Source organism: Bombina bombina, chromosome 1 (genome assembly GCF_027579735.1).
Source record: "Bombina bombina isolate aBomBom1 chromosome 1, aBomBom1.pri, whole genome shotgun sequence".
In the NCBI taxonomy this organism is placed as follows: Eukaryota; Metazoa; Chordata; class Amphibia; order Anura; family Bombinatoridae; genus Bombina; species Bombina bombina.
Window position 1 is genome coordinate 638388654 of NC_069499.1, and position 72089 is coordinate 638460742.

Genomic DNA, 72089 nt, shown 5'->3' on the forward strand with positions numbered 1-72089 from the left:
GATACCCTGGCTGCTTGTTTGGCTACTGTGTCAGCTAGTGCATTACCTCTAGCAACAGGATTGTTAAGGTTAGTGTGCGCACGGCAGTGTATGACAGCTATTTCTTTTGGGAGTAGGATGGCTTGTAAGAGCTCCATGATGAGAGTGTTGTGACTAATACCCTTACCGTTGGTGGACTGGAAACCTCTTTGTTTCCAAATCATGCCAAAATCATGTACCACCCCAAAGGCATATCTGAAGTCGGTATAGATATTTACGGAGGCATCAGCAAAACGTTCACAGGCCTGAGTGAGAGCTATTAATTCAGCTGCTTGGGTGGAATTATGCATGACAGGACCGGACTCAAGGATAATGTCGGGGAGTCGGACCACTGCATATCCTGAAAGGTACGTGTGGTTGTCTGGGCAGCTACATGACCCGTCTACAAAAACGTCAGGGACCCCTAGAAAAGGGGTGTCCCGGAGGTCAGGACGGGAGGTTGTGCTAGAGTGGATGAGTGCAATACAGTCATGAAGGGGGAGGTCAGATTGTGGTATGTCAGAGGATAACAGGGCCTTAAGGATAGATGCAGGGCCTGAGTTAGTTGCACAGTACTTAATGGTGAGTTCAGAAGTGCTGGTAAGCAGTATCTTGTAACCACTAAGTCTTTGGGCAGTCATGTGTTGTGTCTGGAGGTTGTTAAGGAGGTGCAGAACCTGATGAGAGGTATGGAGGATGAGGGGGTGTCCCAGCATGATAGGTTCGCACATCTCAACGGCCATGGCACAAGCTGCGAGGGATCGCAGGCATGAAGGCATACCCTGCACAGGGACTGGGAGTTTTTTAGATAGGAAGGCTATAGGACAGAAAGAATTACTACCATGCTCTTGGGCACAGACAGCCGCCATGGTTTTACAATTTTCCCTTGCGTACAAATGAAAAGGCTTTGTGTAGTCAGGGAGGCCGAGGGCAGGGGATGTGGTGATGGACCTGGCAAGTTCATTGTATGCATGGGTCAGAGTCTCCGTCCAGTGAATTGTGGGTGCAGAGTCACTGTGGCAAACGGTGCAGAGGATTGAGTTGTAGTGGGAGCAGTCTGGTATCCACTGTTGACAATAGTTTATCATCCCAAGAAAGGTCAGCATTTCTTTGGGAGTGGCAGGCTTGGGCAGGCTTGAGAGGGCTTTTACTCTTTTGTTACTGAGTTCTCATTTGCCTTTGGACAGGACAAAGCCTAAGTACTCAACTTGTGGCTGGCAGATTTGCAGTTTCTGCTTAGACACCTTAAGCCCTTCTCGGGCGAGGAACAACAAAAGGTCCACTAGGTCCTGTTCCCTTGCCTCGTATGAAGTGCTACACAATAACAGGTCATCAACATATTGCAAAAGGACAGAACCACAGGGGCTGGTCCAGCTCTTGAGCATGGTATTGAGGACTAGGCTGAATGCGGCCGGGCTATCGGTGAAGCCTTGGGGCAATTTTGACCATGTCATCTGGACTCCTTTATACACGAAGGTGAACAACTGTTGTGTGTCCGCGTCAACGGGTATAGAGAAGAAAGCATTAGCCAAATCAATAGTGGAGAAAAATTCAGCATTGTGGGGAATGGCCATGAGCAGTGCGGTCACATCTGGGACTAGGGGAAGGAGAGGGATGATTAGTTTATTCACTGCCCTTAGGTCTTGAATAAAACGGTAACCACCGGCCGGCTTAGGCAGGGGGTTAATGGGAGTGTTGTATGGAGAGACGGTATACTTGAGGATACCCTTCTCTAGAAATGTTTTAATCATGGGGTCTATGCCCTCCAGTTTGTCGTCACTAATAGGGTATTGTTTGATGAAAACTGGGAAACAGTTTTCACGCAAAGATGCCCTGTATGGGGTGCAGTCGATGGTCCCCGTATCATAAGGTCCGGTGGACCACAGGGTAGGGGGAACGCAGTCAAAGAGAGTGTTGAAATTTGTGGTTAAGGGTAGCTTATAGTCGAAAATGTGGTTTAGTTTATAAATCAACTGGGCCGTCTCCGACGACAGGGAATCCCGGGGCGATTTGCCAGATTCACTGAGGTCAAAGTCTACAGTCATGCCTCCGTTTCGGGATATAGTCATCATTATTCCCAGCTTACCCATTAAATTTCGACCCAGGAGATTCAACAGGCAACCCTGGATGATGTGGAACGAGTGGGACAGTGTGTTGGGAGAGTCAGGGATTTGGACAGTGAGGAGTGGGGTGCAGAAGGTGGGAGTGGGCACACCAGAGATTCCCATAGAGGGTCCAGACTCCCGCAAGGGTCCATCATATGAATCACCCGTGATAGGGGAGTAAGATGCTCCCGTATCCACGAGGAATCGTAATTCGGTGCCTTCTATGTTAAGGGTAACACAGGGTTCACGATAGTAATGTGATGTAACCTTGGGTAAGAGCAGGGTGCCTCCCTCCGGGCCTCCCTATGGCCATTGTATTCTGTGTTGTGGAGGTCGGTTGTCATGTCTGGGGGGTGAATGTGGTCGGCTATTGTCTCTGGCGTGGGAGTTATCCCAGCCCCTACGGGGCGGGTGGGGGCATTCATTTTTCCAATGTCCCGTTTCCCCGCAATTAAAACAAATGTTACGTCTGTCCTGACTACTTCTGGCCCCTCTTTGTCTGTTACGTTGTGGTGGAAGTGTATTGTCATTAAACTGGACATATGCACCCTTAGCGCCCTTATCAAAACATCCCGCAGCATGACGGGATTCAATAGCTGATAATAATTCCTTTGGGGTCATAGTGGGCCAGTCAGGTATTAGTTGTTTTACCAGAAGGCTGTCAGAGGCAGTCATACATCCCAACATAGTCTGATTCTTTAATACAGCCATGTCCTGGCCGGAGGATAAGCCTCCTTCCTCTGCCCAACATTTAAAGAATCATTTAACAAAGTCTAAAATTGCCTCGCCAGGCTTCTGTTTACATGCTAAAACTGCACTCATGGATTGTCGGGTCTTACTACAACGTAGTATTTCACGTTCTAGTTCAAGCCACATGGTCGCCCTAGTATCAGGGTTTGCTAGACCATATGAGGTAACTGAAGTACTGGTGTCATTTTGGTCAATCGTAGGAACATTAGACCAGAGCCATTCATCATTTTCATGATAATTATACAATTTATCAACTATCATTCTAATGTCAGTCTGGGTATACATGGCTCCCTGTAAATATCGTTTAAGGTGAAGGATACAGGCAGCAGGCTGTCTTAAAGGGTCTGGACAGTCTTTAGTAATATCACTTAATTCGCCTGCCATAAGGGGTTTAATAATCATTTGGTCCCCAGCAATTAAATATGGCATAGTACTTGAAGTACTGATACCGGGACTAAATCGGGGGTCTCCCCAGTTTGCGTTAGTGAATCTCTGTATAGGTTGTCGCTGTCGGGATGGTCTATCGCGAACAGATACGTCCGGAGACTCGGGTGTGTTGACCCCATGGACTAATACCTGGGGTTCAGGCTCTCGGTCATTTTTAGGAGGTTCCTGGACGTTTACATCATCAGGTGCCTCGGCCCCTTGTGGGTTTTGATTAAGGGGACGTGGTCTAGTTGTAGTATAAGCCACAATTATATCATCGTCTTTGTGTTTAGTAATACTGGGATATAATCCCGTATATGATAGTGGCGGGGCTAATGGGTGTATGGTGGTGGGTATAGTCTCTGCAGTGTGTTGTAAGGGGTTACTAGGGGGTGGGTGGTAAATTTGGGGTCCAGATTTACCTAATTTATGTTTTTTATCACTGGAGATTTTATATCCGTCACAATATTTTAACCAATATTGGGCTGATGTACTCATGTACCGCATATCCCAATTGGGATCCCCTGTATACCATGGAAATGCTTTCTCATCCCCTAAACATAAACCCTTTATCATGTCTTTATGGAGTTTACAATTATCCCCGTCCCTTGGAAATGCATTATGTGGGTCTAATGACTCTGTCCAACCAGCAATGTTATCCACAAAAGGGTCTACCATTACCCACCCTATATCTTCCTGCCTGGCCACATATTCCTTACATGTCTCTCCCGGGATTTGTTGTTTACTCTGACTAGTCCCCATGATCCCTGGGCAGGCTATTTTATTTGTTGCAAACACAGTCAATAGGATTTAGCTAGGCAAGTTCCAACTAATCTGTCACTAACAACAGCTGTTTCATTCACAGTTACGTGTAGTCTTCAAAACTGCTATTTAGGGCGAGTATCGGCACTTAAAGTTAGTTGTTGTCTCCACTAGCTCATGCGATAGTAGACACAGGACTTAAATGCCACTGGCTATCATGCACATTGTGAATGGGGCGTCTTGCATATAAGTCCTTATGTCCTTATAATAGATTTGCAGCAATAAAACATACAATACATATAGCACAGGAAATGGTATGCGATAGTGAACATAGGACACAGGTTTTACCTAGTGTGTCTTTATATCCTTATAATAGGGTAACAGCAATAAAGAGTACAATATATACAGCACAAATAACACAGCAGTTACAATAGTAAGCGATAGTGAACATTAGACACAGCCGTGACTGGCTATCACCGCCGTGTAATACGGTACGTGGGGCGTCTTGCAGCTGCGTCTATATGGACTTATAATAGAACAGCAATAATAACACAAGAAAAAACATACAACACAAATAGCAAGCAACATATAACACAAATAGCAAGCAGTAAGATACTGGTTTTAGCCAAGACTTCAGGGGGCCAAATTATACCTTTACTTTACTCCGGAGGTCTCCCACAGACACTTTACCCACCCCAGGGTCTACCACAAGACTAATCCCTTAAATAAGTAGATGGGCTTTAATAGGCCCCCAACAGGGTAAAAATTAAGTCACAATTTATAGACAAAATTACTTACCCCAATTGGGAGCGCTGAGCCACATCCCACGTTCTGACACCAGACTGTTGGCGAGGGATTCTCCCAGGGGAAATGCTTTTGGATGCTGAGTCTTGGAAAAACAAGAATATAAGCATATAAGTACATAACATTATAGGTGATGTGGACTGAAAGAATAGGTAATATTACCTGACAAGACTGATCTAGTAGAATGAGCTGTAATTCTCTGAGGCGGGGCTTTACCCGACTCCAAATAAGCTTGATGAATCAAAAGCTTTAACCACGATGCCAAAGAAACGGCAGAAGCCTTCTGACATTTCCTGGAACAAGAAAAGATAACAAATAGACTAGAAGTCTTCCTGAAATCTTTAGTGGCTTCAACATAATATTTCAGAGCTCTCACCAAAGAATGTAAAGATCTCTCCAAAGAATTCTTAGGATTAGGACACAAAGAATGGACAACAATTTCTCTACTAATGTTGTTAGAATTCACAACCTTAGGTAAGAATTTAGATGAAGTCCGCAAAACTGCCTTATCCTGATGAAAAATCAGAAAAGGAGATTCACAAGAGAGAGCGGATAATTCAGAAACTCTTCTAGCAGAAGAGATGGCCAAAAGGAACAACACTTTCCAAGAAAGTAGTTTAATGACCAAAGAATACATAGGCTCAAATGGAGGAGCCTGTAAAGCCTTCAAAACTAAATTAAGACTCCAAGGAGGAGAGATTGATTTAATGACAGGCTTGATATGAACCAAAGCCTGTACAAAACAATGAATATCAGGAAGTTTAGAAATTTTCCTGTGGAATAAAACAGAAAGAGCAGAGATTTGTCCTTTCAATGAACTTGCAGACAAACCTTTATTCAAACCATCCTGAAGAAACTGTAACATTCTAGGAATTCTAAAAGAATGCCAAGAGAATTTATGAGAAGAACACCATGAAATGTAAGACTTTCAACTCGGTAATAAATCTTTCTAGAGACAGATTTACGAGCCTGCAACATAGCATTAATCACTGAGTCAGAGAAACCTCTATGACTAAGCCCTAAGCGTTCAATTTCCATACCTTCAAATTTAATGATTTGAGATCCTGATGGAAAAACGGACATTGAGAAAGGAGGTCTGGCCTTAACGGAAGTGGCCAAGGTTGGCAACTGGACATCCGAACAAGATCCACATACCAAAACCTGTGAGGCCATGCTGGAGCCACCAGCAGCACAAACAATTGCTCCATGATGATTTTGGAGATCACTCTTGGAAGAAGAACTAAAGGCGGGAAAATATAAGCCTGTTGATAACACCAAGGAAGTGTCCACGCATCGACTGCTTCCGCCTGAGGATCCCTGCACCTGGACAGGTACCTGGGAAGTTTTTTGTTTAGATGAGAAGTCATAAGATCTATTTCTGGAAGCCCTCACATCTGAACAATTTGATAAAACACATCTGGGTGGAGAGACCATGCTCCCAGATGTAAAGTCTGACGACTGAGATAATCCACTTCCCAATTGTCTATACCTGGGATATGAACCGCAGAAATTAGACAGGAGCTGGATTCCGCCCAAACATCTTTCATAACTTGAGGACTGTGAGTCCCACCCTGATGATTGACATATGCCACAGTTGTGATATTGTCTGTCTGAAAACAAATGAACGGTTCTCTCTTCAACAGAGGCCAAAACTGAAGAGCCCTGAGAATTGCACAGAGTTTCAAAATATTCATTGGTAATCTCGCCTCTTGAGATTTCCAAACCCCTTGTGCTGTCAGAGATCCCCAAACAGCTCCCCAGCCTGAAAGACTTGCATCTGTTATAATCACAGTCCAGGTTGGATGAACAAAAGAGGCCCCTAGAATTATACGATGGTGATCTAACCACCAAGTCAGAGAAAGTCGAACATTGGGATTTAAGGATATTAATTATGATATCCTTGTATAATCCCTGCACCATTGATTCAGCATACAAAGCTGGAGAGGTCTCATATGAAAACAAGCAAAGGGGATCACGTCCGATGCTGCAGTCATGAGACCTAAAACTTCCATGCACATAGCTACTGAAGAGAATGACTTAGGCTGAAGGTTCCGACAGGCTGCAACCAATTTCAAACGTCTCTTGTCTGTTAGAGACAAAGTCATGGACACTGGATCTATCTGGAAACCTAAAAAGGTTACCTTTGTCTGAGGAATCAAATAACTTTTTGGTAAATTGATCCTCCAACCATGTCTTTGAAGAAACAACACAGGTTGATTCATGTAAGATTCTGCAGAATGTAAAGACTGAGTGAGTACCAAGATATCATCCAAATAAGGAAACACTGCAATACCCCGCTCTCTGATTACAGAGAGTAGGGCATGAGAACCTTTGAAAAGATTCTTGGAGCTGTCGCTAGGCCAAAAGGAAGAGCAACAAATTGGTAATGCTTGTCTAGAAAAGAGAATCTCAGGAACTGATAATGATCTGGATGAATCGGATCATGAAGATATGCATCCTGTAAGTCTATTGTGGACATATAATGGCCATGCTGAACAAAAGGCAGAATAGTCCTTATAGTCGCCATCTTGAAAGTTGGTACATATCAATTCAAAATCTTTAGATCCAAAACTGGTCTGAATGAATTTTCTTTCTTTGGGACAATGAATAGATTTGAATAAAACCCCATAACCTGTTCCTGCAACGGAACTGGCATGATTACCCCTGATAACTCCAGGTCTGAAACACACTTCAGGAAAGTCTGAGCCTTTACTGGGTTCACTGGAATGCGTGAGAGAAAAAATCTTCTCACAGGTGGTCTTACTCTGAATCCTATTCTGTACCCCTGAGAGAAAATACTCTGAATCCAATGATTTTGGACCGAACTGATCCAAACATCTTTGAAAAATGTTAATCTGGCCCCTACCAGCTAAGATGGAATGAGGGCCACACCTTCATGCGGACTTGTGGGCTGGCATTGATCTCTTAAATGGCTTGGATTCATTCCAATTTGAGGAAGGCTTCCAATTGGAAACAGATTCCTTTGGGGAAGGATTAGATTTCTGTTCCTTATTATGTTGAAAGGAACGAAAACGGTTAGAAGCTTTAGATGTACCTGAAATTATTGAATCCAACTGAGAACCAAATAATTTATTACCTTGGAAAGAAAGAGAAAGCAATCTGGACTTAGAAGTCATATCAGCATTCCAAGATTTGAGCCACAAAGCTCTTCTAGCTAAAATAGCTAAAGACATATATCTAACATCAATTTTGATGATATCAAAAATGGCATCACAAATGAAATTATTAGCATGTTGAATCAACTTAACAATGCTAGACAAATCATGATCCGAAACTTGTTGCGCTAAAGTTTCCAACCAAAAAGTTGAAGCAGCTGCAACATTGGCCAAAGAAATTGCAGGCCTAAGAAGATGACCTGAATATAAATAAGCTTTCCTTAGATAAGATTCAAGTTTCCTATCTAAAGAATCTTTAAAAGAAGTACTATTTTCCATAGGAATAGTAGTACGTTTAGCAAGAGTAGAGATAGCCCCATCAACTTTGGGGATCTTTTCCCAAAACTCCAATCTAACTGCTGGCAAAGGATACAATTTTTTAAACCTTGAAGAAGGAATAAAAGAAGTACCATGCCTATTCCATTCTTTAGAAATCATATCAGAAATAGCATCAGGAACTGGAAAAACCTCTGGAATAACCACAGGAGGTTTATAAACAGAATTTAAACGTTTACTAGTTTTAATATCAAGAGGACTGGTTTCCTCCATATCTAATGTAATTAACACTTCTTTTAATAAAGAACGAAATATACTCCATTTTAAATAAATAAGAGGATTTGTCAGTGTCAATATCTAAGGCAGGATCTTCTGAATCAGAGAGATCCTCATCAGAGAAGGATAAATCAGTATGTTGCCAGTCATTTGAAATTTCATCAACTCTATGAGAAGTTTTAAAAGACCTTTTACGTTTATTAGAAGGCGGAATGGCAGACAAAGCCTTCTGAATAGAATCAGAAATAAATTATTTTAAATTTACAGGTATATCTTGTGTATTAGATGTTGAGGGAACAGCAACAGGTAATGAACTACTACTGATGGATACATTTTCTGCATGTAAAAGTTTATCATGACAACTAGTACAAACCACAGCTGGAGGTATAATCTCCACAAGTTTACAAAAAATGCACTTAGCTTTGGTAGAACTGTTATCATGCAGCTGGGATCCAACAGTGAATTCTGAGACAGGATCAGATTGAGACATCTTGCAAATGTAAGAGAAAAAAAACAACATACAAAGCAAAATGATCAATTTCCTTATATGACAGTTTCAGGAATGGGTTAGGCATAACCCTCTGACATAGAAAAAGACAAGAGGCAAATAGAAAAGGGGTCTTATATAATGACGCCAAGTATGACGCACAACAAACAGAAAAATATTTTTTGGTGCCAAAAACGTCCGGAAATGACACACTCGCGTCACAGATGACGCAACCTTTGTGAAGGACACGGCATCAAAGGAAAATGACGAATTTGCGTCAACGAACGTAACTTCACGCCAAAAAATCTTGCGCCAAGAATGACGCAATAAACTTTGGCATTTTGCTCCCTCGCAAGCCTAATTTTGCCCTCAAATTTAAGTACAGTCAATTTGAAAAAGAGACTATACCCAAGGTAAGAAATAAATTTTCATAAAAAAAGCATTTCCCAGATATGATACTGACAGTCTGCAAAAAGGAAATATATTGAAAACCTGAACCATTGTAAATATAAGTGCAATACATATATTTAGAACTTTATATAAATACATAAAGTGCCAACCATAGTTAAGAGTGTCTTAAGTAATGAAAACATACTTACCAAAAGACACCCATCCACATATAGCAGATAGCCAAACCAGTACTGAAACGGTTATCAGTAGAGGTAATGGAGTATGAGAGTATATCGTCGATCTGAAAAGGGAGGTAGGAGATGAATCTCTGTGACCGATAACAGAGAACCTATGAAATAGATCCCCGTGAGAAAAACCATTGCATTCAATAGGTGATACTCCCTTCACATCCCTCTGACATTCGCTGTACTCTGAGAGGAATCGGGCTTCAAAAATGCTGAGAAGCGCATATCAACGTAGAAATCTTAGCACAAACTTACTTCACCACCTCCATAGGAGGCAAAGTTTGTAAAACTGAATTGTGGGTGTGGTGAGGGGTGTATTTATAGGCATTTTTTAGGTTTGGGAAACTTTGCGCCTCCTGGTAGGATTGCATATCCCATACGTCACTAGCTCATTGACTCTTGCCAATTACATGAAAGAAAAATGCTTATATGTAAAAGAAAAGCAAATATCATATCCCTCTGTAACAAATGAAAGCAGAGAGCAAAAGATGGAGAGACTTAAAATAAAAAAAAATTTGCCCCCAAAAATTACGCTAACAAAGATGACGCAAATGCAAAGAAAAAGACTTTTGGCACCAAGGTTAACAGGAAATGACATAATTCGGGTCATAACAGGGGCAACTTCGCGACAAAAAAAATTTGTGTCAACAAAAAAGCAAAAGAAATTACGTGACTCGCGTCAGAACAAATGTAACCTTCGCGACAAAAAAAATTGCGCCAAGAATGACGCAATAAATAGAAGCATTTTGCACCATTGCGAGCCTAATTTGCCCGCGAAAATTTGAAAAAACAAGACCGAATTTACAACTAGCTGGAACTTCAGGTAGGAAAAAAATGTACTAAATTTCTCCCAAACATAAGTTTCCATGCTGAAACTGTTAGACTGCAAAGGGAAATAAACATAGACCTGACTCATAGCAAATATATGCAATATATATTTAAAACTTCAAAATATAAAGTGCCAAACATAGTTGAGAGTGCCTTAAAAAAAGATATATACTTACCTGAAGACACCATTCACATATAGCAGGCAGCCAAACCAGTGCTGAAACATATCAGCAGAGGTAATGGTAGAGGAGTATAATGTCGATCTGTAAAGGGAGGTGGCTGATGAATCCTCACGACCGAATTTACAATGAGCCTTAGAATAGATTTTCCATAGGTGAAAACATGGCATCATTTGGCAAATACTCACTTCACATCCCTCAGACAAACACTGTACTTTGAGAGGAATTGGCTTTAAAATGCTTAGAAGCGCCTTTCACAGAAGAAATCAAGCACGACTTGCTTCACCAAAAGTATGAGTGAGGTGGGAGGTGTATTTATAGGCATTTTGAGGTTTGGGAAACTTTGCCCCCTCCAGGTAGGAATGTATATCCCATACGTCACAAGCTCAAGTTGAATCCACTTGACCAAGGGACAAAACCTAAAACAATTTTCACTCTAGAGAAACATACACATCTAAGAGTTGTGAAATATATAAGAAGTTTATCGCATCACATTTGAAAAATAGATAACAGCTGCATGGCATGATGGGAATTTTATTGTTCTGGTGTCATCTGGTGTCCATACATTTTAAACTCAGCAGCCTGGTATAACAAATCATTGGAAACACATTAGAGGAAACCATGTTTACAGTACAGTGTCCCTATAATTTAAGGTGTAGCTTTGAACTTACTGAGGGCTTATGGATATCAAGTATGCTCACACTTTGCAATCACATGATTATCAGTGTTTTTCCTTACATGTTTATACTTTATGTCATTTTTAGTATATTGGAAAAAACAAATAATCTAATAAACCTCTAAATCTGCTGTTTTCCTAAACATACCTAGCACCAGACCAGCGATAGGCCAATATGGTCTTGAAAGCTTCTCCTTTAAATCTATTATTTCTATTCTTTTGAACTGTAGTGCTAACAACATGCCCCTTCACTTGTCTGAAAACATTTTACTTTAGTAGCATAATTATTGAGCATTTGTTTTCATTACATACACCTCAGCAAAAGGACTTCATCAAACAAAGCCTTGAAAATATGTCTCAATTATTTTAGTTGCTGTAACTTGTTATCATCAGTTATAATACTAAAATCTAAAAGGAATGTGCTCTCACTTCAGCTAGCTAGCATTCTGTTGCTGCAAATGGGGAGATAATGGAATTGGGAAGATATACAGTATTAGCTGTACTACAGTTTGGGGATTCTGGGGAAAAGAATAAAATGTGCGAAAGCTGTCCTGGCTGTCCTACCTTTTTCCCTCCAGGTTGCGACTCTGTCAAGTGCAGTGCGTGCCAAACTGCCAATGCCTGCTGCGCCTGTGTGTTCCACCCAGTGCCTTTAATGCAGATGTCATGTGTCTGCGTGCCGCAGTGCCTACAATATGGGCCAGTACCGCACACGCTCACATTATTGTCCCGCCCCTTCTCCCAGCCCCTAACCAATCAAAATACATCCTGCCTCCAGTCATGGTCCTGGGGGCAGTCTTTTTACTGACAATTGATTTCCCGCCACACATCAGAAATGGCGGGAAACCAGCTGAACAGAAAAAAATCAAACTTTGAGTGACAGACACTGTCAGTGAGAGAGGGAGTCTCGGGCCGTGGGTGGGCGGGGCTTGTGCGAGTTAGTGACTTAATCGGATTCGGCACTACCGGGCCCGGTCAAAAAAAAAAAAATTGTACATTACACTTGCTATGTCAGTGGGCCCGGCGGGCCCCTCATTCCGGCCAGGTCCCTGACTGTAGTCACTCCTGTCACCCCCTGATGGTGGCCCTGCCACAAGTTTGTACAACAATCACTGAAAATGTTTCCTTTTTTATTCTTAATCCCTTTCAGGGCTCCCCAAGTCATGTTGACTGTTTCTTTCCTTCACCTATCCCCTGGTACCAGACTCACTGCTCCATCCTTTTTATCCAGGGTCATGGTGGAACTATTCCTACCTTTAGCTAAATTTAGGAAATCCAGGCCTATGATACTTGTGAAAAACAGGCCAAAATTAGTGTTCAAGGACTAAATATCCTGAGAAACAATGCTTGAAGAGTGTTTTCTGATTTAATTAAATAAAGCTGCCAAGGTCCCTTAATACAAAGCACCACAGGTTAAGTTTATTATTTAGAATACTATTTTCTAACATTGCAATCCTGATTTACACCCTGATTTTTTTACATGTAGGTAAACAAAAGTTGTGATTTATACATTGACACTTAAATATTACAACTTTCCTTAAGAGGTCAAAGAGCACTTACAAAATACAGTGTGTTTGCCGTAAAAAAGATTATGATCATTCCACTTAACCCCTTAATGACCGGACCATTTTTCAATTTTCTTACCCTTAATGACAATGGCTATTTTTACATTTCTGCGGTGTTTGTGTTTAGCTGTAATTTTCCTCTTACTCATTTACTGTACCCACACATATTATATACCGTTTTTCTCGCCATTAAATGGACTTTCTAAAGATACCATTATTTTCATCATATCTTATAATTTACTATAAAAAAAATATAAAATATGAGGAAAAAATTGAAAAAAACACACTTTTTCTAACTTTGACCCCCAAAATCTGTTACACATCTACAATCACCAAAAAACACCCATGCTAAATAGTTTCTAAATTTTGTCCTGAGTTTAGAAATACCCAATGTTTACATGTTCTTTACTTTTTTTGCAAGTTATAGGGCCATAAATACAAGTAGCACTTTGCTATTTCCAAACAACTTTTTTTCAAAATTAGCGCTAGTTACATTGGAACCCTGATATCTGTCAGGAATACCTGAATATCCCTTGACATGTATATATTTTTTTTTAGAAGACAACCCAAAGTATTGATCTAGGCCCATTTTGGTATATTTCATGCCACCATTTCACCGCCAAATGTCATCAAATAAAAAAATAAGTTCACTTTTTCACAAATTTTGTCACAAACTTTAGGTTTCCCACTGAAATTATTTACAAACAGCTTGTGCAATTAAGGCACAAATGGTTGTAAATGCTTCTTTGGGATCCCCTTTGTTCAGAAATAGCAGACTTATATGGCTTTGGCATTGCTTTTTGGTAATTAGAAGGCCACTAAATGCTGCTGCGCACCACACGTAAATTATGCCCAGCAGTGAAGGGGTTAATTAGGTAGGTTGTAGGGAGCTTGCAGGGTTAATTTTAGCTTTAGGGTAGAGATCAGCCTCCCACCTGACACATCCCACCCCCTGATCCCTCCCAAACAGTTCTCTTCCCTCCCCCACCCCACAATTGTCCCCGCCATCTTAAGTACTGGCAGAAAGTCTGCCAGTACTAAATAAAAGGAGTTTTTCTTTTTTTTAATAAAAAAAATTAAAATGTTTTAGCTGTGATGGACTCCTGCCTTAGCCCCAACCTCCATGATCCCCCCCCCCCAGCTCTCTAACCCTCTCCCCTACCTAATTGCCGCCATCTTGGGTACTGGCAGCTGTCTGCCAGTACCCAATTTGCCCCCAAAACAAGTGTTTTTTTTTGCAATTTATTGCCAGTTTACATTTTTCTGTAGTGTAGCAGCCCCCCACAATACCCCAACCCCCTCCCCCTCCCAGATCCTTATATATTTATTTATATTTTACTTTTATCCCCCCTTCCTTTCTCATTGGTGGCAGTGGGCATGTAATCGGGCGCGCACGCGCGCCCCCGCGCGCCCCCCCGCACGCTCCCGGCACCCGGCGTGCACATAGCACTTACAGGAACCGGATGCCGGGTAGCGATGGGCCGCCCACCCGCCTCCCTGATGTGCTCCCACCCACCAACGAACCGGCACCATCGCTACCGGTGCAGAGAGGGCCACAGAGTGGCTCTCTCTGCATCGGAGTCTTCTAAATGGTATTGCAGGATGCCTCCATATGGAGGCATCACTGCAATACCCTGAGAGCTGCTGGAAGCGATTGCGATCGCTTCCAGCACTCTCTTAGACAAGTGACGTACCAGGTACGTCCATTGTCACTAACTGCAAGTTTTTGCAGGACGTACCTGGTACGTCACTTGTCATTAAGGGGTTAAAGGGACATGAAACCCAATTTTTTTTCTTTCATGATTTAGGTAGAACATACAATTTTAAACAACTTCCCAGTTTACTTCTATTATACAATTTGCTTCATTCTCTTGGTATCATTTTTTTGAAGGAGCAGCAATGCACTACTGGTTTCTAACTGAGCACATGGGTGAGCCAATGACAATTGGTATATATATGCAGCCATCAATCAGCAGCTAGAACCTAGGTTTTTTGCTGCTCCTGAGCTTTCCTAGGTAAACCTTTCAGCAAAGGATAACAAGAGAAGGAAGAAAAATAACTAATAGAAGTAAATTGGAAAGTTTTTTAAAAATGTATGCTCTGTCTGAATCTGAATTTTGCGTTTTATGTCCCTTTAAGTCTATGCCCCCAGCATTCCTTTATAACACTCAGAGGGGGAATATTTACAATTCACATCCATTTGTATAGCGCCACCAAATTCTGTAGCGCTGGGTACAATGATAGGAGTATACAATGACAAGGATTTGTGATAAAATACAAAACATAACAAAACTAAATAAATCTAGTACAGGAGGAAGAGGGCCCTGCTCCGGAGAGCTTACAGTCTGCAGGTTTAGGGTGCAGAGACATTAGGTTGGGGTAGCTTGTCACATCGGTTGTAGTTGCAGCAGTGAGTGTCAGGGTGCCAGGAATCAGATTGAGACTAGAAGTGCAAAAATAATCACACCTTTATTAATAGCAAAAAATAATAGAAAAGTCCACAAGTCAAATAACAAGCCAGGAGTCAAAACCAGAGCTGGTAGTCAGATGAGCCGAGTCAGGATCCAAAGCGAATAGTCAGACGAGCCAGAATCAGGAACAAGGAAAACAGCAGAGTCAGGAACAAGCCAGGAATCAGGAACCAGGAAGGACGTCAGGCAGCCAGGTAATACACAGGAACTCTCACAAACAAGTCTGAGACAACGCAAAGGCAAAGCATACTGAACAGAGGCCCTTTAAATAATAAGTGATGACATCACAATTCTGAGACTGCATCCTGTCTCACACGGATGATGCACACCAGCCTGGCCATAAAAGGAAGTGCAGGAAATGAACAGCATCCCCCACAATGCAAGAGAGGTGAGTAAAATGGCTGCCAGCAGCACATGGCAAACAAAGCAGGGAAAAACCCTGACAGTGAGTCAGGCAGTTCATTTATTAGGTTTGGTTAGGATGAGAGATGGAGGAGAGATGTTAAGCCTCTCTGAATAGGTGGGTTTTCAATGAGCTTCTGAAGCTATACAAGGTTGGAGACAGTCTTATGGAGCAGGGTAGAGAGTTCCAGAGGACAGGAGCAGCACATGAGAAGTCTTGGATGAGGGAGTGGGATATAGAGATAACAGGAGTGGAGACACGTAGGTCAGAGGTTGATTGAAGAGGACGGGATGGGGAATATTTTACGATGAGAGAGGAAATATAGTTGGGAGTTAGACTGTTGAGTGCTTTGTAAGTTAGAGTTAATACTTTAAATAGGATTCTGGAGTGTATGGGGAGCACATGTAGAGACTGGCAGAGTGGAGCAGCTGATGTAGATCTTAATTACTATTATAGGTACATTAAACTTTACCTTCTAAATTTCCATCACAACAATGGTTTATTTATGAAACTGGTAGGACTCCATTTTATTGTATTGAATTTTCATTGTATTTTTGTTTTAATGCTCTTTCCTCTTACAGTTTTGAACTTCATTTCAATCATACCTGTTAATGTCATAATCTATGTTTATTTATGCCTTTAATTGAAGCTGTGACACCAGAATATTGTATTCTTATTTTCAATAAAGAAAGATTATGACAAAAAAAGAAAAGATTATGATCATTCCATGTAATTATATACAAAAATGCAATGATTATTCTAAGGAATTATGTGCTTTGATGACACATTTTACATAATTGTCTCTTATATAATTACACAATGCACCTTTCATGAAATATGCAAGTCCTTAGCTACTAAGCATGGTAATGTCCACATTACAGAAAACTTAAAAATATGTCCCAGAGGGAACATTTCAGTAAACCAATAAAAACAAGCTTGTACAGATGTAAACTTGCATGACGACTGATTATTAAGAATAATACCTGTATCTGCCCTTATGCTGTTAATATGCACGAAGAATTGATTTTTTACCTCAAATAAAGGTAACATACACACCTTTTTTAAAGTAAGTTATTTTACTAGAAATATAAACCCAACCTATTAGTCTATCATAAAGAAAATTGCATATGTCAGACAGTATATGTGCTTTTATTCAATATACATCCTGAGATTCAGTCTTGTCTGTGTGATTAAGTCTATTTATATTTACCTTTATATTATTCTAAGGGGATGGAACTGTTTGATTATATAGGAATTTATCATTTTTTGCCCACAAGATAAACAAATTGAAACACAGAACAATGCAAACTTCATATCTCTAGAATTGAAAAAAATATTATATAAACTTGAAGTTTTATAGTTCTTCAGAAACACATTTGTCTTCTATGTCAGTTTTAGGGTCGCCAGCTGTTCTCCACAGAAATACTGGAAGTCTCTAGGTGAATGGGCACGTTGGTACGTGGGGTCACACAATATCCACACCCAAAGCCCCCTTTCTTTATCCAAACCATGTATATTTTTCACTACTAAGTATTAATTTTACCCCTTGGCTGCCAGTAGCATATAAATCAATCATTTTTGTTTACCTCTTTGATTGCCGGTAACCTATGTAAACAGTAGTGATTTGACCCCCTTGACTATCTCATAGGAGGAACTTTTAAAAAATGTGTCCAGTATTGTTGTGAAGATTTTACTGGACAGTCTGCAAAAATACTGGACAGTCCTGTTGACAATTGGACACCTAGCAACCATAAACAGTTCCTCTTTTAAAACAAGATTCCTAGATCAGTTATCTAAAAGCTAAGGTAAAAAAAGGGATAAATAAGCATGGCAATCAGCATGTTCTGCCACTTTACAATATATGTCATTATTGTAAGCAGAACTAAAGAGGAAAAAAAAAGATTTGAAGGATATTATAGGATACAAAGAAGAACAAATAACTATGGCTGTAAAATAACAGCATATGGGGTGTAATAGAAATTATAATTCTTTTACATTACTTTTGCTATAGCCTCCAGTAACTTATACAAGTCATCACAATACAATGAACTACACTGGCGGTACAAAACCATGAGCGGAAATGAGAACAATAGGAGTGCAACACTGTAAATACATCAAAAAGGCAAGATAAGCTCTATTCACTCACATGATCTCTATAGAGAATGAACTCCTCAATAAAACCAGACGGAGGACCAGACTTTCATTTTCACTTGAAGAGAAGCAAAGAAAAAAAGAAGAAGCACAACAACAACAAAAAATGGGCTCATAGTCTACATTCATCACATGACTGCAAAGAAAAGATCTTGTCATTTACTGTATTTTCATGGTCAAACAATTATTGTTATAATTTAATGTAATGCTTTTTGCACCCACAAGTGTAGTTGTTAATAATTATTTCAGGACAAACATAAATATTGTGTATGAGGCATCTTACTGTAAATTTGAGGAATATAAAAAAAACACTTATCAGAGCATGAAATTTTATTCAAAAAATAGTTTTCCAGAACTATACACATATTACATATCAGTATTCCAACAATCATTTTCAATGTGTTGAGCATTTTGGATAAAGTGTCATTTTATGTGTAAACATTATAATACCTGTGCTTTAAGTGCTCTTGATATAAGTGCCTGTGTCACATTTGTTTTCCAGTGCTAGCTTTTGTATTTGCAACATACCTTAACGGGACACTGAACCCAAATTTATTTTTTCGTGGTTCAGATACAGCATGCAATTTTAAGCAACTTTCTAATTTACTCCTATTATCAATTTGTCTTTGTTCTCTTGCTATCTTTATTTGAAAAAGAAGGCACATAAGCTTTTTTTCTTGGTTCAGTACTCTGGACAGCACTTTTTTTTATTGGTGGGTGATTTTATCCACCAATCAGCAAGGACAACCCAGGTTGTTCACCAAAAATGGGCCGGCATCTAAACGTACATTCTTGCATTTCAAATAAAGATACCAAGAGAATAAAGACAATTTGATAATAGGAGTAAAATAGAAAGTTGCTTAAAATTTCATGCTCTATCTGAATCACGAAAGAAAAAATTTGGCTTTAGTGTCCCTTTAAGTGACATCTTAATCTTTAATATCAGCTGATACTTTGAATAAACACTTTGGGCAATATCGGGTTTATTGTGGCTGTTTGTGTGCGTCGGAAGGAGCACTCGCATTACCAGTTGAAAGTAAATGCGAATGCGTGAGCGTAATTGTGATTTACGCTAGAATGATTACCACAACCTCAGAGCTCTGGTTAACTGTTACGTGAAACATAAAAGTGTCACAAAACACATAAAAAATACATTATAAAGTACAAATACACTCATAATAACACTATCTAATAAACAATATTAAAAAAATATATAAATATTGCTCAAAACAAGTTATAGCAAGTTATAACAAGTTATAAAGGGCTTTAACATAGGGATAGATACATACATATATTTATGTCTATATGTGTGTACATATGTATTTATATGGGTATATATGTATTTACAGGCATATATACACATATAAACAGATAAATACACATGTATAGATATATAGACACGTATATAAAAGTGCATTGGAGCCCTTTGCAGTCAAGTAGATGAAAATATGTTAAAGCATATTTATTCAATATTCATTTTTAATAAAGTGTTATATTGTGTGTTTACTGTAAATATTTCACATTCCAATGTTCTATGTAATATTAAATAGATATTGCTATATATATCTGTATATATCTATAGCTATATATATATATATATATATATATATATATATATATATATATATATATATATATATATATAGAATGTAATATATTAAGATTTTTATGTTGGGTTAGCGCATTTGAGAAAAATGCTATCATGTTTGCGCAGTTTAGTTTTATTATTATTATTTATTTTTAGAGCGCCAACAGATTCTGCAGCGCTATAAACATAGGCGATATACAAGGTAACATTTATAGGGATAAAATAGGTAGAGGGCCCTGCCGTTAGTTGCACTTTTGTAGTCAGCTCTTATGAAGGTAACTTGCAAACAGTAGGGCTCTAAGGCTTACATGCTAAGGGGGTTCAAGGGGAAAGCAATGGAGGAGAGGAACTGGGATTAGGAAAGGTTAGTGTAGGTTGTATGCATCCCTGAACAGTAAAGTCTTTAGGGAGCACTTGAAGCTTTCAAAATTAGGGGAGTGTCTTGTGGAGCAAGGCAGAGGGTTCCACAAGACGGAAGCCAGTCTGGAGAAGTCCTGTAAATGGGAATGTGAGGAGGTAACAAGAGGGGAGGAGAATAGGAGGTTGTGAGCAGAGCGAAGGGGACGGGAGAGTATCTGGAGACAAGGTCTTAGATGTAGGGGGAGCAGTGCAGTTGAGGGCTTTGTATGTCAGAGTGAGAATTTTGTGTTTTATTCTGGAGGCAAGAGGAAGCCAGTGAAGGGATTGGCAAGGAGGTGCAGCAGATGAAGAGTGAAGAGTAATGAAGATGAGCCTGGCAGAGGCATTCATTATGGATTGTAAAAGAGCTAGGTGACAGCTAGGGAGACCAGAGAGGACGGAGTTGCTGTAATCGAGGAAGGAAAGGATGAGAGAGTGGATTAAAATCTTAGTTGTGTCTTATGTAAATAAATGACTAAGTTTAGATATGTTTTTAAGGGGAAAGCGGCAGGATTTAGCCAAGGACTGAATGTGAGGAGTGAAAGAAAGATCTGAGTCAAATGTGACCCTGAAACATCGGGCATGCGGGGTAGGGGTAATGATGGAGTTGTCGACATCCAGGATGAGATGTGAGAAAGACAGTTGGTGACACGGGCTAGCAAGGAAGGAGATAGGTCTGGTGCAGAGAGGTAGATTTGGGTGTCATTAGCATACAAATGATATTGAAACTGGTGGGACTTTATTAAGGAACCTAATGATGACGTGTATATTGAGAAGAGAAGGGGACCAAGGACAGAGCCTTGTGGTACCCCAACAGAAAGTGGTAACGAGGCAGAGGAAGCCCCAGAGAAGGCTACACTAAAGGTACGGTTAGACAGGTAGGAAGAGAACCACGAGAGGGCTGTGTCACAAATGCTGAAGGATTGGAGGGTTTGGAGCAAAAGAGGGTGGTGAACAGTATCAAAGGCTGCAGACTGATCAAGGAATATAAGCAGAGAGAAGTGGCTTTTGGATTTTGCTGTAAGTAGGTCATTGTTAACCTTAACGATTGCTGTCTCTGTGGAGTGATGGGACAAAATCCAGATTGCAGTGGGTCAAGGAGGGAGTTTAATGTAAGGAAATGGGATAGGCGTGCATATACTAGCTTTTCAAGAAGCTTTGAGGCAAGAAGGAGTAGGGAAATAGGGCGGTAGTAGGGTGGGGATGTTGGATCGCGAGAAGATTTTTTGAGGATAGGTGTGACCAGCGCATGTTTTAGAGGTGAGGGAATTATACCGGTGCTGAGGGAGAGGTTGAAATTGTGTGTGAGTATAGAGGTAAGGGTAGTAGAGATGGAGGGGAGTAGATGTATGTGGATGGGGTCGAGGGGACAGGTAGTGAGGTGAGAGCACATAATAATAAGTGCAGAAACTTCTTCCTCAGTAACAGGGGTGAAATAGCTACATTTATGGCTATGTGGGTTTTGGATGATTGCAAACTTTTGAGGGGGTGGGAGACTGGTAGTATGTTGAGAGCTCATTTCATTTCTGATGGAGTCGATTTTGTTATTGAAGTGGCTGGTAAAATCTTGAGCTGAGAGAGAAGTTGTATTAGGAGGTGGGGGCGGGCGGAGAAGAGTGAAGAACAGACTCTTGGTTTTAAAGAAAGAGTAGACATAAGAGTAGAGAAGTAGTGTTGCTTATAAAGATTAAGGGCTGAATAGTAGGAGTTCAAGATTAACTTGTAGTGAAGAAAGTCAGCTGAACTCTGAGATTTTATCCAGTGCCACTCAGCAGTATGGGAACATCTGCGTAGGTACCATGTTAGAGGAGTGTGCCAGGGCTGAGGATGAGTGTGTCATTTCCGAGCTATAGTAGTAGGGGCCAGATTGTCAAGGACCGATGTAAGGGTGGAATTATAGTCGCGGATAGATTGGTCAGGGCAGGAAAAAGAGGGGATGAAAGAGAAGAGAGGTTTGAGAGAACTAGCGAGCTGTTGCTGATCTAATGACATAATGCTTCTGTGAAGTTTGGTGTGAGGGGTAGAAGGAGGGAGAGTTGTAGGGAGGGATGTGATGTTGCAAGTGAGGAGATGATGGTCAGAAAGAGGAGGAGTGCACTTTTCATGTTCCACTGAAGTCTATGGAGGAATACGTTAATGCGGTCATGATATTCTAACCAGCTTTTTGCGCAAATCATGGTTAGCATGCAATGAAAAATGTATTACTTTTAACTTGTAAGACACCTGCAAAAAGCTTACTTCTAGTGCAGTTAACCCACAAATAGGAGAGATAAATAGAGCTCCACTTGTAATCTAGCCCTTTGTTGGATAGTGTTACTTTAAATGTATTACTGATGATTGCTTATTGTTTTCTTTATATTAGTTCTAAAATCCTATTTACTTTTAGGATACAGGTTCACATTAACTTTTTTACTTTAAAGTCACAATATGTTTCAAATCTCCCCACCTAAATACATAAGGTTGGTGTAAGATGTGCATATTACTTTAAACCCCTTGTAAGAAAACATTCCAAGACATTTAATTATCCAATCAGAATAAGGTGCTTGTTAAAGGTTGTTTGCCTGTGCTGAATGATCTGCTTGGTCATTGAGTCAACTCATTCATTCTGGCAATTAAAACTGGACCCTCGAATCCAGTAGCATATCTGGGCATATTTTAATGGGGTTAGTCTAACTGCTACATTATAATCCTTTGGCTCTCCAGATATCTCCACCCACTGATGACCAGAGAACACACCAATGACTTTCCTTTCCCAGCGACCTTTGTCCCACAACCGTCCATAAACCCCTGAGCCACTTGCACCTGGCTGTGCATCACAGTGCTGATAAAGAAGATGCTCTGTCTGCTGTTCTACAAGACATGATCGATAAACTAGTTCCCCACGTCTATCACTGTCAAAACCAGAGAAGTGCATCCGCTTCCCAGCCAGGTCTTTAAGAGGTGGGGTGACTGCTAAACGCATGTGAGGCCTGGGCTGAGCCCTGCGCAACTCCAAAACAGCATAATCATAATCCATGCTGGCTTCAATAGGTGCTCCTATCCACCCACGTGGAACTCTTGTTGATTGAACACGCACCCAACGCAGGGAAGATTTGGCTACTGGTCGCAGAAAGCCTACACGCAACATTTTTGCACCCTTAACATAGTCCTGGCCATCATGGATGCAGTGAGCAGCAGTCAGTACATGCCGTTCAGTTACCAGCACTCCTGTACATCCTGTTGATATACGTACAGCTGTAGCAAAGGGGAAATCCTTTAGATAACGTTGATTATGTATGGAGAAGCGCATGTCTGGACCATATATTTGCCTTCGAGTGCGTACTGAATGAGTTCTTCTTTCTAAATGCTCCTTGTCATTTTGTCTTACTCGCAATGCAACAGTTGTCAATGTACGACTCCCGTTATAATATGCAGTTTCAAAGTCTAGCTTATGTGTCGTGGCTTGGGCTTCAGTCTGTGACTCTTGAAAGGCACATCTCTCTGTACATACTGTACTCAGCTCTGGTGCATCAAGAGCAGTGAAATGAGAAGGGGTCAAAGGCAATATCCTGCGTGGGATCAGCTCAAATGTGGGGAGATCAGAGGTAGAAATGGATAGAAGAAGAAGAGAGAATACAGTTATGAAAGATGAGATTCCAGGGACCATCATATTAACGTCACTGCAGAGAAAAGGGAAACACAGAAACAGTGTTACAATCATTATATTATATTCATTTAACAAGGGCATTGTGAAACTCTAGAGGATATATTTTTTCTGTGTGTATCAGTTTCTGCACTTTTACTGTGCCATTGTATGTGCACATTGCTAAGCTTTGTAATTATAAGTACAGAGCTAATTTGACGTACCTCTACAGTTTGTGTTATACAACAGTGCGTACAATATTGTAATCTTTTTTGTCTTAATCCCAACTCCTATCTAATCCAAGATGTTTTAAACAGACCAGAAACCCAAGATTTTTCTTTTGCGATTATAAATAGTTTCCTCTTTACTTCTATTATCAAATTTACTTAGTTCTCATAATATTCTTTGTTGAAGAGATATCTAGATAGGTACCATGCACATTTCTGGAGCAGTATATGACAGGAAACGCTGCTTCTTGCAAATTTATTGCATTGTAATAAAACTGCTGTCATATATTGCTCCAGTAACGTGTACACTCCTACACCTTCCAACCTGCTTTTTCAGCAAAGAATACTAATAGAATAAAGTAAATTTGATAAGACCAAACCAATAATATGCCTGGAGAAACATAATCAGATACTCATATATATATTAAAAAACTGCCTCATTATAAAACTGATTTTTCAAGTCTTTCGTATTCTGCATTGCAAGAACAAGTTTGTTACATTTTGGTATTTTAGGAATTTTGTCTATCGTTACATAATAGGAACATTTTGAGCACATTGTGTATTCATTGTTTAGCTATTATAGTTTAAAAATGTGTTTCCACCCCCCCCCCCAGAATTTCTCATTGATGAATTATGCTAATTATTATCCAGTTCAACAGCAAACAGCTAAAAGGAAAGATATGAATCTGGCATGATGACACAAACTTCAATAATAAAAAGAACGGTTTTTGTTTTCACTGCACAATAAAGATTTTTGCAAAAGATGTATTTCCAAAAACAAATGTGTGCCGTACAAAATGTTATTCATGCATCTTTCACAAATGTATAGTGAGCAGTACATAGGTTGATCGCCCTAGCCAACTAGAACAACACTTTAGGATATACGTTTGGTATTAATATTATTTAGATGCCTGTCTTATGTATAAATTGAGGGACAGTCCTATTTACCATTGAGTCCATAGAATGCACAGGCTCCATTTTTCTTAAAGGGACATGAAACACACATTTTTTCTTTCATGATTTAGAAACAACATGCAATTTTAAACAACTTTCCAATTTATCTCTATTATCTAATTTGCTTCATTCTCTTGATATCCTTTGTTGAAAAGCATATCTAGATAGGCTCAGTAGCTGCTTATTGGTGGCTGCACATAGATGCCTCGTGTGATTGGCTCACTCATGTGCATTGCTATTTCTTCAACAAAGGATTTCTAAAGAATGAAGGAAATTAGATAATAGAAGTAAAATGGAATGCTGTTTAAAATTGTATTCTCTATCTGAATCATGAAAAAAAATATGTTGGGTTTAATGTCCCTTTAAGGGCATTACTGGGATACTAAAATGGTACGCGGTCTAGGAAATAAAACTTTTACTAGAACCATTTTTGCTAATGGAAGTATATTGCAAAAAATGTTTTTATTTAAAGTTGAAATGCAATCAGGCACATTTACAATTTTAACTTTCTATTCCTTTAATAAAAGCAGTCTATTTGTTAAATACAGCCCCTAACATTTTTAAGAGTCTGATTTTTTTTTCTCAAGATTCAAAAAATCTTACTATAAAATACAGCCAGGATGTAGAAATTTAAGAATAATCATATTTAAAATTAAATTGTATAACTGAGGTTATGTTAATAATTTAGGCATCAACAAATGTCTAGTGAAGAACATTTGAGGCCTTTCATGTCCACACATTTTTCTGAGGAAGTACATAAAAACCATTAGTAACGTACACTTAAAGGGACACTGTACCCAAAATTTTTCTTTTGTAATTCAGAAAGAGCATGCAATTTTAAGCAACTTTCTGATTTACTCCTATTATCAATTTTTCTTCGTTGTCTTGCTATCATTATTTGAAAAAGAAGGCATCTAAGCTTTTTTTTGGTTTCAGTACTCTGGACAGCACTTTTTTATTGGTGGATAAATTTATCTACCAATCAGCAAGGACAACCCAGGTTGTTCACCAAAAATGGGCCGGCATCTAAACTTACATTCTTGCATTTCAAATAAAGATACCAAGAGAATGAAGAAAATTTGATAATAGGAGTACATTAGAAAGTTGCTTAAAATTTCATGCTCAATCTGAATCACAAAAGAAATATTTTGGGTACAGTGTCCCTTTAATGAGTAAAAAACATAATTTATGTAAGAACTTACCTGATAAATTCATTTCTTTCATATTAGCAAGAGTCCATGAGCTAGTGACGTATGGGATATACATTCCTACCAGGAGGGGCAAAGTTTCCCAAACCTCAAAATGCCTATAAATGCACCCCTCACCACACCCACAAATCAGTTTAACGCATAGCCAAGAAGTGGGGTGATAAGAAAAAAGTGCGAAAGCATAAAAAATAAGGAATTGGAATAATTGTGCTTTATACAAAAAAATCATAACCACCACAAAAAAAGGGTGGGCCTCATGGACTCTTGCTAATATGAAAGAAATGAATTTATCAGGTAAGTTCTTACATAAATTATGTTTTCTTTCATGTAATTAGCAAGAGTCCATGAGCTAGTGACGTATGGGATAATGACTACCCAAGATGTGGATCTTCCACGCAAGAGTCACTAGAGAGGGAGGGATAAAATAAAGACAGCCAATTCCGCTGAAAAAAATCCACACCCAAACTAAAGTTTAAATCTTATAATGAAAAAAACTGAAATTATAAGCAGAAGAATCAAACTGAAACAGCTGCCTGAAGTACTTTTCTACCAAAAACTGCTTCAGAAGAAGAAAACACATCAAAATGGTAGAATTTAGTAAAAGTATGCAAAGAAGACCAAGTTGCTGCTTTGCAAATCCGATCAACCGAAGCTTCATTCCTAAACGCCCAGGAAGTAGAAACTGACTTAGTAGAATGAGCTGTAATCCTCTGAGGCGGAGTTTTACCCGACTCGACATAAGCATGATGAATTAAAGATTTCAACCAAGATGCCAAAGAAATGGCAGAGGCCTTCTGACCTTTCCTAGAACCGGAAAAGATAACAAATAGACTAGAAGTCTTTCGGAAATTCTTAGTAGCTTCAACATAATATTTCAAAGCTCTAACTACATCCAAAGAATGCAATGATTTCTCCTTAGAATTCTTAGGATTAGGACATAATGAAGGAACCACAATTTCTCTACTAATGTTGTTAGAATTCACAACCTTAGGTAAAAATTTAAAAGAAGTTCGCAACACCACCTTATCCTGATGAAAAATCAGAAAAGGAGACTCACAAGAAAGAGCAGATAATTCAGAAACTCTTCTGGCAGAAGAGATGGCCAAAAGGAACAAAACTTTCCAAGAAAGTAATTTAATGTCCAATGAATGCATAGGTTCAAACGGAGGAGCTTGAAGAGCCCCCAGAACCAAATTCAAACTCCAAGGAGGAGAAATTGACTTAATGACAGGTTTTATACGAACCAAAGCTTGTACAAAACAATGAATATCAGGAAGATTAGCAATCTTTCTGTGAAAAATAACAGAAAGAGCAGAGATTTGTCCTTTCAAGGAACTTGCAGACAAACCTTTATCCAAACCATCCTGAAGAAACTGTAAAATTCTCGGAATTCTAAAAGAATGCCAGGAAAAATGATGAGAAAGACACCAAGAAATATAAGTCTTCCAGACTCTATAATATATCTCCCTAGATACGGATTTACGAGCCTGTAACATAGTATTAATCACAGAGTCAGAGAAACCTCTTTGACTAAGAATCAAGCGTTCAATCTCCATACCTTTAAATTTAAGGATTTGAGATCCTGATGGAAAAAAGGACCTTGCGACAGAAGGTCTGGTCTTAACGGAAGAGTCCACGGTTGGCAAGAGGCCATCCGGACAAGATCCGCATACCAAAACCTGTGAGGCCATGCTGGAGCTACCAGCAGAACAAACGAGCATTCCTTCAGAATCTTGGAGATTACTCTTGGAAGAAGAACTAGAGGCGGAAAGATATAGGCAGGATGATACTTCCAAGGAAGTGACAATGCATCCACTGCTTCCGCTTGAGGATCCCTGGATCTGGACAGATACCTGGGAAGTTTCTTGTTTAGATGAGAGGCCATCAGATCTATTTCTGGAAGTCCCCCTATTTGAATAATCTGAAGAAATACCTCTGGGTGAAGAGACCATTCGCCCGGATGTAACGTTTGGCGACTGAGATAATCCGCTTCCCAATTGTCTATACCTGGGATATGAACCGCAGAAACTAGACAGGAGCTGGATTCCGCCCATACCAGAATTCGAGATACTTCTTTCATGGCCAGAGGACTGTGAGTCCCTCCTTGATGATTGATGTATGCCACAGTTGTGACATTGTCTGTCTGAAAACAAATGAACGATTCTCTCTTTAGAAGAGGCCAAAACTGAAGAGCTCTGAAAATTGCACGGAGTTCCAAAATATTGATTGGTAATCTCACCTCCTGAGATTCCCAAACCCCTTGTGCTGTCAGAGACCCCCAAACAGCTCCCCAACCTGTCAGACTTGCATCTGTTGAAATTACAGTCCAGGTCGGAAGAACAAAAGAAGCCCCCTGAACTAAACGATGGTGATCTGTCCACCACGTCAGAGAGTGTCGTACAATCGGTTTTAAAGATATTAATTGAGATATCTTTGTGTAATACCTGCACCACTGGTTCAGCATACAGAGCTGAAGAGGTCGCATGTGAAAACGAGCAAAGGGGATCGCATCCGATGCAGCAGTCATAAGACCTAGAATTTCCATGCATAAGGCTACCGAAGGGAATGATTGTGATTGAAGGTTTCGACAAGCTGAGATCAATTTTAGACGTCTCTTGTCTGTCAGAGACAGAGTCATGGACACTGAATCTATCTGGAAACCTAAAAAGGTAACCCTTGTTTGAGGAATCAATGAACTTTTCGGTAAATTGATCCTCCAACCATGATCTTGAAGAAACAACACAAGTCGATTCGTATGAGATTCTGCTAAATGTGAAGACTGAGCAAGTACCAAGATATCGTCCAAATAAGGAAATACCACAATACCCTGTTCTCTGATTACAGACAGAAGGGCACCGAGAACCTTTGTAAAAATTCTTGGAGCTGTTGCTAGGCCAAACGGCAGAGCCACAAACTGGTAATGCTTGTCTAGGAAAGAGAATCTCAGAAACTGATAGTGATCTGGATGAATCGGAATATGCAGATATGCATCCTGTAAATCTATTGTGGACATATAATTCCCTTGCTGAACAAAAGGCAGAATAGTCCTTATAGTTACCATTTTGAATGTTGGTATCCTTACATAACGATTCAATATTTTTAGATCCAGAACTGGTCTGAAGGAATTCTCCTTCTTTGGTACAATGAAGAGATTTGAATAAAACCCCAGCCCCTGTTTCAGAACTGGAACTGGCATAATTACTCCAGCCAACTCTAGATCTGAAACACATTTCAGAAATGCTTGAGCCTTTGCTGGATTTACTGGGACACGGGAAAGAAAAAATCTCTTTGCAGGAGGCCTTATCTTGAAGCCAATTCTGTACCCTTCTGAAACAATGTTTTGAATCCAAAGATTGTGAATTGAATTGATCCAAATTTGTTTGAAAAAACGTAATCTGCCCCCTACCAGCTGGGCTGGAATGAGGGCCGCACCTTCATGTGGACTTGGGAGCTGGTTTTGGTTTTCTAAAAGGCTTAGACTTATTCCAGACTGGAGATGGTTTCCAAACTGATACCGCTCCTGAGGGCGAAGGATCAGGCTTTTGTTCCTTATTGTGACGAAAGGAACGAAAACGATTATTAGACCTAAATTTACCTTTAGATTTTTTATCCTGTGGTAAAAAAGTTCCTTTCCCTCCAGTAACAGTTGAGATAATAGAATCCAACTGAGAACCAAATAATTTATTACCCTGGAAAGAAAGGGAAAGCAAAGTTGACTTAGAAGACATATCAGCATTCCAAGTTTTAAGCCATAAAGCTCTTCTAGCTAAAATATCTAGAGACATATACCTGACATCAACTCTAATGATATCAAAGATGGCATCACAAATAAAGTTATTAGCATGTTGAAGAAGATTAACAATGCTATGAGAGTTATGATCTGTTACTTGCTGCGCTAAAGCTTCTAACCAAAAAGTTGAAGCTGCAGCAACATCCGCTAAAGATATAGCAGGTCTAAGAAGATTACCTGAACATAAGTAAGCTTTTCTTAGAAAGGATTCAATCTTCCTATCTAAAGGATCCTTAAAGGAAGTACTATCTGCCGTAGGAATAGTAGTACGTTTAGCAAGAGTAGAGACAGCCCCATCAACCTTAGGGATTTTGTCCCAAAATTCTAATCTGTCAGATGGCACAGAATATAATTGCTTAAAACGTTTAGAAGGAGTAAATGAATTACCCAAATTATTCCATTCCCTGGAGATTACTTCAGAAATAGCATCAGGGACAGGAAAAACTTCTGGAATAACTACAGGAGATTTAAAAACCTTATTTAAACGTTTAGATTTAGTATATTTCTAATGCAATTAAGACCTCTTTAAGTAAAGAACGAATAAATTCCATTTTGAATAAATATGAAGATTTATCAGCATCAACCTCTGAGACAGAATCCTCTGAACCAGAGGAACCACTATCAGAATCAGAATGATGATGTTCATTTAAAAATTCATCTGAAAAATGAGAAGTTTTAAAAGACCTTTTACGTTTACTAGAAGGGGGAATAACAGACATAGCCTTCTTAATAGATTTAGAAACAAAATCTCTTATGTTAACAGGAACACTCTGAGAATTAGATGTTGATGGAACCACAACAGGTAATGTAACATTACTAAAGGAAATATTATCTGCATTAACAAGTTTGTCATGACATTCATTACAAACAACAGCTGGAGGAACAGATACCACAAGTTTACAACAGACACACTTAACTTTGGTAGATCCAGCACGAGGCAGCGTTTTTCCAGAAGTATCTTCTGACTGAGTGTCAATCTGGGACATCTTGCAATATGTAATAGAAAAAACAACATATAAAGCAAAATTGATCAAATTCCTTAAATGACAGTTTCAGGAATGGGAAAAAAATGCCAGTGAACAAGCTTCTAGCAACCAGAAGCAATAAATAATGAGACTTAAATAATGTGGGGACAAAAATGACGCCACATCCGGAACGCCGACACTTTTGGCGCAATAAAACGTCAAAAATGACGCAACTTCCGGCGACATGTATGACGCCGGAAACAGAAAATACTTTTTGCGCCAAAAAAGTCCGCGCCAAGAATGACGCAATAAAATGAAGCATTTTCAGCCCCCGCGAGCCTAACAGCCCACAGGAAAAAAAGTCACATTTTAAGGTAAGAAAAAAATTGATTTATTCAAATGCATTATCCCAAATATGAAACTGACTGTCTGAAATAAGGAACGTTGAACATCCTGAGTCAAGGCAAATAAATGTTTGAATACATATATTTAGAACTTTATACAAAAGTGCCCTACCATAGCTTAGAGTGTCACAGAAAATAAGACTTACTTACCCCAGGACACTCATCTACATGTAGTAGAAAGCCAAACCAGTACTGAAACGAGAATCAGTAGAGGTAATGGTATATATAAGAGTATATCGTCGATCTGAAAAGGGAGGTAAGAGATGAATCTCTACGACCGATAACAGAGAACCTATGAAATAGACCCCGTAGAAGGAGATCATTGAATTCAAATAGGCAATACTCTCCTCACATCCCTCTGACATTCACTGCACGCTGAGAGGAAAACCGGGCTCCAACCTGCTGCGGAGCGCATATCAACGTAGAATCTAGCACAAACTTACTTCACCACCTCCATAGGAGGCAAAGTTTGTAAAAACTGATTTGTGGGTGTGGTGAGGGGTGTATTTATAGGCATTTTGAGGTTTGGGAAACTTTGCCCCTCCTGGTAGGAATGTATATCCCATACGTCACTAGCTCATGGACTCTTGCTAATTACATGAAAGAAAGAAAAATGCTACATCATTATATCAGCAGTTCAGTGTGACTCATGAGTTCTGCTTAAGTTAGTTTTTATTTTAATAAGCAGCTTTAAGAGCATCTGTTTTTTAAGCTACAAGAACATCTATGCCAAGTTTCATAAGAGGAGATATCTGACCTGTTGAATATGTTCTTGGCAGAGGCGTAACTAGAACTTTTTTTTTTTTTTTACTTGCAACACAGAAAAAAAATGTGAATCAGATTACATGTCTGCAAAAGGAGGTACCCTGTGCCCACAGTCTGTGAGATGGTCTGACCCCCTATTACTGTATATAGTGACACTGTTTAACCCACCAGTACTGTATATAGTGAGTTAGTGACACAGTCTGTAATCTGCTGGTGAGATCACTGGCCTGACCCTACCAACCCCAGTACTTTATAAAGTGACCACAGTAGTCTGTGACAGTGGTACTGTATAAACTGACACTGTTTACCCCCTGCCCCCCATGCTGTAATAACAAGGTCTGTAATTTTCTGGTTCCACAAAAATACACACACAGTCACATACATACACACACAGTCACATACATACACACACACACAGTCACATACATACACACACACACATGCATAAATACATACACAGTCACATACATACACACACACACAGTCACATACATACACACACACACAGTCACATATATACACACACACACACAGTCACATACATACACACACACATGCATAAATACACACACAGTCACATACATACACACACACACAGTCACATACATACACACACACACAGTCACATACATACACACACACACAGTCACATACATACACACACACACATGCATAAATAAACAAACAGTCACATACATACACACACACATGCATAAATACACACACAGTCACATACACACACATGCATAAATACACACACAGTCACATACATACACACACACATAAATACACACAGTCACATACATACACACACACACATAAACACCAATGGGTAAAACAGAAACGCTAACCCCTGTAGTCAGAGACACTAGTGAAGCATCATGTCACACTCACATGATATCAGTGCAGGCAGTGGCAGGTCAACGTTTTTTATTGTAAAAAAAAAATAATTTTTGGGGTTTTTTTTTTTAAAGCTGGGCCCCCACTCTTGGGGGCCCAGTCGCAATTGCTTCAATGGAGAGTGCAGAAGAAAAAACACATTGCACACGCTAACCCAACAGGCGTTATGAATATTTTACATTCCAATGTTCTTCACATACAGATTTTTTTTTTATTGTACATATATATTTTTAAAATTAATATCTGTATAAATATATAGGTATAGATATCTATTTCACAGTACATTATCATATATATATATATATATATATATATATATATATATATATATATATATATATAATATTTATTTACTAATAAAAATAACAAAAACAGGAATGTAAAATATGCATAACGTGCTTCATGTTTCTTGCTTTAGGTCTAACGCACATGAAGAATTAGTATTCTTTGAGCGTGTTATTGAAATATTAAATATAAATTATTATTAAATATTAAAGGGACACTGAACCCAATTTTTTTCTTTCATGATTCAGATAGAACATGACATTTTAAGCAACTTTCTAATTTACTCCTATTATCAAATTTTCTTTATTCTTTTGGTATCTTTATTTGAAATGCAAGAATGTAAGTTTAGATGCCGGACAATTTTTGGTGGACAACCTGGGTTGTCCTTGCTGATTGGTGGATAAATTCATCCATCAATAAAAAAAATGCTGTCCATATTCTGAACCAAAAAAAAGCTTAGATGCCTTTTTCTAATAAAGATAGCAAGAGAACAAAGAAAAAATGATAATAGGAGTAAATTAGAAAGTTTCTTAAAATTGCATGCTCTATCTGAATCCCGAAAGAAAAAACTGGGTTCAGTGTCCCTTTAATAATAATTATTACAAATTATTATACATACTATAAAATAAAAAAAATATATATATATAATGGACTATTTAGAAGTTTTTACAGTAAGTATAATTTTTAATAGTTATTAATATTTATAAATATTTTATATTTAATATTTTAAGAACGTGCTTTAAGATTGCTAATTCTTAATGTGCGCAAAACACAAAGCGCATTACGCATATTTTGCTTTCCTATGTTCCACACATAGATAAAAAAATTTTTTTATTATTAAATATATATTTATATATATCTGACAATCTTAATCTAAAATAGATATCTATACCTATATATCGATAGAAAGATATATAGGCATAGGTATATAATATATTTACAAAAAAAAATACAATTTTCCTGTATGTGAAGAAAACATTGTTATATATGTTAAATATGTACAGTACATTTACTGTAAAAACACATGAATAAAAATGTACACACACACACATATATATATATATATATATATATATATATATATACACATCCATACACATATTTAGACATGAATATGTATGTGTATATATACAATATAGCCCTTTTTAACCCTTATAACTTTTTTCATTATATATGTAACTCATTTTTATAGTGTTTATATGAGTGTAAATGTAATTTTCAATGTATTTTTTGTTGTGTTTGGTGCAACTTTTTTTTTAACACACAACCCTTTTACGCAAGGTTTTCAGTGTGCTATTTCTGACAGATGCAAAAAGCTGATATCGCTTGCACGCAGCAGTTAGTGGGCCACTTGTAATCTAGCCCAAAATGTTTCCTTAAAGGGACATGAAGCCCAAAATGTTTATTTCATGATTAAGGTAGAACATAACATTTTAAACAACTTTCCTGTTTACTTATATTATCAAATTTGCATCATTCACTTAGTATCTTTTGTTGAAGGAGCAGCAATGCACTACTGGTTTATAACTGAACACATGGGGTGAGCCAATGACAATCGGTATATATATATATATATATATATATATATATATATGAAGCCACCAATCAGCATCTAAAGCCTAGGTTTTTGCTGCTTCTGAACTTTCATAGATAAACCTTAATTATGAAAGTTTATGTCCCTTTAAACATGTTGAAATTCATATGATCTGGCAACATTCTACACAGTCTTTACTTAGATCAGAGCACAAGCTAATTTATTTTGTCCCTAATTGGCCACATCAAAGAACATGCATTCCACCATGATTATATAGTCATTTATTGCTGAACTGCTATTGCTTTTAAAAACCTTCGCCCAGATTACGAGTTTTGCGGTACGAGGGGTGAAAGCTAACTTGCAAGTTATTGTCACCACTCACTTACCTACAGCGCTGGTATTACAGGTTAAACCCGGCGTTAAAAGACAAGAAGTGAGCGTATTTCAAAATTGAGCTCCATACCGCACTCCAATACCAGCGCTGCTTAAGTCAGTGGTGAGCTTGTTATACGTGCTCGTGCACGATTTCCCCATAGACATGAATTGGGAGAGCTGGCTGAAAAAAAGCCTAACACCTGCAATAAAGCAGCGTAAAGCTCAGTAACGCAGCGCCATTGATTCCTATGGGGAAACAAAATTTATGTTTACACCTTTCACCCTAACATAAACCCCGAGTCTAAACACCCCTAATCTTACACTTATTAACCCCTAATCTGCTGCCCCTGACATTGCCGACAACTACATTATACTTATTAACCCCTAATCTGCCGCTCCGGACATCGCTGCCACTATAATAAACATATTAACCCCTAAACCGCCGCACTCCCACCTCGCAAACACTAGTTAAATATTATTAACCCCTAATCTGCTGTCCCTAACATCGCCGCCACCTACCTAAATTTATTAACCCCTAATCTGCCGTCCCCAACGTCGCTGCCGCTATACTATATTTATTAACCCCTAAACCTAAGTCTAACCCTAACCCTAACACCCCCTAACAAATATAATTAAAATAAATCTAAATAAAACCTACTATTAATAACTAAATAATTTTTATTTAAAACTAAATACTTACCTGTAAAATAAACCCTAAGCTAGCTACAATATAACTAATAGTTACATTGTATCTAGCTTAGGGTTTATTTTTATTTTACAGGCAAGTTTCTATTTATTTTAACTAGGTAGAATAGTTAGCAAATAGTTATTAACTATTTACTAACTACCTAGCTAAAATAAATACATATTTACCTGTAAAATAAAACCTAACCTTACACTACAATTAAATCAATTAACTAAATTAAATACAATTAACTAAATTAAATACGATTACCTAAATTACAAAAAACAAACACTAAATTACACAAAATAAAAAACAAATTACAAGATATTTAAACTAATTACACCTAATCTAGCCCTATCAAAATAAAAAAGCCCCCCCCCCCAAAATAAAAAAAAACCCTAGCCTAAACTAAACTACCAATAGCCCTTAAAAGAGCCTTTTTCGGGGCATTGCCCCAAAGAAATCAGCTGTTTTACCTGTAAAAAACCCAACAGTAAAACCCACCACCCACACAACCAACCCCCCAAATAAAACCCTAACTAAAAAACCTAAGCTCCCCATTGCCCTGAAAGGGGCATTTGGATGGGCATTGCCCTTAAAAGGAAATTTAGCTCTATTGCAGCCCAAAGCCCTAACCTAGAAATAAAACCCACCCAATAAACCCTTAAAAAACCCTAACACTAACCCCTGAATGAAGATTCACTTACAGTTTTGAAGAGCCGACATCCATCCTCAACGAAGCCGGGAGAAGTCTTCATCCAAGCCGGGAGACGTGCTCCTCCAGACGGGCAAAAGTCTTCATCCAGACGGCATCTTCTATCTTCATCCATCCGGTGCGGAGCGGGTCCATCTTCAAGACATCCGGCACGGAGCATCCTCTTCTTCCGACGACTACCTGACGAATGAAGGTTCCTTTAAGTGACGTCACCCAAGATGGCGTCCCTTAGATTCCGATTGAAGGATAGAATTCTATCAGCCGATCGGAATTAAGGTTGAACAAATCCTATTGGCTGATGCAATCAGCCAATAGGATTGAACTTTAATCCTATTGGCTGATCCAATCAGCTAATAGGATTGAGCTTGCATTCTATTGGCTGTTCCAATTAGTTCAATCCTATTGGCTGATTGCATCAGCCAATAGGATTTTTTCAACCTTAATTCTGATTGACTGATAAAATTCTATCCGCCAATCGGAATCTAAGGGACACCATCTTGGATGACGTCACTTAAAGGAACCTTAATTCATCGGGTAGTCATCGGAAGAAGAGGATGCTCCGCGTCGGACATCTTGAAGATGGACCCGCTCAGCGCCGGATGGATGAAGATAGAAGATGCCGTCTGGATGAAGACTTCTGCCCGTCTGAAGGACCTCTTCTCCTGGCTTGAATGAAGACTTCTCCCGGCTTCGTTGAGGACTTCTTGCCGCTTTGCTGAGGACTTCTCCCGGCTTCGTTGAGGATGGATGTCGGCTCTTCAAAACTGTAAGTGGATCTTCGGGGGTTAGTGTTAGGTTTTTTTAAGGGTTTATTGGGTGGGTTTTAGTTTTAGATTAGGGTTTGGGCAGCAATAGAGCTACATGCCCTTTTAAGGGCAATGCCCATCCAAATGCCCTTTTCAGAGCAATGGGTAGCTTAGGTTTTTTTTTTAGTTAGGGTTTTATTTGGGGGGTTGGTTGTGTGGGTGGTGGGTTTTACTGTTGGTTTTTTTTTTGTATTTCTTTTAACAGGTAAAAGAGCTGATTTCTTTGGGGCAATGCCCCGCAAAAGGCCCTTTTAAGGGCTATTGGTAGTTTAGTTTAGGCTAGAGGCTTTTTTTATTTTGATAGGGCTATTATTAGATTAGGTGTAATTAGTTTAAATATCTTGTAATTTGTTTTTTATTTTGTGTAATTTAGTGTTTGTTTGTTTTTGTAATTTAGGTATTTGTATTTAATTTAGTTAATTGCATTTAATTTAGGAAATGTATTTAATTGTAGTGCAAGGTTAGGTGTTAGTGTAACTCAGGTTAGGTTTTATTTTACAGGTACATTTGTATTTATTTTAGCTAGGTTTATTAAATAGTTAACTATTTAGTAACTATTCTACCTAGTTAAAATAAATAGAAACTTGCCTGTAAAATAAAAATAAACCCTAAGCTAGATACAATGTAACTATTAGTTATATTGTAGCTAGCTTAGGGTTTATTTTAAAGGTAAATATTTAGTTTTAAATAGGAATTATTTAATTATTAATAGTAGGTTTTATTTAGATTTATTTTAATTATATTTAAGTTAGTGAGTGTTAGGGTTAGGGTTAGACTTGGGTTTAGGGGTTGATAACTTTAGTATAGTAGCGGCGACGTTGGGGGCGGCAGATTAGGGGTTAATAAATGTAGATAGGTGGCGGCATATTAGGGGTTAATAATATGTAACTAGTGTTTGTGAGGCGGGAGTGCGGCGGTTTAGGGGTTAATATGTTTATTCTAGTGGCGGCGATGTCCAGAGTGGCAGATTAGGGGTTAATAATTTTATTCTAGTGTTTGCGATGCGGGAGGACCTCGGTTAGGGGTTAATAGGTAGTTTATGGGTGTTAGTGTACTTTTTAGCACTTTACTTATGAGTTGTATGCTACAGCTTTGTAGTGTAAAACTCATAACTACTGACTTTAGAATGCGTTACGAATCTTGCTGGATAGGCTGTACCGCTCACTTTTTTGACCTAAAAAAAAAAGCTTGTAATATCGGCGCTATGGAAGTCCCATTGGAATTAGACTTTACTCAAATTGCGTAAGATAATTTGCCGTACGGCCAAAAAAGTGTGCAGGACAGCTGTACCTACAAGACTCGTAATCTCGTAATAGCAGCGGTAGTAAAAAAAGCAGCGTTATGAGCCTTAATGCTGCTTTTTTACTCATAACGCAAAACTCGTAATCTAGCCGCTTGTAAATAATGCTAATAAAATGAGTGTTTAAATATTTTTAAAATTGTATTTTCCAATGTAGTGCTTAATTACTAATATCTACTATGAGATTAATGTCCATATAAGTAAATTATTAATTATGCATAGCTCAAAAATAAATACAAATAGAAAATTATTTTATTTTTCAAAGACAAAAAGAGGGATGTGGGTCTGATCCTGCAGTCATGGTAGATATTGGTACTAATGAAGGAATAAAAGGGTTGGAGGAATCTGCATGTATATTAAACCTAACCTTAAACCTACAATAAGGGAAGATATTTATGATACAGGTGACAATGTAGAGACCCTGCGTTGAAATAAAAAGTGTGGGGGGGAATCCTAAAAAATATTACTTGGAACATGCTACAAGCCCCCCAACATTAGTAACCTGGAGGAAACTCAACTACTAATGCTAATAGGTAAGGCTGCTAATAACAGTGCTATAATTATGGGATATTTTAACTACCCTGATATAAACTGGGCCAATGAAATTAGTAATTCAGATAAGGGGGATAGATTTTTAAATGTTCTCAGGCATAACTTCTTGTCACAATTAATAGAGGAGCCAACTAGGAGTATAGCTATTTTGGATTTATTGCTATCAAACAAAACAGATATGATATCAAACATAGAAGTCATAGAACATTTGGGTAAAAGTGATCATAACATGGTCACATTTGAAATTTCTTTTCATAAGCAGTGTCTTAAAGGTTTAACTAAGACTTTAAATTTTCAGAAAGCAAAATTCAACAATTTAAGGAAATCATTAAATAAAATAAATTGGGACAAAGCATTCTCTAATAAAAATACAGAGGATAAATGGATAACATTTAAAACTTTGTTAAATACATATACATATCAATAAATACCATCCGGTTATAAAAATAAAAAACGTAGGGCATTTAAATTATTCAAAGAAAATAGTACAGACTCAACATACCATATTTATAAGGAATATAACTAAGCATGCAACAAAAAGAAATCAAATTAAAACTTGAAAATTAAAAAATAATTGCAAAGGATTCTAAGTCTAACCCTAAAAGGTTCTTTAAGTACATAAATAGCCAAAAATCTAAGAAGGACAATATACTGTAGGTACATTAAAATGCCTGGAGGGTAGTATGGCTAACAGTCTTCAGTATACACCAGAGAGGAACCAATGGACGATACTTTGGAACAAACTAGAACATGCCAGCCCATACCATTAACTGGGTTATGTATAGAGGATATCAGGAAACTGGATAATATTAAGGAAAATAAAACTCCAGGCCCAGATGGAATACACCCAATGGTGTTAAGGGAATTTAGCACTCTGAGGAAAAAACAGGCAGACACTAAAAGTTCAAAATAAATCCAGATATTGTACTTCATTAGGGCAGCAGTACAACAGAGCAACGTTTTGGGGCTTGCATCCCCTTCTCAGGCTCAATACAAATGGACTCACTGTCCAACCCTTAAATAGCCAAAAAAACGCCCCATCCCTCTCTGACATCATCATGATCCATAGATAATCAATACACTTAACATGCCATAACAATTCACAATCCCTATAAACAAAAACAAAAATAATAACTGAAATCAATACATAAGGAGGAAGAAGGGGGATGACCTTACATATCATTTTTAGACTAAGAAATGTATCAAGAAGTTACATCAAAACTTTTTTTTATTCTTATGTTTTATTTTGAATTTCATAATTTTTAATTTTTTAAATTTTTAGTATTATTTTAATATCAACAATTGCCTTCTAAGTAATTCATTAAGGTATTGTGATGTATCTTTTTTTTTATTATTAATCCCATGAATTTAAATCCTAACGCTCAAAATATACCAACTAACAGTTATTCAAAATCTTTAAAGTAAACTAGCCAAATTGTATTCCCTATTGAGGCCCTTAGGATGCATAGTGTTAAGTCTATGTATCCACTTTCCTAAGTAACATGTTGCCCCTGTCAAAGCCTATAGTTCCCCTAGGTACCTGATCCAAGACCATAAATCAAAGTTAATTCACCTGATGTCCCCTCTCATAAAAATGGAAAGGAACAGGAAGGTGTCTCATCTTAGGGTTTCTAATAGTAGACTTATGTTGGGTTAAGCGCTCTTTTAGTATCTGGGAAGTCTCCCCTACATATAATAAGCCACAAGGGCATTTAAGCGCATACACCACATAAGAAGACTGGCATGTAAAGTGACTTTTAATGTGAAATTGTTTACCAGTAAACGGATGACTGATCACATTGCCCTTTATAATACTGTGCCAATGTGAACAATTTAAACAGGGAAAAGTACCATTTTCTACGGGTCTGAAGATCCTATACTTAACTTTAGGGGGCATGATTTTAGCCCTTACTAACTGTCTTCCCAATGAGTTACCCTTTCTATAAGCTGAGAAAGGAGGCTGTTTAAACGCTTCAATTTCAGGCATGGAATCCCTCAACATGAACCAGTTTTTACAAATAATTCTGCGTAATTTAACATTATTATTTAATATTATTGAATTCAGAAACAAATGCCAATTTTTTAGTAGTACCCCTGATTTTATCCTTAGGTTGAAGATCAATAGCATCCAATTCCTCAGAGGAATAACCCCTTTCTTGAAACCTGTTACTCATCTCATTTAAGCATATTGAACAAGTCGAAGAATTCAAAACTATTCTCTTGACCCTAAGGAATTGTGATTTAGGTACACTCTTTAAAACCCTAGGGAGGTGATGGCTCTGCCGGGACAATAAGGTATTTTTGTCCGTAGATCTTCTAAAGATATCTGTCTCAAAGTGATCTCCAGCGTGCATAACCAAAGTGTCAAGAAACTCAGTTTGATTAGGATGATATTTTACAGTACACTTAACAGCAGGTGACCTCTCCTGTATTCTATTGCGGAATGCCTCAATGGATTCAACGCTGCCCCACCATACAATAAATAGATCATCTATATAACGCCACCATGCCAAACAATTTACAAATTCAGGATCAATAAACCATTTGTTCCTCCAACTGGTCCATATATAAGCAGGCATAGGCTGGAGCAACATTAGAACCCATTGAGGTACCCCGCAACTGTAGAAAAATCTTGCTGTCAAAGGAAAAATAATTGTGAGTTAAGACCAATTCCAAAATCTCCATAAAGAAATTGATCTGAACCTCAGTATATTTCTCTGACCTGACCAAGGACAACCAAGCACTATATAAACCATCCATATGAGGAATGATAGTATAAAGACTACTGACATCCCATGTAGCCAAAATGGTATCCTCCATCAGGTCAGATAAAGTCCTTAATTTATTAAAAAAACCATTAGTATCCTTCTAAAAGGATTTGCCCTGTCTAACAAGTGGAGTAAGATTTTTTTCCAGGAATTTAGAAATGGGGCTAAACAGAGAATCAATGGAGGCCACTATGGGCCTACCAGGAGGATCATAAAGATCCTTATGAATCTTGGGCAACACGTAGAAACTTGGGGTTTTTGGATTCTGTAAATACAAATAGATAAACATTTTCTCAGTAATAATTCCCTCTTCAACAGCCTTGCCCAAGATCTCCCTAACCCTATACATAAACCCAGGAAGGGGATCAGCTTCCAACATCAACCTCCAAATCAGATAGTTGTTTTGAAATTTCTATTTTATATTTAGAGGTGTCCATAACAGCTGTGGTCCCGCCCTTATCAGCCACTTTAATTGTTATATTGGGGTTATATTTCAAATCATTAAGAGCTAAATTTTCCGCAGCAGTTAAGTTATGTCTAAGATCCTGACCTGTATGTTTATTAACCAATGACTCAAACTCTCTATTCATCACATTAATAAACGTATCAACTGAATGGTTGTACACAGTTGGAGTAAATGCACTTTTAACACACAGACCAAAGTCTAAAGGATCGAGACCAACAGTCCCTCTTTCAATCCCAGAATCAGTTCTGACCTCAGATGCACCAAAGAAAGCTTTTAATGTTACCTTTCTATATAGCCGGTGCAAGTCCAATTGTAATTGGAAAGTATCCACCTGTTTGACAGGGCAGTATGACAAACCCTTAGACAGCACAGAAAGTTCTGCAGCAGTCAGTTAATGACTAGAAATGTTAATAACATTATCAGATTTTATAATACCTATTTCTTCACCCGGCGTGTTCGCTGTTGCATGGCTTGACCCTGGTTGCCTTGAACGCCTGTGGCTACGTCGCCTCCTTCATTTGGCGTGGGACTGTCGTCCCCCAAAGATGCAAAGGAGGAGCTAGCTTCCGTAGAGGCCACGTCGAGGGATGTCTTCTTACCCCTTTGTGGCTTCCATTGTTTAGCCCTGGTCCGGTTCTGGTACTCTCCGGTTTGCCAGCGGTAAACGTTACCCGCTCCATAGTCAGATTTGTCACATCTGAACTTCCGGCACTTACGTTCCTCAACTTCCTTTCCTTCTGGAAAGTCATAGCACCCTCTTTGGCAGTCTGTACTAGGCGCTTGTAATCTTCCTCTGTAGAAGCCTCACGGAGCATCTCCTCCAGTGCTTTTACTTTATCGTCAAGGGTGAGTAATTCCATCTTGGAAAATTCAATATTTAGGATCATAATGTCAAATGAACATTTGTTCAAAATTTGTTGGTATCTTTGACAAAACTCAGTATTATCTTTGAAGAAAGTAGGTTGGAGTCTTGATCGCATTCCCCTCGGGATTCTTTTAACCCGATGATATTCAGCCAAAGTAGATGAGTGTAGCTGAATACTGTGCTGTCTTTTAATTAGCCTCTCCAAATCTTTAGAAAAGAGGTCTTGATCTGGTGCAGTTAAAAATCCCTTGGTCCCAATGCAAAGGTGACTATGCATACTGCATCTTCCTCAAAGTAAGAAAAGACGCCAGACTCAGAGGATAGGCAAGGAGTACTGCATTTTTCCGCCATGTCTTAAATTATAAATGCGTGTGAAAACTTGAAAATGAAAAAATAATTGCAAAGGATTCAAAGTCTAACCCTAAAAACATAATTTATGTAAGAACTTACCTGATAAATTAATTTCTTTCATATTAGCAAGAGTCCATGAGCTAGTGACGTATGGGATATACATTCCTACCAGGAGGGGCAAAGTTTCCCAAACCTCAAAATGCCTATAAATACACCCCTCACCACACCCACAATTCAGTTTAACGAATAGCCAAGAAGTGGGGTGATAAAAAAGTGCGAAAGCATATAAAATAAGGAATTGGAATAATTGTGCTTTATACAAAATCATAACCACCACAAAAAAAGGGCGGGCCTCATGGACTCTTGCTAATATGAAAGAAATGAATTTATCAGGTAAGTTCTTACATAAATTATGTTTTCTTTCATGTAATTAGCAAGAGTCCATGAGCTAGTGACGTATGGGATAATGACTACCCAAGAAGTGGATCTTTCCACACAAGAGTCACTAGAGAGGGAGGGATAAAATAAAGACAGCCAATTCCTGCTGAAAATAATCCACACCCAAAATAAAGTTTAACGAAAAACATAAGCAGAAGATTCAAACTGAAACCGCTGCCTGAAGTACTTTTCTACCAAAAACTGCTTCAGAAGAAGAAAATACATCAAAATGGTAGAATTTAGTAAAAGTATGCAAAGAGGACCAAGTTGCTGCTTTGCAGATCTGGTCAACCGAAGCTTCATTCCTAAACGCCCAGGAAGTAGAAACTGACCTAGTAGAATGAGCTGTAATTCTCTGAGGCGGAGTTTTACCCGACTCAACATAGGCAAGATGAATTAAAGATTTCAACCAAGATGCCAAAGAAATGGCAGAAGCTTTCTGGCCTTTTCTAGAACCGGAAAAGATAACAAATAGACTAGAAGTCTTACGAAAAGATTTCGTAGCTTCAACATAATATTTCAAAGCTCTAACAACATCCAAAGAATGCAACGATTTCTCCTTAGAATTCTTAGGATTAGGACATAATGAAGGAACCACAATTTCTCTACTAATGTTGTTGGAATTCACAACTTTAGGTAAAAATTCAAAAGAAGTTCGCAACACCGCCTTATCCTGATGAAAAATCAGAAAAGGAGACTCACAAGAAAGAGCAGATAATTCAGAAACTCTTCTGGCAGAAGAGATGGCCAAAAGGAACAAAACTTTCCAAGAAAGTAATTTAATGTCCAATGAATGCATAGGTTCAAACGGATGAGCTTGAAGAGCTCCCAGAACCAAATTCAAACTCCAAGGAGGAGAAATTGACTTAATGACAGGTTTTATACGAACCAAAGCTTGTACAAAACAATGAATATCAGGAAGAATAGCAATCTTTCTGTGAAAAAGAACAGAAAGAGCAGAGATTTGTCCTTTCAAAGAACTTGCGGACAAACCCTTATCTAAACCATCCTGAAGGAACTGTAAAATTCTCGGTATTCTAAAAGAATGCCAGGAAAAATGATGAGAAAGACACCAAGAAATATAAGTCTTCCAGACTCTATAATATATCTCTCGAGATACAGATTTACGAGCCTGTAACATAGTATTAATCACAGAGTCAGAGAAACCTCTTTGACCAAGAATCAAGCGTTCAATCTCCATACCTTTAAATTTAAGGATTTCAGATCCTGATGGAAAAAAGGACCTTGTGACAGAAGGTCTGGTCTTAACGGAAGAGTCCACGGTTGGCAAGAGGCCATCCGGACAAGATCCGCATACCAAAACCTGTGAGGCCATGCCGGAGCTACCAGCAGAACAAACGAGCATTCCTTCAGAATCTTGGAGATTACTCTTGGAAGAAGAACTAGAGGCGGAAAGATATAGGCAGGATGATACTTCCAAGGAAGTGATAATGCATCCACTGCCTCCGCCTGAGGATCCCGGGATCTGGACAGATACCTGGGAAGTTTCTTGTTTAGATGGGACGCCATCAGATCTATTTCTGGAAGTTCCCACATTTGAACAATCTGAAGAAATACATCTGGGTGAAGAGACCATTCGCCCGGATGCAATGTTTGGCGACTGAGATAATCCGCTTCCCAATTGTCTACACCTGGGATATGAACCGCAGAGATTAGACAGGAGCTGGATTCCGCCCAAACCAAAATTCGAGATACTTCTTTCATAGCCAGAGGACTGTGAGTCCCTCCTTGATGATTGATGTATGCCACAGTTGTGACATTGTCTGTCTGAAAACAAATGAACGATTCTCTCTTCAGAAGAGGCCAAAACTGAAGAGCTCTGAAAATTGCACGGAGTTCCAAAATATTGATCGGTAATCTCACCTCCTGAGATTCCCAAACTCCTTGTGCCGTCAGAGATCCCCACACAGCTCCCCAACCTGTGAGACTTGCATCTGTTGAAATTACAGTCCAGGTCGGAAGCACAAAAGAAGCCCCCTGAATTAAACGATGGTGATCTGTCCACCATGTTAGAGAGTGTCGAACAATCGGTTTTAAAGATATTAATTGAGATATCTTCGTGTAATCCTTGCACCATTGCTTCAGCATACAGAGCTGAAGAGGTCGCATGTGAAAACGAGCAAAGGGGATCGCGTCCGATGCAGCAGTCATAAGACCTAGAATTTCCATGCATAAGGCTACCGAAGGGAATGATTGTGACTGAAGGTTTCGACAAGCTGAAATCAACTTTAGACGTCTCTTGTCTGTTAAAGACAGAGTCATGGACACTGAATCCATCTGGAAACCCAGAAAGGTTACCCTTGTCTGAGGAATCAAAGAACTTTTTGGTAAATTGATCCTCCAACCATGATCTTGAAGAAACAACACAAGTCGATTCGTATGAGATTCTGCTAAATGTAAAGACTGAGCAAGTACCAAGATATCGTCCAAATAAGGAAATACCACAATACCCTGTTCTCTGATTACAGACAGCAGGGCACCGAGAACCTTTGTAAAAATTCTTGGAGCTGTAGCTAGGCCAAACGGCAGAGCCACAAACTGGTAATGCTTGTCCAGAAACGAGAATCTCAGGAACTGATAATGATCTGGATGAATCGGAATATGCAGATATGCATCCTGTAAATCTATTGTGGACATATAATTCCCTTGCTGAACAAAAGGTAAGATAGTCCTTACAGTTACCATCTTGAACGTTGGTATCCTTACATAACGATTCAATATTTTTAGATCCAGAACTGGTCTGAAAGAATTCTCCTTCTTTGGTACAATGAAGAGATTTGAATAAAACCCCATCCCCTGTTCCGGAACTGGAACTGGCATAATTACTCCAGTCAACTCTAGATCTGAAACACATTTCAGAAATGCTTGAGCTTTTACTGGATTTACTGGGACACGGGAAAGAAAAAATCTCTTTGCAGGAGGTCTCAACTTGAAACAAATTCTGTATCCTTCTGAAACAATGCTCTGAATCCAAAGATTGTGAACAGAATTGATCCAAATTTCCTTGAAAAAACGTAACCTGCCCCCTACCAGCTGAGCTGGAATGAGGGCCGCACCTTCATGTGGACTTAGAAGCAGGCTTTGCCTTTCTAGCTGGCTTGGATTTATTCCAGACTGGAGATGGTCTCCAAACTGAAACTGCTCCTGAGGATGAAGGATCAGGCTTTTGTTCTTTGTTGAAACGAAAGGAACGAAAACGATTATTAGCCCTGTTTTTACCTTTAGATTTTTTATCCTGTGGAAAAAAAGTTCCTTTCCCACCAGTAACAGTTGAAAAAATGGAATCCAACTGAGAACCAAATAATTTGTTACCCTGGAAAGAAATGGAAAGTAAAGTTGATTTAGAAGCCATATCAGCATTCCAAGTTTTAAGCCATAAAGCTCTTCTAGCTAAAATAGCTAGAGACATAAACCTGACATCAACTCTGATAATATCAAAAATGGCATCACAGATAAAATTATTAGCATGTTGAAGAAGAATAATAATATCATGAGAATCACGATGTGTTACTTGTTGCGCTAAAGTTTCCAACCAAAAAGTTGAAGCTGCAGCAACATCAGCCAAAGATATAGCAGGTCTAAGAAGATTACCTGAACACAGATAAGCTTTTCTTAGAAAGGACTCAATTTTCCTATCTAGAGGATCCTTAAACGAAGTACCATCTGACGTAGGAATAGTAGTACGTTTAGCAAGGGTAGAAATAGCCCCATCAACTTTAGGGATCTTGTCCCAAAATTCTAATCTGTCAGACGGCACAGGATATAATTGCTTAAAACGTTTAGAAGGAGTAAATGAATTACCCAAATTATCCCATTCTTTGGAAATTACTGCAGAAATAGCATCAGGGACAGGAAAAACTTCTGGAATAACTACAGGAGTTTTAAAAACCTTATTTAAACGTTTAGATTTAGTATCAAGAGGACCAGAATCCTCTATTTCTAAAGCAATTAGGACTTCTTTAAGTAAAGAACGAATAAATTCCATTTTAAATAAATATGAAGATTTATCAGCATCAACCTCTGAGACAGAATCCTCTGAACCAGAGGAATCATCAGAATCAGAATGATGATGTTCAGTTAAAAATTCATCTGTAGGGAGAGAAGTTTTAAAAGATTTTTTACGTTTACTAGAAGGAGAAATAACAGACATAGCCTTCTTTATGGATTCAGAAACAAAATCTCTTATATTATCAGGAACATTCTGCACCTTAGATGTTGAAGGAACTGCAACAGGCAATGGTACTTTACTAAAGGAAATATTATCTGCTTTAACAAGTTTGTCATGACAATCAATACAAACAACAGCTGGAGGAATAGCTACCAAAAGTTTACAGCAGATACACTTAGCTTTGGTAGATTCAGCACTTGACAGCGATTTTCCTGTAGTATCTTCTGACTCAGATGCAACGTGAGACATCTTGCAATATGTAAGAGAAAAAACAACATATATATAAAGCAAAATTGATCAAATTCCTTAAATGACAGTTTCAGGAATGGGAAAAAATGCCAAAGAACAAGCTTCTAGCAACCAGAAGCAATAAAAAATGAGACTTAAATAATGTGGAGACAAAAAGTGACGCCCAAATTTTTTCGCGCCAAATAAGACGCCCACATTATTTGGCGCCTAAATGCTTTTTGGCGCCAAAAATGACGCCACATCCGGAACGCTGACATTTTTGGCGCAAAATAACGTCAAAAAATGACGCAACTTCCGGCGACACGTATGACGCCGGAAACGGAAATAGAATTTTTGCGCCAAAAAAGTCCGCGCCAAGAATGACGCAATAAAATGAAGCATTTTCAGCCCCCGCGAGCCTAACAGCCCACAGGGAAAAAGTCAAATTTTAAGGTAAGAAAAAATGTTAAATTAAAATGCATTATCCCAAATATGAAACTGACTGTCTGAAAATAAGGAAAGTTGAACATTCTGAGTCAAGGCAAATAAATGTTTGAATACATATATTTAGAACGTTATAAACAAAGTGCCCAACCATAGCTAGGAGTGTCACAGAAAATAAGACTTACTTACCCCAGGACACTCATCTACATATAGTAGATAGCCAAACCAGTACTGAAACGAGAATCAGTAGAGGTAATGGTATATATAAGAGAATATCGTCGATCTGAAAAGGGAGGTAAGAGATGAATCTCTACGACCGATAACAGAGAACCTATGAAATAGACCCCTTAGAAGGAGATCACTGCATTCAAATAGGCAATACTCTCCTCACATCCCTCTGACATTCACTGCACGCTGAGAGGAAAACCGGGCTCCAACTTGCTGCGGAGCGCATATCAACGTAGAATCTAGCACAAACTTACTTCACCACCTCCATCGGAGGCAAAGTTTGTAAAACTGAATTGTGGGTGTGGTGAGGGGTGTATTTATAGGCATTTTGAGGTTTGGGAAACTTTGCCCCTCCTGGTAGGAATGTATATCCCATACGTCACTAGCTCATGGACTCTTGCTAATTACATGAAAGAAAGGTTCTTTAAGTACATAAATAGCAAAAAATCTAAGAAGGACAATATACTGTAGGTACATTAAAATGTGTGGAGGGTAGTATGGTTAACAGTCTTCAGTATACACAAGAGAGGAACCAATGGACGATACTTTGGAACAAACTAGAACATGCCAGCCCATACCATTAACTGGGTTATGTATAGAGGATATCAGGGGAAAAAAAGGATAATATTAAGGTAAATAAAACTCCAGGCCCAGATGGAATACACCCAATGGTGTTAAGGGAATTTAGCACTGTTATAGACAAACCTCTACTCTTATTTTTTAAAGACTCATTATCCTCAGGCATGGTACCCCAGGATTGGCGTAAAGCTGATGTGGTGCCACTATTCAAAAAGGGAAGCAGGGATGATCCAGGAAGCTATAGACCAGTTAGTCTGACATCAATAGTGGGGAAGATATTTGAAGGGATTATAATGGATTATATTGATGAGCACATTCGTGTAAACAAGATTATGAGTTCAAATCAGCATGGTTTTATGAGAAATAGATCATGTCAAACTAATCTAATTAGATTCTATGACGAAGTAGGTAAAAATATAGATAAAGGGGAGTCAGTTGATGTTATATACTTAGATTTTGCAAAGGCATTTGATACAGTGCCACATGAGAGATTAATGCACAAAATTAAGGGACTGTGAATAGCTGAAAATGTTAGCTCATGGATAAATAACTGGATAAAAGATAGGGAGCAACGAGTAGTAGTGAATGGATCATACTCAGATTGGACAAAAGTAATCAGTGGAGTCCCCCAGCGATCAGTACTGAGCCCTGTTCTTTTTAATATTTTTATAAATGACTTGGAGCAAGGATTAAATAGCGACATCTCTATTCTTGCAGATGATACTAAGATAAATAAGGTCATTAGGTCAGAGCAGGATGAACTTTCGTTACAAAAGGATCTGCAAAAATTAGAAGTATGGGCAGGTAAATGGAAAATGAGATTTAATACTGGAAAATGCAAGGTTCTGCATTTTGGAAGTAAAAATAAGCAGGCAACGCATTATTTAAATGGCACAAGACTTAACCAAAGAGAGGAGGAAAGGGATTTGGGAGTAGTAATAGATAACAAGCTAAAGATGGATGCACAATGCAGGGCAGCAGCTACAAAGACTAATAAGATACTAGCATGTATTAAAAGAGGCATTGATTCAAGGGAGGAAAGCATAATTCTGTCACTATATAAATCCCTGGTAAGACCTCACCTTGAGTACGGAGTGCAGTTCCATTAGCACCAACTGCATAGTAAATATTATCTAGAAAACCTTTGTGCAAAAATTGTGCCTATATATGTATATATATATATATATATATATATATATATATATATATATAGTCCTCCAAGAAGTAGGCACTCTCTGGTGTTTCAAACGGATTTTAATCACCACAACAGGTTAAACAGTGAACGTTTTTGGGCTTGCGCCCATCTACGTTCGCTGTTTAACCTATTGTGGTGATTATAATCCGTTTGAAACACCAGAGAGTGCCTACTTCTTGGAGGACTGTACATTATGTTTTGTGGGCACCCTGGGAGCTGGTAACGTTAAGGGAGTGCTGGGTTCTGGTGGAAGTGTGTATATATATATATATATATATATATATATATATATATATATATATATATATATATATATATTATATATATACTACTTAGTTTCACAATGCTTATGTTCAGTGTTGCAAACATCAGGTTATACCCCACTACAGCTAGAAAAAAAGGGTGAATGCTGGGCTTCTTACCAAGATGGCAGCAAATTTACAGACCTCCTGTGTCTGAATTTTCTTAACTGTCGGATATGGTTAAAAATCAGCAGCTTTTTTCTTCTCTCATTCTCAGAGCAGGATTCAAAAGATTCTCAGTGGCTCTGTTATGCAAGTTAAAAATGATGTATTACAGCTGTGCACACTCTACCCCACTGTACAGATAGAGAAACCTACCAGTGATCAGTATATATTTGTCTATCAAACTGTCTGCATGAACTATTTATTTTCTTTTTTTTTTTCCTTTTCTCTATATACTATCTTACTTTTTCTGCCTTAGCTGTCAGCTCTAGATCAAAATAAACTTCCACTGTCACTTTTACCTTAACAGTTTTAACATGCTCATCATGACTTTCTGTTTTCGGGACATCAGTCTATATTTTATTTTATTGAGGGTTTTGTTATTACTGTGGCAAATATACAAATCCATTATATATACTAATAGTAAATATGGTTTCTCAGTGACAATAGCAAAGCTGCAAACAACTTCATGAAACTGACATTTATAGGTCACGTTTCCTCTAGCTATTTGAGTTTTCTTTTTAATATATCTTAAAGGGACATTCAACACTTGCGTTAACATTATTTGATATTGAAAAATAAAAACCGAAGATCCGCCTGCACTATACCCCTTCTGCCTTGCTGCCTTGCTTCTGTACTAATCACCGTCGCTAACTTCTGTAATACCAGGTAAATATGGCAGCCGAACTCCCCCCACCGTTACGTAGCTGCCTTCTTCTTCAAATGATCAGCAAATCAGAATCCAATCCTCGGTCAGAAATTGCAAGCGTGTGCAATTTCTGACCGAGGATTGGATTCTGATCATTTGAAGAAGAAGGCAGCTACGTAACGGTGGGGGGAGTTCGGCTGCCATATTTACCTGGTATTAGAGAAGTTAGCGACAGTGATTAGTACAGAAGCAAGGCGGCAAGGCAGAAGGAGTATAATGCAGGCGGATCTTCGGTTTTTATTTTTCAATATCAAATAATGTTAATGGAAGTGTTGACTGTCCCTTTAACAATGAAATTATCAGATACTCCTAACATTATAGAGATCACAATAAATGTAAAGAAAAAAGTATGCTGTGACTGTCACCCATGCAAACTATTGATGTGATTGCTACTACTAAATGTATTTCTGATATAGGGATAGTAAAGATGTGATGAAATGAATTGTCTAATTTGTGTATAGCAGGTATAGACGAGACGATTGTTGTCATATTAGTCCAAAGGTAATATTGTTCTTAGTAACTGGTGAGGACAACTATATTGGTAGAGGCGCTAATGTAATGACAGAGGAAAATGCTGAATTGCATTAACTTCCAAGACCTTAAAGGGACAGGAAACCCAAAAAATGAATTTCATGATTTAGGTAGAACATACCAACTTTCCAGTTTACTTCTATTATCAAATTTGCTTCATTCTCTTGGTATCATTTGTTGAAGGAGCAGCAATGCACTACTGGTTTCTAAATGAACACATGAGCCAGTGACAATCAGTTTATATATATGCAACCACTAATCAGTGGCTAGAACCTAGGTTATTTGATGTTCCTGGGCTTACCTAGATAAACCTTTCAGCAAAGGATAACAAGAGAAGGAAGCATATTAAATAATAGAAGTATATTGGAAAGTTGTTTACAATTGTATTATCTGTCTAAATCATGAATGTCTAATTATGATTTTACTTTAAAGTGAATTCAACAAATGTCAAGCTTGATTCTGCTATATTACCTTGTGATTACATCTCAACAGCCCTATAACTTATAACATCAATTAATTTTCTCTGTGAATATTTTTTTACACTAAAGATATTACAGTCTATGACAGAAGAAACTATTTTACAATACAGGAAAAAAAGACAGCCACAAAGACAGAATATACACAAGTATACAGTAAAATATTTACAACCCCCCCCCCCCCTTTCTGTAATTCATATAACTATATATCTAGTTGTCTAATACTAGTCAAAAACAATAGGACATACACATGCACAAAAATACAGACCTGGGTATAAATAATTACTTTGTGTGTGCTGATTCTTACTCAGTCCTGTGAGGGGCATCACTACCTGTGATTTATCAGGTTGGTACTACATTGAATAATGACACCGCCTGTAGGAATAAAAACAATGAAAACCTATTGGTTAGCATTTATGTATATTCAATGAAACAAAGCCCCTGTTGATCTTGATTCATTAGATATTGTAAATTGCCATTCATTTGAGATGATGCTGTATAATTCAGTCGTATGATGTTTTATGTGGACAACCTACGAAGTAGTCTAAAGAAAATGTATGAAAATCAGCGCAACTATATAGTGACTTTAACAAAATGCTTCTTATAACTATGTAATAGAATATTTATGCCTCATATGCATTTGCCAAAATGTGGGTTATATTTTTAACTTGCTATTACTAAAACCTTCATAGAAAAGAATATGCAACCTATTTATTACTATCTTGCAATAGGTGATTGTACAAAGTGCTAGTGGTCTTACAGGACGCACTCATTTGATTTTCTCTTCACACTTCTTTGTGCACCTCTCTGCTTGTTCTTTCAGAAAAAAATAGTCCTAAATTCAAGTTCTGTACTTATTATAGTTACTATTAGACATTCCTGGGATTACACAATAAAAGCCACTGACTCAAGTCTTTAGTTGATGGCACATCCATGCCCAGGCCTGCCTCATTCACTCTTCTCCGTTCCTAACTGCCAGCACAATATCTGCTGTCACTTTCTTAAGCCACACCTCATTCTGCCAGGTACGTGCACCTGAGATCATAGGCTTGCTTACCTTCATTTGTAACCTGTTTCTTGCATGGGCTCTCAGTAATAGCAATGTCCCAGTTTGTCTCAATCCGTGTCAGCTCTGCCTCGTGTCTCTCACCCCCTCCAGCAGCCTTTGTGAGCTGGGGGGAGTGGAGACTCAGAGACAAGCTCCTTCATGACAGGAATGCTCTACACAGCATATAAGGAGGGGGCTGTGTGAGGCAAGGCCAGTTATAGGAAGGAAGCCAATTCTAATATGTCACCTGTTGGGGGGATATTGTGCATCGTGAGGCAGAAGGAGGGAGTAGGATTCAATAAAAATACATTCTATAAGCAAACTTAACTAGTAACTCAGTTAAAGATTAAAAAAAAACATCTTGAGAATATGTCACAGATTTATTTAAACCCTGCCAGAAGTGTTGTATATCCTTACTATGATGAGCAGGCTTTTTTATTGCTAATATTAGCACTAGTTCCTTTCTGTGGACCATACTCTACTCATGACATAGTCCATTATTTTAAACTGTTTATTTTACACTGTTGCTTGCATATAACTATATGTTTAACTCCTGCAAAGGGGTTGAACACATAGGTAAAATCAGCCACAGAGCAGTAATTCACTACTTGGATCTAGATGAAAACATCTGGTGAGTCAATGACAAAAGGCATATATGTGTAGCCACCAATCACCAGGTAGCTCCCAGTAGTGCATTGCTGAGCCTACCTAGGTATGCTTTTAAACAAAGGATACCAAAAAAGAAAAGTTTAAGTATATATATATATATATATTGTGTTGTGAGTTGATGTGTTGTGAGATAATTGTCCATTAGAGGTGAAAATAATCCAGAATAAAAGTTACTATGAGAATGGCTGGATACACATAAAACTATGTGAAAAAAATATATTAAATCAACATGTAAAATGACTATTAAACACGGTAGAATTGCATAATCAACAAATGCATAATAAAAAGACAATGCAAAAGCTTTTAGTTTGCCATTTTCCTTCCCCCTGTATCATGTGACAGCTGGTGCCTTGGAAAGTGTACATATAAAAAGCTTGTTTAGTGATCAGTTAGACAGTTGAGATGGGAACATTCCCTTATGAATGACTACTTCATTGTAAAAATGCCACAAAATATAAAAGAAGGCATTTTATAATAACCCTAAGGAACCTGGTGTGATGGGAATTTAAAGTAAGCACCATTCAGAACTATAGGGTTCATAAAAATTACATGGGTTCCGAGCAAAAATTAAAGCCCATATAATTCTTCCCTTCACATGATCCCTCTCACAGAAGGCCTGATATTAAAGGTCCATGAAACCCAAACGTTTTTTTATGGTCCAGGGAAAGCATGTGATATTTAACAGTTTTCCAGTTTACTTATATTACTTCATTTGTTTTGTTCTCTTGGTATCATTTGAAAAGGGTACCTAGGTAGGCTCAGGGGCAGCTGATTGGTGGCTTAACATATATGCCTCATGTGATTGGCTCACCCGATGTGTTCAGCTAGTTCCCAGTAGTGCATTGCTGCTTCTTCAAAAAAAAGGATACCAAACAAATAAAGCAAATTGGATAATAGAAGTAACTTGGAAAATTGTTTACTAAACTGGTGGATATTCATTAAAACATTAGAAACTCCTGGTGATGTTTGTCCATTAAAATACAGGTTACTCCCATGGAATGCCTATCTATTTGATATGTATGAAAAAACCAATGTTAATAAAGAAATGAAAAAAACCTTAATAATAAACCTATAGGAGCTGGTGGATTGCGGTTATATTGTACAGTTATATATAGTGTGTTATATGTATTATACTGTAAAATACTATATTATATATTTCAGGTAATTTCGTTATTGAAATTAACCGTTTTTAACTGTGTTCTTTTTATTTTTAGGAACAAGATTTTGTGTACTGGATATTAATACTCTATAGAAAGCAGTACCTTCGGCTTCTTTGTTTTAACAAAAGTGTTTTTTTTTTTAATCTTTGTGTTAAATGTGTCTAGAAATGTATGGCTTTTTTCCTTGCAAGGAATTTACTGTTACCATATTGATCACTAACTATACAGGTCTTGGAGGTTTGTATCTGCTATGGGAGCTGAGATTGAGGGGATTGAAGAACCTCACCCATCCAGCTCCCTTGAGCTTTCTGGTTCTGCCCCCTTTATGACGTCACCGGCAGTCTCATGAAGCCTGGGAGTTCCACCTACTAGACCACAAACGATCTCCAGTGTGTAGTGAGGGGGATCGCCGAAAACGTTAAGTTTATAATTATTGTTACATTTGAGCACAATGCATAAAATTTGTAGGTATAAAAGAGTTGGGGTGGCCAATCGTAATCCAGACAGCTTTTGGAGGCCTCTTGATTTTTGAAGTTAACACAGGGACTCTGCTGTACATCTGCACACCTACTCAATTCAACTTCCAACTAGGGAAAATCTCCTCAGTAAACACCTGACTAAAATGCCCTGACTAAAATGCCCTGTAGTACCTAGATTTCAAAATGGGGTTATCATCCTATAAATACACAGCTGACAATAATATACAGTTGACTTTATTTTAAAGAGGGGCTTTTGGGTTTTCAATCAAGAAATCTTGGGGTCTCTAGGCCTCTAATAAGTTATGAGACTCCCTCCATGCAAAATATATTTCCCTAGTAATAGTAGAAAAAATATAATTTATGCTTACATGATTAATTCCTTTCTTTCATGGTAGTGGTGAGAGTCCACAAGACTTGACATGTGGGATTGAATTCCTGCCACTAGCAGGAGGCAAAGATACCACAAACACTAAGAGCTTTTGAACCCTCCCACCTCCCTTTGTATCTCAGTTTATCGTATAGCCGAGCAGAGGCAACAGAAAGGTAGGAAAGGCAAGGTATGAAGAGAAGCAAGGAAGAAAAAAAAAAAAAAAAAAAAATGAACTGGGCGGGTCTCATGGATTATCACCACCATAAAAGAAACTAATTTATCAGGTAAGCATAAATTATAATAAAAAAACATAAGGGGAGTCAGGCTTTGTAAATTAGTAAATCTAAGTCTTAAATTTAAACTTAGAAAAACCTGTGTATAGGATGAAAGTGCAGACCCTTAAATTATTATGAACAACTAGAAAAGAGAGAAATATTGTAGAAACATCATAAGTAACTACACATAAGACAGGGATTTCAGCATTTTCTTTTTATTAGGTTCCAATAACCTTGCCAAACTTCAATATTTGGAAATAAACACAGTGCAATATTGTTCTTGCAAGCTTATAACAGGTATAGGATCACTGATACTAGTCTATGCATAAGAACCACATCCAGATAGTACACAGAGAGCGTAGGCCTTTCTGTCTTAGAACAAAAATGTAAAGCATACAAACATAAGCCTTGTACTTATATTATCTCTCAAACAAATAACACCTCTACCAGAGGATGGCTATGCAAACTTGCACAAATCGGACATCATGATAAGCCATAAGGATCTATATTTGTTTGTTTTTTAAACCACCTTTAGGAAGGCAAGTAAATATTGTGAATACAATGTAGATTGCAGATACACACAATTAGAGTAAACTTCATGTTGAACATACAATAAGTACATAGTTAAAGCATGCTTAAAAGGTCAAGTTGGACCAGGGGGTACCGAGCAACACCTATTTCAGAGGGCACCCCTATCACGAATGAAGGATCCGGTGTCATGAAAATATACAGGGAGTGCAGAATTATTAGGCAAATGAGTATTTTGACCACATCATCCTCTTTATGCATGTTGTCTTACTCCAAGCTGTATAGGCTCGAAAGCCTACTACCAATTAAGCATATTAGGTGATGTGCATCTCTGTAATGAGAAGGGGTGTGGTCTAATGACATCAACACCCTATATCAGGTGTGCATAATTATTAGGCAACTTCCTTTCCTTTGGCAAAATGGGTCAAAAGAAGGACTTGACAGGCTCAGAAAAGTAAAAAATAGTGAGATATCTTGCAGAGGGATACAGCACTCTTAAAATTGCAAAGCTTCTGAAGTGTGATCATCGAACAATCAAGCGTTTCATTCAAAATAGTCAACAGGGTCGCAAGAAGCGTGTGGAAAAACCAAGGCGCAAAATAACTGCCCATGAACTGAGAAAAGTCAAGCGTGCAGCTGCCAAGATGCCACTTGCCACCAGTTTGGCCATATTTCAGAGCTGCAACATCACTGGAGTGCCCAAAAGCACAAGGTGTGCAATACTCAGAGACATGGCCAAGGTAAGAAAGGCTGAAAGACGACCACCACTGAACAAGACACACAAGCTGAAACGTCAAGACTGGGCCAAGAAATATCTCAAGACTGATTTTTCTAAGGTTTTATGGACTGATGAAATGAGAGTGAGTCTTGATGGGCCAGATGGATGGGCCCGTGGCTGGATTGGTAAAGGGCAGAGAGCTCCAGTCCGACTCAGATGCCAGCAAGGTGGAGGTGGAGTACTGGTTTGGGCTGGCATCATCAAAGATGAGCTTGTGGGGCCTTTTCGGGTTGAGGATGGAGTCAAGCTCAACTCCCAGTCCTACTGCCAGTTTCTGGAAGACACCTTCTTCAAGCAGTGGTACAGGAAGAAGTCTGCATCCTTCAAGAAAAACATGATTTTCATGCAGGACAATGCTCCATCACACGCATCCAAGTACTCCACAGCGTGGCTGGCAAGAAAGGGTATAAAAGAAGAAAATCTAATGACATGGCCTCCTTGTTCACCTGATCTGAACCCCATTGAGAACCTGTGGTCCATCATCAAATGTGAGATTTACAAGGAGGGAAAACAGTACACCTCTCTGAACAGTGTCTGGGAGGCTGTGGTTGCTGCTGCACGCAATGTTGATGGTGAACAGATCAAAACACTGACAGAATCCATGGATGGCAGGCTTTTGAGTGTCCTTGCAAAGAAAGGTGGCTATATTGGTCACTGATTTGTTTTGTTTTTGAATGTCAGAAATGTATATTTGTGAATGTTGAGATGTTATATTGGTTTCATTGGTAAAAATAAATAATTGAAATGGGTATATATTTGTTTTTTGTTAAGTTGCCTAATAATTATGCACAGTAATAGTCACCTGCACACACAGATATCCCCCTAAAATAGCTATAACTAAAAACAAACTAAAAACTACTTCCAAAACTATTCAGCTTTGATATTAATGAGTTTTTTGGGTTCATTGAGAACATGGTTGTTGTTCAATAATAAAATTAATCCTCAAAAATACAACTTGCCTAATAATTCTGCACTCCCTGTAGTTATAAATTAGGATCTATGTTCGGTCCCCCAAACTCAGGTTACAAGAATAGCACATATTATGTTGCAAATAGGGATATAGATTGTACAGGCAATTAAAGACAAAGTAACATAAGCTTTTAAAGAGGTCTCCTGTATGTAGATACCGTTGTCATTCACGTCCTTATGTTATAGGACTATGTTAGATTAGTAGCTGATCCTTGACAACTTTAGGATTTTTCCTCCAAGCTAATTAGTACCTTTAATGAATACAGTCCAGGTTAAGCATTATCGTGTGCCAAATGAAAAACGCCATATAGTTACGTGTTAAGAGGGGTAATAATTCATCCCACTAATGCGGCAACTCACGGTTCCTGTTTAAGCAATCCACTTAGGCAAAGACGGCAAACATATGTGCATCCAAACAACTTGCTGTAAGCGCCAACTTTGTTTCCTCTTGTTGCAACTTAATTACAAACTTGCTTGATCCAAGGCAGAGCAGCCTTGGCTCTGTGTACATCACTGCCAACGCGCGTTTCAGCCCCCACGTGACCACAGCGTCATGGTGTTTCCTCAGGGCAAACGGTTAAATATGTTTATTTAGCATAAATTATGTTTTCTTTCATAAGGTGCTGAGAGTCCACAAGCCTTGACTGTATGGGATCTAATACCCAAGCTGTGGAGTCCACGAGAAAATGTGTGGGAAAAAGAATAAATGCAGTTCCTATTTGCAAGACACTGCGGCCTGAAGGACTTTTCTGCCAAAAAGAACTTTCGAAGAGACAAAGACATCAAAATTATAAAATGTAGTAAATGTATGTAAAGAAGACCACGTTGCAGCTTTGCAAATCTGTTCAACAAAAACCTCATTTTTAAAGGCCCAGGAAGTAGAAACTGATCTGGTGGAATGGGCTGTAATAAGTTTAGGGGGCGGCCTTCCCACCACCAAGTAAGCTTTGTGAATTACTTTGTTTAGCCAAGAAGCTAGAGTGACAGCTGTAGCCTTTTGTCCTCTACAATGACATGAAAAACGGTCAAAAAATGTTGAACTTTTAAATCTTTAGTAGCCTGTAAATAACATTTTAGAGCCCTAACAACATCCAGGTTATGTAAAAGTCTCTACTTGGAGTTTGAAGGATTTGGACATAAAGAAGGAACTACAAAATCCTGATTTATGTTCTCAGAAGAAACTACTTATGGTAGAAAACAACATGGAGTTCTCAATACCGCTTTATCCTTACGAAAAATAAAGAAAGGGATTCACAAGAGAAAATTTCCATGTCTTATGATACATTTTACTAATTTATATGTTTTCTAGCCTAAAAAAAAGAATATCAACCACAGTGTCAGAAAAAAACCTTTGCTTCCAAATTAGGCAAATTTAGATATTGTAGATCTTGGTGAAATAGGAAGAGTTCAAGGTGGAGACATGAACATCTAAATTAAATCTACATACCATGTCCTGCAGGGCCAGGCCGAAACATTCAGAATAACTGTTGCCTTCTCTTGTCTGATCTGAGCTATTGTTATAGGCTAGGTGAAAGGACCACTGAATCACCAGAGCATCTTTCTGCTCTAGGAATGCTGGATCTGGCACAGTATCTGGTAAGTTTGAAATAGAGATGGGAAGCCATCAGGGCTATTTCTGGGAAAGCCCCATCTGAAATCAATTTGATCGAAAATCTCCTGATTGAGGGGCCACTCCCCTGGGAACAGAGATTGGTGACTGAGAGAGTCTGCTTCCCAATAGGTTTCCTATACCTTTAATAAATCAAATGCCATATTTTTAATTTAATCTTTGTCATTAAAAAGTATATGTGTACCTTTTTCTTGTTTTTAATCCATCTATGAAAGGGTTACATTATTTCATATAGTAATGCGTCTATTGCAATGTTATGATGGCCCACTTGGATTAACTTTTTTTTTAATGAGAATTCTAGTGAACATTCAACCAACATGTGTGTCATTTGACAATCTTGAAATGCAGTCCCCTTAAAACCCTTAGAAAGCCTACGTAGAGAGTGGGTGGAACTGCTCTATACATCACAGCCCAGCCAAAAGAGGAAATGAAGGGGGGCGGAGGAACAGACAATGCCAGATAGTATTATAAATATTTTATTATAAAAACAAATTTTATGCTTACCTGATAAGTTTCTTTCTTTCCGGACATGGAGAGTCTACAACGTCATTCCAATTATTAGTGGGATATTCACTCCTGGCCAGCAGGAGGAGGCAAAGAGCACCACAGCAAAGCTGTTAAGTGTCACTTCCCTTACCCATAACCTCCAGTCATTCAGCCGAAGGGAAATGGAAAAAGAAGATAACACAAAGGTGTAGAGGTGCCTGAGGTTTAGTAAAAAATGACTTTCTAATCTAAAGGGTGGGGTCGTGGACTCTCCATGTCCGGAAAGAAAGAAATTTAGGAAAGAAAACAAAATTTATGCTTACCTGACATGGAGAGTCCACAACATCATTCCAATTATTAGTGGGAACCAATACCCAAAATAGAGGACATGGAATGAATAGTGAGGGAGAATAAGACAGGCAGACCTAAACAGAAGGATCCACCGCTTGAAGAACCTTTCTCCCAAAGGAAGCCTCAGCCGAGGCAAAGGTATGCAGAGAGGACCAAGTTGGAGCCGTGCAAATCTGTTCCACAGAAGCTTCATTTTTGAAAGCCCAAGAAGAGAAGACAGCCCTAGTGGAATGAGCTGTGAGTCTCTCAGGAGGCTGCTGTCCAGCAGTCTCATAAGCAAAACAAATCATAATTCTCAACCAGAGGGAAAGATAAGTAGAAGAAGCCTTCTGACCCTTACGCTTTCCAGCGAAACAAACAAACAGGGCAGAAGACTGGCGAAAATCCTTAGTAGTCTGTAGGCAGAATTTTAGAGCATGCGCCACATCCAAGTTGTGCCACAGACATTCCTTATGAGAGGAAGGATTAGGACAGAGAAAATGAACAACAATTTCCTGATTAATATTTTTATCCAAAACCACCTTAGGGAGAAATACCAATTTAGTACGAAGGACTGACTTATCGGCATGTAAAATAAGATAATCCGAGAGTTCAGAAACTCTCTGAGCAGAAGAAATAGCAATAAGAAACAAAACCTTCCAAGATAACAGCTTAATATCTATGGAATGCAAAGGCTCAAACGGAGCCAGCTGCAAAACTCTATAAACTAAATTAAGAATCGAAGAAGGAGTAACAGGTTTAAACACTGGCCATATTCTAACTAGGGCCTGACAAAAAGATTGAACATCTGGCACATACGCCAGACGCTTATGTAAAAGAATAGATGATGCAGAAATCTGACCCTTCACAAAACTGACTGACAACCCTTTCTCCAGACCATCCTGGAGAAAAGACAAAATTCTAGGAATCCTGATCCTACTCCAAGAGTAGCATTTTGATTCACACCAATAAAGGTATTTACGCCATACCTTATGGTAAATCTTACGAGTAACAGGCTTGCGAGCCTGAATCATAGTATCAATGACAGACTCAGAAAACTCACGCTTAGCCAGTACTAAGTGTTCAATCTCCAAGCAGTCAGCTTCAGAGAAACGAGATTTGGATGGAGGAAAGGACCCTGAGTTAGAAGGTCCTTCCTCAGAGGTAACCTCCAAGGTGGAAGAGATGACATCCTCACTAGGTTCGCAAACCAGATCCTGAGAGGCCATGCAGGAGCTATTAGAATTACAAACGCTCTCTCCTGTTTTATACAAGCAATGACTCGTGGAAGGAGAGTAAATGGAGGAAACGGGTATGCTAGACCCAAATCCCACGAAACTGCCAGAGCATCTATCAGAGTGGCCTGAGAATCTCTTAAACCTTGAACCGTACCTCGGAAGCTTGGCGTTCTGACGAGACACCATCAGATCCAACTCCGGCACCCCCCACTTGAGGGTAAACCTGGAGAACACCTCCGGATGGAGAGCCCACTCCCCGGATGAAAGGTCTGTCTGATCAGGAAGTCTGCCTCCCAGTTTTCCACTCCTGGAATGTGGATGGCAGATAGAAGACAATTGTGAGCTTCCCCCCACTGCAGAATGCGAGTCATCTCCTTCATGGCCAAGGAATTCCGAGTTCCTTCCTGGTGGTTGATGTAAGCCACTGAAGTGATGTTGTCCAACTAGAATCTGATAAACCGAGCTAAAGACAACTAAGGCCAGGCCACTAGAGCATTGAAGCTCTCTCTCAACTCCAAGATATTTATTGGAAGAGAAGACTCCTCTCGAGTCCATAGGCCCTGAGAATTTAGTGAGCCCCAAACTGCTCCCCAACCTAACAGGCTGGCGTCCGTGGTCACAATCACCCAGGAGGATCTCTGGAAGCATGTTCCCTGAGACAGATGATCCTGAGATATCCACCACGAAAGAGAGTCAATTGTCAACAAGTCCTTCTGGTTTCCATTCCATTGTCTGAGCATGCAGAGTTGTAGAGCTCTCAAATGAAACCAAGCAAAGGGAACGATGTCCATGGAGGCAACCATCAGACCAATTACCTCCATGCATTGAGCTACTGACAGCCGGATAGTAGACTGAAGAGAGAGGCAAGAAGAGGTAATCTTTGCTTTTCTGACCTCCATCAGAAAAATCTTCATTGATAGGGAATCTATGATGGTTCCTAAGAAAACCACCCTTGTAGCTGGAACAAGGGAACTCTTTTCTAGATTCACTTTCCATCCGTGGGAACGAAGAAAAGACAACAAGATCTCCTTATGAGATTCTGCTAGATGAAAAGATGGCGCCTGAACCAAGATGTCGTCCAGATAAGGCCACCCTTGTAGCTGGAACAAGGGAACTCTTTTCCAGATTCACTTTCCATCCGTGGGAAAGAAGAAAAGACAACAAGATCTCCTTATGAGATTCTGCTAGATGAAAAGATGGCGCCTGAACCAAGATAACATCCAGATAAGGCGCCACCGAGATTCCCTGAGACCTAATAACTGCCAAAAGAGCCCCCAGAACTTTTAAAAAAATTCTGGGAGCTGTAGCAAGGCCAAACGGAAGAGCTACAAACTGAAAGTGCTTGTCCAGGAAAGCAAATCTCAGGAATTTGTGATGATCCCTGTGGATGGGAACATGAAGATGTGTGTCCTTCAGTCTTTGGTCGTCATGAAATGACCCTCTTGGACCAAAGGGAGAATGGAACAAATGGTTTCCATTTTGAAAGATGGTACCCTGAGAAATTTGTTGAGACACTTCCCTCTTTTTTGGGAACCACAAATAGATTTGAATAAAATCCTAGTGCCTGTTGCCTTAGTGGAACCAGAACAATCACTCTCAGGGAGAAAAGGTCCTGAACGCAGTTCAAGAATGCCTCTCTTTTTACCTGGTCTGCAGATAATCTTGAGAGGAGAAATCTGCCCCTGGGAGGACAAGATTTGAAGTTTATTTTGTAACCCTGGGATACTATGTCCACAGCCCAAGGGTCTGGGACATCGCATATCCAAGCTTGATATAACAAGGAAAGTCTGCCCCCCACTTGATCCAGTACCCAGACCGGGGACGGACCTTTCATGCTGACTTAGTCTTAGATGAGGGCTTCTTTGATTGTTTCCCCTTATTCCAAGATTGATTGGGTCTCTAAAAGGACTTGGACTGCTCCAGCTTGGAAGAGAAATACTTCTAACCTTTGAAGTTACAAAAGGAGTGAAAATTTGAATTTTGACACCCCTTAGGTCTATTCTTCTTGTCTTGTGGTAGAAAAGACCACCCATAATTTCAGAAATTATCTCTGCCAGACCAGGACCACCCTTACGTCTTACCCTTGCATGTTCACATCAGAAATAAAGGAATTGGCTAGTTTGAGGGCCTTAATCCTATCTTGGATCTCCTCCAATGGAGTTTCCTCTAAAACCAACTCTGACAAAGCATTGCACCAATTCATCGCCAAGGAACTTCTCGTTCCCCCCCTGATGGTTGATGTAAGCCATTGAGGTTTTATTGTTTGATTGGAATCTGATAAACTGGGACAAAGCCAGAAGTGGCCAAGCCTTCAAGGCCTTGAAAATTGCCCGTAGTTCCAAAATATTGATCGGGAGGGAGGATTCCTCCTGAGTCCACAACGCCTGTGCCTTCCTGGCACCCCAAACAGCTCCCCATCCGGATAGGCTTGCATCCGTAGTCACAATCTCCTAGGATGGTCTTAAAAAGCATGTCCTTCACGGAAATATGATGTGGACAGAGCCACCAAGAGAGCGATTCTCTCGACCAGCTGTCTAATACATTCTGTTGAGACAGATCTGAATGATCGCCGTTCCACTGCCTCAGCATGCACAGTTGTAAAGGTCATAGACGGAACCTGGCAAAAGGAATGATGTCCATGCAGAACACCATGAGACCAATCACCTCCATACACTGAGCCACAGAGGGACTCAAGGAGGTCCGGAGGGCAAGACATGCCGAAGTTAGCTTGCAACGTCTCTGGTCTGTTAGAAATATCCTCATGGATATGGAGTCTATTATAGTACCCAGGAATTCCACCCTGATACTTGGGATAAGATCATCTTCCATACATGTGATCGAAGAATACTAAGAAGGGACTATGAGAATTTTTCCGCAAGACAAAAAGATGGTGCTTGCACCAGAATATCATCCAAGTATGGGGCTACTGCAATACCCTGAGTTCTGGCAATGGCTAGAAGAGCCCCCAGAACCTTCGTAAAGATTCTTGGAGCAGTAGCTAGGCCAAACAGTAGGGCAATGAACTAGAAGTGCTGGTCCAGGAATGCAAACCTCAGGAACTGAACGTATTCCCTGTGGATTGAAACATGAAGGTAAGCGTCCTTCAGATCTATAGTGGTCATAAACTGGCCTTCCTGAAGTAAAGGAAGGATGGACCTTATCATCTCCATCTTGAAGGAAGGGACACTGAGAAATTTGTTTAAGCACTTTAGGTCCAAAATTGTGGGAAAAGTTCCCTCCTTCTTTGGGACCACAAAAAGGTTTGAATAAAACTCCAAACCTCTTTCTTTGATAGGCACCAGGACAACAACTCCTAAGGAGGATAGATCCCAAACGCACCCTAGAAAGGCATGCCTCTTTTCTGGTCTGGTAGACAGATTCGAGAGAAGGAATCTGCCCCTTGGCAGATGACATTTGAAGCCTATCTTGTATCCCTGAGATACCACCTCCAGGACCCACGGATCCTGTACGTCCTTGAACCAGGCATCTAAAAAACATAATTTATGTAAGAACTTACCTGATAAATTAATTTCTTTCATATTGGCAAGAGTCCATGAGCTAGTGACATATGGGATATACAATCCTACCAGGAGGGGCAAAGTTTCCCAAACCTCAAAATGCCTATAAATACACCCCTTGCCACACCCACAATTCAGTTTAACGAATAGCCAAGCAGTGGGGTGATAAAGAAAGGAGTAGAAAGCATCAACAAAGGAAATTTGGAAATAATTGTGCTTTATACAAAAAATCATAACCACCATAAAAAGGGTGGGCCTCATGGACTCTTGCCAATATGAAAGAAATGAATTTATCAGGTAAGTTCTTACATAAATTATGTTTTCTTTCATGTAATTGGCAAGAGTCCATGAGCTTGTGACATATGGGATATCAATACCCAAGATGTGGATCTTCCACTCAAGAGTCACTAGAGAGGGAGGGAATAAAAATAAAAACAGCCATATTCCACTGAAAAAATTAATCCACAACCCAAAAAAATAAGTTTATTTTCATTTTTGAAAGAAAAAAACTTAAATCAAAAGCAAAAGAATCAAACTGAAACAGCTGCCTGAAGAACTTTTCTACCAAAAACTGCTTCCGAAGAAGCAAATACATCAAAACGGTAGAATTTAGTAAATGTATGCAAAGAGGACCAAGTTGCCGCTTTGCAAATCTGATCAACTAAAGCTTCATTCATAAAAGCCCACGAAGTGGAGACCGATCTAGTAGAATGAGCTGTAATTCTCTGAGGCGGGGCGTGACCCGACTCCAAATAAGCTTGATGAATCAAAAGTTTCAACCAAGAAGCCAAGGAAAAAGCAGAAGCCTTCTGACCTTTCCTAGGACCAGAAAATAAAACAAATAGACTGGAAATCTTCCTGAAATCTTTAGTAGCTTCCACATAATATTTCAAAGCTCTTACCACATCCAAAGAATGTAAGGATCTCTCCAAAGAATTCTTAGGATTAGGACATAAGGAAGGGACAACAATTTCTCTACTAATGTTGTTAGAATTCACAACCTTAGGTAAAAATTGAAAAGAAGTCCGCAAAACTGCCTTATCCTGATGAAAAATCAGAAAAGGAGACTCACAAGAAAGAGCAGATAACTCAGAAACTCTTCTAGCAGAAGAGATGGCCAAAAGAAACAACACTTTCCAAGAAAGTAGTTTAATGTCTAAAGAATGCATAGGTTCAAATGGAGGAGCCTGTAAAGCCTTCAGAACCAAATTAAGACTCCAAGGAGGAGAAATTGACTTAATGACAGGCTTAATACGAATTAAAGCCTTACAAAACAGTGTATATCAGGAAGTATAGCAATCTTTCTGTGAAATAAAACAGAAAGAGCAGAGATTTGTCCTTTCAAGGAACTAGCAGACAAACCCTTCTCCAAATCATCCTGAAGAAACTGTAAAATTCTAGGAATTCTAAAAGAATGCCAGGAGAATTTATGAGAAGAACACCATGAAATGTAAGTCTTCCAAACTCTATAATAAATATTTCTAGAGACAGATTTACGAGCTTGTAACATAGTATTAATCACTGAGTCAGAGAAACCTCTATGACTTAGAACTAAGCGTTCAATTTCCATACCTTCAAATTTAATGATTTGAGATCCTGATGGAAAAATGGACCTTGAGATAGTAGGTCCGGCCATAACGGAAGTGGCCAAGGCGGGCAACTGGACATCCGAACCAGATACGCATACCAAAACCTGTGTGGCCATGCTGGAGCCACCAGCAACACAAAAGACTGTTCCATGATGATTTTGGAGAACACTCTTGGAAGGAGAACCAGAGGCGGGAAAATGTAAGCAGGATGATAACACCAAGGAAGTGTCAGCACATCCACTGCTTCTGCCTGAACGTCCCTGGACCTGGACAGGTATCTGGGAAGTTTCTTGTTTAGATGAGAGGCCATGAGATCTATCTCTGGAAGACCCCACATCTGAATGGAGAGACCACTCCCCTGGATGTTAAGTCTGGCGGCTGAGATAATCCGCCTCCCAATTGTCTACACCTGGGATATGCACCGCAGAGATTAGACAGGAGCTGGATTCCGCCCAAGCAAGTATCCGAGATACTTCTTTCATAGCTTGGGGACTGTGAGTCCCACCCTGATGATTGACATAAGCCACAGTTGGGATATTGGCTGTCTGAAAACAAATGAACGGTTCACTCTTTAGCAGAGGCTAGAACTGAAGAGCCCTGAGAATTGCACGGAGTTCTAAAATATTTATTGGTAATCTCGCCTCTTGAGATTTCCAAACCCCTTGTGCTGTCAGAGATCCCCAAACAGCTCCCCAACCTGAAAGACTCGCATCTGTTGAGATCACAGTCCAGGTTAGCCGAACAAAAGAAGCCCCTTGAACCAAACGATGGTGATCTATCCACCATGTCAGAGAGTGTCATACATTGGGATTCAAGGATATTAATTGTGATATCTTTGTATAATCCCTGCACCATTGATTCAGCATACAAAGCTGTAGAGGTCTCATGTAAAAATGAGCAAAGGGGATTGCGTCCAATGCTGCAATCATGAGACCTAAAACTTCCATGCACATAGCCACTGAAGCGAATGACTGAGACTGAAGGTGCCGGCATGCTGCAACCAATTTTAAACGTCTCTTGTCTGTTAGAGACAAAGTCATGGACACTGAATCTATCTGGAAGCCTAAAAAGGTGACCCTTGTCTGAGGAATCAAGAAACTTTTTGGTAAATTGATCCTCCAACCATGTTTCCGAAGAAACAACACTAGTTGATTTGTGCGAGATTCTACAGTACGTAAAGACTGAGCTAGTACCAAGATATCGTGAAAATAAGGAAACACCGCAATACCCTGTTCTCTGATTACAGATAGTAGGGCACCCAGAACCTTTGAAAAGATTCTTGGAGCTGTTGCTAAGCCAAATGGAAGAGCAACAAATTGGTAATGCTTGTCTAGAAAAGAGAATCTCAGAAACTGATAGTGTTCTGGATGAATCGGAATATGAAGGTATGCATCCTGTAAGTCTATTGTGGACATATAATGTCCTCGCTGAACAAAAGGCAGCATAGTCCTTATAGTCACCATCTTGAAAGTTGGTACTCTTACATAACGATTCAAAATTTTCAGATCCAGAACTGGTCTGAATAAATTTTCTTTTTTTGGTACAATGAATAGGTTTGAATAAAACCCCAAACCTTGTTCCTGAGGAGAAACTGGCATGATTACCCCTGAAGAGCCCAGGTCTGAAACACACTTCAGAAAAGCCTGAGCTTTTACTGGATTTACAGGGATACGTGAGAGAAAAAATCTTCTCACAGGAGGTCTTACTCTGAATCCTATTCTATATCCTTGAGAGACAATGCTCTGAATCCAATGATTTTGGACAGATTTTATCCAAAAATCCTTGAAAAACCTTAATCTGCCCCCTACCAGCTGAGCTGGAATGAGAGCCGCACATTCATGTGGACTTAGGGGCTGACTTTGGTTTCCTAAATGGCTTGGATTTATTCCAATTTGAGGAAGGCTTCCAATTGGAAGCATATTCCTTGGGGGGAGAATTGAGTTTTTGTTCCTTATTCTGACGAAAGGAACGAAAACAGTTAGAAGCCTTAGATTTACCCTTAGGTTTTTTATCCTGAGGCAGAAAAACTCCTTTTCCCCCAGTGATAGTTGAAATAATAGAATCCAACTGAGAACCAAATAAATTATTACCTTGGAAAGAAAGAAATAGTAATCTAGATTTAGATGTCATATCAGCATTCCAAGATTTAAGCCACAAAGCTCTTCTAGCTTATACAGCTAAAGACATGGATCTAACATCAATTTTGATAATATCAAAAATGGCATCACAAATAAAATGATTAGCATGTTGCAGTAAGCGAATAATGCTAGATATGTCAGAATCCAATTCTTGTTGCGCTAAATTCTCCAACCAGAAAGTTGATGCAGCCGCAACATCAGCCAAAGAAATAGCAGGTCTGAGAAGATGACCTGAATATAAATAGGCCTTGCTTAGATAAGATTCAAGCTTCCTATCTAAAGGATCCTTAAAGGAAGTACTATCTTCCATAGGAATAGTGGTACGTTTAGCAAGAGTAGAAATAGCCCCATCAACTTTGGGGATTTTTTCCCAAAACTCTATAGATTTTGCTGGTAAAGGATACAATTTTTTAAACCTTGAAGAAGGAATAAAAGAAGTACCCGGCGTATTCCATTCCCTAGAAATCATATCAGAAATAGCCTAAGGAATAGGAAAACCCCCTGGAGAAACCACAGGAGGTTTAAAAACAGCATTTAAACGTTTATTAGACTGAACGTCAATAGGACTGGTTACCTCAATATCCAAAGTAATTAACACTTCTTTTAATAAAGAACGCATATACTCTATTTTAAATAAATAAGTAGATTTGTCAGTGTCAATGTCTGAGGAAGGATCTTCTGTCTCAGATAGATCCTCATCAGAAGAGGATAAATTATTATGTTTTTGGTCATTTGAAATTTCATCAGCTAAATGAGAAGTTTTAAAAGACCTTTTACGTTTATTAGAAGGTGGAAAAGTAGACAAAGCCTTCATTATAGAATCAGAAACAAATTCTTTAAAATTTACAGGTATATCATGCACATTAGAAGTTGAAGGAACTGCAACTGGCAATGTACTATTACTGATGGAAACACTATCTGCATGTAAAAGTTTATCATGACATCTATTACAAACAGTGACGTGCACTCATAGGAGGCAGGTGAGGCAGTGCCGCACCTGCCATTTGGGGCAAAAGAAAAACAAATATAGAATTTTATTTTAAAAAAAAAAAAGCAAAATTTTTTTTTTTTTTTTACATTTCAAACTATAATATTGCGCAATAGAGAGGCACTGGGTTCTGGTGTTTCTCTATTGCGCAATATTTTAAATGTATTTTTATATCTAGCTGCTCTGCAGCATCACCCGGTGGTGATTTGCAGGAGCAGCGCGGCTGAGAAAAGTGTTATATGAGGCATCTCTAATGAGGCCTCGACTGTTCCCTGGGAGACCGGCTCATCCAATCAACACCGGTGTTTAACTTTTCTCCCTGGCTCTGCTTACACTACTGTGACTGTCTATGCCGGGCCCGGTGTCTACTGCATATGCGCAAGGAATGAGCAGTCTGGCAGCGCGGGAACAACAGTCAGTGCCACACATTCCTGACCTGCCTGTTTGGGAGTCTGACTGTCAGTGTCACTGTCACCGTCCGTCATTGTGAGCCGGCTGCCGGAGTGTAAGCCAAGTAACTAGCGAGTGGAGTGGAGGAGCCTGCCTGATCTAACCGGCACCGCATATCGCAGCTGCTGCCCCCTGGTCCTGCCTGACCTGTCACCTGAAGGAAGGAGCCGTCGTCGCCGAGTCAGCACACAGTCCGTCACACTGTCACACAAGTAAGTTATCAGAATGACAAGCCATGCCATTGTGTGATCGTGTGATGATGGTGCTGCTGTTATATTATGCTTGTGGTTGTGAGACTTAATACGGGTAGTGGGCGCCCCCCTCTGCTGCTCTGATGTGAAATTTGAAATTTTTAAGTGCCTGTGTGACCGTGACCGTCAGTGACTCAGTCTGACTCTGACATCCTCTTCTCTGCTTATTTGCTTAATAAATGTATTTTGTGTATGACCTGGT

General features: G+C 39.0%; 1 protein-coding gene across 3 annotated transcripts; it reads right to left on the bottom strand.

Moving 5' to 3' along the window:
* Positions 1-18300: 18300 nt before the first annotated feature.
* LOC128645809 (serine protease 23-like) lies at positions 18301-54207 on the bottom strand. Of its 3 annotated transcripts, XM_053699075.1 has the most exons (4): positions 54051-54206; positions 53262-53368; positions 51236-51360; positions 18301-23634 (listed from the first exon to the last, which is right to left on the bottom strand). In XM_053699075.1, the coding sequence occupies exon 4, from the start codon at positions 23622-23624 to the stop codon at positions 22572-22574; it is 1053 nt and encodes a 350-aa protein (XP_053555050.1). In that variant the 5' UTR covers positions 23625-23634; positions 51236-51360; positions 53262-53368; positions 54051-54206; the 3' UTR covers positions 18301-22571. The 3 variants fall into 3 exon arrangements, with proteins under 3 accessions (XP_053555050.1, XP_053555052.1, XP_053555051.1); XM_053699077.1 differs by lacking the exon at positions 51236-51360 and having other exon boundaries at positions 53280-53368; positions 54051-54207; XM_053699076.1 differs by lacking the exon at positions 51236-51360.
* Between the last annotated feature and the right edge of the window lie 17882 nt (positions 54208-72089).

Coding starts and splice junctions, on each gene's coding strand:
- LOC128645809 (XM_053699077.1), bottom strand. CDS start 23,624: ATGATGGTCCCTGGAATCTCATCTTTCATAACTGTATTCTCTCTTCTT.